Source organism: Mandrillus leucophaeus, unplaced genomic scaffold, assembly GCF_000951045.1.
Source record: "Mandrillus leucophaeus isolate KB7577 unplaced genomic scaffold, Mleu.le_1.0 Scaffold128, whole genome shotgun sequence".
NCBI classification, from domain to species: domain Eukaryota; kingdom Metazoa; phylum Chordata; class Mammalia; order Primates; family Cercopithecidae; genus Mandrillus; species Mandrillus leucophaeus.
The window spans coordinates 6433399-6487363 of NW_012101209.1; the positions used below are offsets into that span (position 1 = coordinate 6433399).

Below are 53965 nucleotides of genomic sequence, written 5' to 3' on the forward strand. Positions count from 1 at the left end.
TGTATTTCCTGAATTTGAATGTTGGCCTGCCTTACTAGGTTGGGGAAGTTCTCCTGGATGATATCCTGTGGAGTGTTTTCCAATTTGGTTCCATTCTCCCCCTCACTTTCAGGCACACCAATCAGACGTAGATTTGGTCTTTTCACATAGTCCCGCGTTTCTTGGAGGCTTTGTTCATTTCTTTTTCCTCTTTTTTCTCTAGACTTCTCTTCTCACTTCATTTCATTCATTTGATCTTCAATCATTGATACTCTTTCTTCCAGATGATCGAGTTGGTTACTGAAGCTTGTGCATTTGTCATGTAATTCTCGTGTTATGGTTTTTATCTCTATCAGTTCGTTTATGGCCTTCTCTGCATTGATTATTCTAGTTATCCATTCATCCATTCTTTTTTCAAGATTTTTAGTTTCTTTGCTCTGGGTATGTAGTTCCTCCTTTAGCTCTGAGAAGTTTGATCGACCGAAGCCTTCTTCTCTCAACTCATCAAAGTCATTCTCTATCCAGCTTTGACCCATTGCTGGCGATGAGCTGTGTTCCTTTGGAGAGGGTGATGCACTCTGATTTTTTGAATTTCCAGCTTTTCTGCACGGCTTTTTCCCCATCTTTGTGGTTTTATCTGCCTTTTGTCTTTGATGATGGTGATATACTGATGGGGTTTTGGTGTAGGTGCCCTTTCTGTTTGTTAGTTTTCCTTCTAACAGTCAGGACCCTCAGTTGCAGGTCTGTTGGAGTTTGCTTGAAGTCCACTCCAGATCCTGTTTGCCTGGGTATCAGCAGCGGAGGCTGCAGAAGATAGAATATTGCTGCACAGCGAGTGTTGCTGTCTGATTCTTGCTCTAGAAACTTTGTTTCAGAGTTGTGCCTAGCCGTGTGAGGTGTGAGGTGTTAGTCTGCACCTAGTGGGGTATGTCTCCCAGTTAGGTTACTCAAGGGTCAGGGACCCACTTGAGCATGCAGTTTGTCCATTCTCAGATCTCAACCTCCATGCTGGGAGACCCACTGCTCTCTTCAAAGCTCTCAGAGAGGGTCATTTACATCTGCCAAGGTTTCTGCTGCTTTTTGTTTAGCTATGCCCTGTCCCCAGAGGTGGAGTCTACAGAGGCAGGTAGGCCTCCTTGAGCTGCAGTGGGCTCCACCCAATTCGAGCTTCCTGGCAGCTTTGTTTACCTACTTAAGCATCAACAATGGCTGGCACCCCTCCCCCAGACTCACCGCTGCCTTGCAGTTGGATCTCAGACTGCTGTGCTAGCAATGAGGGAAGCTCTGTGGGAGTGGGACCCTTCAGGCCAGGTGTGGAATATAATCTCCTGGTGTGCCCTTTGCTAAGACCCTTGGTAAAGCACAGTATTAGGGTGGGAGTTACCCAATTTTTCAGGTGTTGTGTGTCTCAGTTTCCTTTGGCTAGGAAAAGGGATTCCCTTCTCCCTTGGGCTTCCCAGGTGAGGCGATGCCTCGCCCTGCTTCAGCTCTCAATGGTCGGGCTGCACCAGCTGACTAGCACCGATTGTCCAGTACTCCTCAGTGAGATGAACCCAGTACCTCAGTTGAAAATGCAGAAATCACTCGTCTTCTGTGTCACTCGCGCTGGGAGCTGGAGGCTGGAGCTGTTCCTATTCGGCCATCTTGCTCAGGATCACCAGCTTTCCACACTCTTAAGCCAGTCACCTAGAGAGAAAGTCCTAGGCCCAAAATCCTCCGTGGAGAACTTCATCCCCAGGTTGGCATCAGGGTCATAATGCCTATGAGGTCAGGGACCTCAACAATGAATCCTTCTTGTCTTCCTCAAATCCAGTCCAAACACAAGTTTAATTTTTCAGTGTTTAAAAGCCCACATACTTAACCAAAGCAGAAAATAGCCAAGCAAAAGGCCCACTAAGAGGTTTGGGTTTTTTGTTTTTGTTTTTTGGCAAAAAGATTTCTTTATCAGAAATTATTTAGAAGAAAATACAGAATAATTAAGTCACACTGGGTTGCAAGTCACAAAGCAAAATATATTTCATTTCCAATAGGTTTTTTAATGTCATAAGTAGTCTTCATGTATTTATGTATTTATTTATTTACTTAACTTTAAGTTCCAGGATACTTATGCAGAACGTGCAGGTTTGTTACATAGGTATACATGTGCCATGGTGGTTTGCTGCACTTATTGACCCATCCTCTAGGTTTCCTCCCCTCACCCCCTAACCCCCCAGCAGGCCCTGGTGTGTAATGTTCCCTTCCTTGTGTTCATGTGTTCTCATTGCTCAACTCCCACTTATGAGTGAGAAAATACAGTGTTTGGTTTTCTGTTCCTGTGTTAGTTTGCTGAGGATGATGGTTTCCAGCTTCATCCATGTCCCTGCAAGGTACATGATCTCATTCCTTTTTATGGCTGTGTGTGTTCCATGGCATATATGTACCACATTTTCTTTATCCAGTCTATCATTGATGGGCATTTGGGTTGGTTCCATGACTTTGCTATTGTAAATAGTGCTGCAATAAACACACGTGTCCATGTGCCTTTATAGCAGAAAGATTTATATTCCTTTGGGTATATACCCAGTAATGGGATTGCTGGGCTAAATGGTATTTCTGGTTCTAGATCCTTGAGGAATCACCACACTCTCTTCCACAATGCTTGAACTAATTTACATTCCTACCAACAGGAACTAATTTACATTCCTACCAAAGCATTCCTATTTCTCCAAAGCCTCACCAGCATCTATTGTTTCTTGACTTTTTAATAATTGCCATTCTGACTGACGTGAAGTGGTATCTCACTGTGGTTTTGATTTGCATTTCTCTAATGATCAGTGATGTTGAGCTTTTCTTCATATGTTTTTTGGCTGCATAAATGTCTTCTTCTAAGAAGTGTCTGTTCATATCCTTTGCCCACTTTTTGATTTTTTTTTTCTTGTAAATTTTTTTAACGTCCTTGTATATTCTGGATATTAGACCTTTTTCAGATGAGTAGGTTGCAAAAATTTCCTCCCTAACTCATTTTATGAAGCCAGCATCATCCTGATACCAAAACTGGGAAGAGACACACACAGAAAAAGAAAACTTTAGACCAATATCACTGAAGAACATCGATGTGAACATCCTCAAAAAATACTGGCAAACTGAATCCAGCAGCACATCAAAAAACTTATCTACCACAATCAAGTTGGCTTCATCCCTAGGATGCAAGGCTAGTTCAACATATGCAAATCAATAAACGTAATCCATTGCATAAAGAGTTTTAAAATGTGTTTCCTTGGCTTCCTATTAAATTCTTTTTCAGGTACATCTTATCACTGATATTTTGGCTTTTAAAATTAGCTATATAGGTCCAATATATGTCCCACTAATATTTGAGCTGAATTGGACTCAGTGCTGGCTAATGGAGAAGCACTGAGTCTGTGAAATCTTTCATCCTCAGTTTCTCGGACAGTTCCTCAAAACTTTAGGGCTGTTCTCCAACACTTCCCTAATGAATACAGATTTTTTTCTTTTATAAGTAGAAAAATTCAATTTTCTTTTACTAAATGCTAAAAGCCAAGGGTGCAATCCCTACGACTTTGTTCATGTTTGAAGTCTGTGTGGTGACACCTTGCAAGATTAATAATCTTCTGAAATAATTAGCAAATTAGCTATTTCCTTTTGTCTTTCTCTTGAGGTTAAAAAAAGGTTCAAACTGATGAAGTTTCTTATGCCAGTATAGGAAGGTGTGTGCTTGCCAGTAGCACCCTCTTATTGTACTGGTGGTTCTTGGGTTTTAGTGTGCTTTCTCTTCAGCTGGGGAACAGATTGAAATACACTTCTATAGATCCAGGAGGTTTAGAGAAGGGTTCAGGTATCTATTTTTTTAAAATCAAATCCCCAGAAGATTATAATGCACTCTGTTTAAGAACTAGGGCATCATCTTTTCAGATTACCCATGTCTTTTCCTCCTCGGTGAGGTAAGGAAGGGCAGGAGGACCTGGGGCTGGTACACCAGGTGGCCTCTCCAGGGCTAGGGGGTGGGTGATGATCATCCATGCCCACAGGGGCACTATACTAGAGGAGGAGGCAGAACAGCAAGTTGAGTCTGCAGCTCAGGTTCATCAAACTGAAAAGAAACTGCCCAACATATTGTCAACACCAAAGAGCACATGACTGGAAAGCCAGGAACCCAACAGAAAGCTGAGAAGCAAGTGCAGAGGAAGGGCCAGGGCCATTAGGAAGATCAGCATTGTCTTTACTTGCAGATGGAGGTTGGGGCATGGGTGGGAAAGTTGCACCTTAAGCACCGGCATTGTCTCACAATTGGAACAGATGCAATGAATCTGCAGTGTTGCCAGTGATATTCCAGGAATGTTTGACTGAGAGACAGGTCTTTGGCCAGGAGAGGGGCTATGTAAACATAATCACTAGATGTACCGTTAGGCTGGCCAGCTCCTAAAGAGACAAGTGCTGTGTGGTGGCAAGACCTAGGAGCCGGAAAACAGAAGACCGAGTTTGGAATCCTGACTCTGCCATCACCACTGTGTGACTTGGACAGACGAAAGTCATCTGGAAAAAGCAGTCTTCTTGAGATACCATTTCCTCAAGTGGAGATGGGAATAGTGCCTACCTTACAGGTTTGTTGTGAGAATGAGGAGAATGACTAACACAACGTTGGCATTTGGTCAGTGTTGTTAAGCTTGAGAATAGAGTTTTTGTGCTTTTATTTTTTTTTATCTTTGTGATCCATACAGCAGAGTGCTTTACACATGGTGAGTACTCAAAAAATATCTGCCGAATGAACAGATTCCTAAAAATAATAAAAACAATGTAGTCCAAGTGATGTGATCCACTGATGGATAAACAGAAGGCTTACCCAGTCTGAAACTTAGCCATGCTCAGCCATGGTGAGATTTTCAAAGCAAATGGAAAAGTAATGGTGATGAGGGCATAAAGACTATTTAATGAACAAATGAATGAATAAATACATGAATAATTGGAACTAAACTAGTGCATGGCTATTTGAGCACAAGATGCTAAATATCCACATGAAAAATGATGTCAAGTATTTGATATGTGCTATTAAAAAATCAAGTATTTTAGTTATGTTCAAATGCATATCTGGATATCTGGGTTAAGTAAGCCAAATAACTGATAATTGACTGTATTTTTCACTTTTAATTGAGTCTCTTAGAGGGTCATGCAGACTGAGACACTCTTGAAAGCACAATGGAGGGGAAATGCAAGGGGAAGCCATGCCCTTAGGTGGCCTTGGACTCATGAGCCCAGGTTGCCAACAGAACTTCAAAGTTACAGTAGCCACTGCAGATTCACATAGAAGGAATTATTTTTCGATTCCATCATAATAAAATACAGTTTGAAGTTTTCCAAGACCTTTATCTCATAGTTTTTAATTAATGAGAATTACATTATCTCTTAGGTTAAGTATATAATCTTCTCCGAGCTATAAAGTCCAGCTGGCAGCCAATTATGTTTGAATTTTTTCAATGAAATTTCCTAATAACATAACTGATCAATGAATATTTGTATTGTATATGCTCTGTACTAACACGTGGTGACATAAATGCCTAGTCAGAGGTGCGTGTATGTTTATGTACATTAAACTGACAGATTTGTAACCCATCGGTTTTCAATATTTTCTGAATCTTTGAAGCAAAATCCCTTGTTCAGCTTAGGTTTCTACTATTCAAATTTATATCCAGATTTTAGTCGCCAAACGTAAGTTAATTACCTACCACTAAGCATTTTACAGGCAGATTTTATGGAGTTGCACTAAACTGAGCATTGCAAATCTATGGTTTGCCAATTTCCTGCTTTTTAAAAATATAGTAACTGCAGAATTGTAAAATAAAAGAGGTAAGAATTTCTCACTCACCTCAATCCATGGATTGAATGCAGCAATTCAGTAAGTGCAAGAGTTCTACAAGCTTCTCGACTCAGTCTTAATATTTCTCTCCACGCTATGCTACTTTTGTGCAATGTTTTTCTCTAACCCCGGGAAGAGAGGATTAAATAAATAATGAATAAACATGTCTCATTGAAGCGATTTTGACATTTCACCTAAGTTTACACGTTAATTAAGATAGGATTGTTCTAGTCCCCCAAAAGGATTTTCTGTTTTCCTTTGAGCAACTAGACTGAAATATAGTATAAAAGTGTATGAACACTCTGTTAAATGCACAGATTTAACCCTGCTGTTTTGCTCCTAATCATTATTAATTGCCTCCAGTGGTGGACATTAATTTCCCTATTGCAGCAACATGCATCTTGAGCTTGGGCATATCCTAATACATCAAATGGGACAGGTGATATAATTCAGCTGGTCACAGCTGGAAAGGAGACAGCCACCCACATGCAGGCAGTCTGTCAACCTTAGTTACACTGCAGACACCACCACAGCCTCTGAAACAACATTGTACATTTATCTCTGGGGATAACTTTACAAGAAGTATGGCTGCTTGGTTCATCCTATTTAATCTGTTATTGTCTTAGTAGCTACAAGAACGAAACAGTTGAAACTCAAAATTCTGAGTTTGTTTGAAGCCATTGAAGAGGGAAAAAGCGGAGACATATGGTTGGGCTCATGGTATAGATAAACTGATAAGTACTGGGTTCAGAGTGGATTATATTTTAAGATAGATGTCACTGAAAGATTTAGAGTGAGCTGCTGATAATGTTAGCTGGGATGTGACTTCAGGGTCCTGCCTTGTTCTGTGGGTGTTTAGGTAGATCCTTGAGAAGTTGCCCAGAGTACCTCATGTTTACATATGGCTCTGGCTCTTGGGAACAAAGTAATTAGCTTTATTTTCCTTGGAAATTAGTACAATGCTGCTTAGTAGTGATACAGAAAACAGAGGTAGGATGGTGTTAGCATCGTCAATTGAATGGTTGAGAAAAGTGAGACGTTGATGGGGTTGTGTCAGGTTAGGAGTCAACCCCAAAGCTATAACTTGGCCTCTGGGCCTGCCTCTCCCTTGCAGACATACCTCCACTTCCTCTACAGGACTGATTCTAGGTTAGGAAAATTCATATCAAAACCACAGCGAGATATCACCTCACACCCACTAGGATGACTATGACCCAAAAACCAGAAAATTACTAGTGTCGGCAAAGATGTGGGGAAATTGGAGCCCTTGAGCACTGTTGGTGGGAATGTAAAATGGTGTAGCTACTGTGGAAAACAGTAGGGTGGTTGCTCAAAAATTAAAAATTAAAATTATTATAAATTTGTTTACCAAATGATTCTATAGATTCTATGATTCTATTACCATAAGATTCGGCAATTTCATTTCTGAGTATGCATCCAAAAGAATTGAAAGCAGGGTCTCAAAGAGATATTTGTACACACATGTTCATACCAGCACTCTTCACTGTAGCCAAAATGTGGAAACCCAACCCAAATCCATTGATGGATGAATGAATAAACAAAATGTGGTATCTCCATTTAATATGGTTTGGCTGTGTCCACACTCAAATCTCATCTTAAATTGTAACTCCCACAATTCTCGTGTGTCATGGAAGGGACCTGGTGGGAGGTAATTGAATCATGGGAGCAGGTCTTTCCTGTGCTGGTCTCATGATAGTAAATAAGTCTCACAAGATCTGATGGTTTTATAAAGGGGAGATCCCCTGCACACGCTCTATTGCCTGCTGCCGTGTAAGACGTGACTTTGCTTCTCGTTTGCCTTCTGCCACGATTGTGAGGCCTCTGGAACTGTGAGTCCATTTAACCTCTTTCCTTTATAAAATACCCAGTCTTGGGTATGTCTTTATTAGCAGCATGAGAATGGACTAACATGCCATTCAATGGAATATATTCAGCCTTAAAAAGGAAAGAAATTCTGAGACATGCTTCAACATGAACGAACCTTGAGGACATTATGCTAAGTGAAATAAGCTAGACACTAAAGACAAATACCATATGATTCCACTTATGTGAGGTATCTAGAGTAATCGAACTTATTAAAAACAGAAAGCAGAGCGGTGGTTGCCAGGAGCTAGGGGAATGGGAATAGGGAGTTGTTTAATGGGTACTATTCAGAGTTTTAGTTTTGCAAAATGATATATTTTGGAGATTGGTTGCACAAGAATGTTAATATACAACGCTACTGAACTGTATACTCAAAAATGGTTAAGATAGTACATTTTATGTTATGTTTATTTTATCACAATTAAAACATTCAAACAAACATTGAAAACCCTCATTCTAGGGAGTGGCTATGCTCATCTCCCCTGAGTGTGTCTGTGGCCTCCCTTGGCTACTGGTCTCCCTGACAAACAGAGTAATGTCACCACCTCCCCTACTTTGCCCAGTGAGTAAGATTACCATCCTCTCTGTCAATCTAAAAACAAAGGAAGCACTCTGTGCCTGATAATGCTGGTCTGTGCTTTTCCCAGGACTCAGAGACCCCGTATCCTCAGGTCAGGTCACTGTCCACCCAAGTGACCCCACTCCCAGCTCATGGTAACTCACCTGTGGCTTCTACAGGGCCTTCTCCCCACACCATGGGCCTACTTCAGCTCTACACACAGAGGAGCGCAGCTGAAAGGGCAGTGCAGTCCACAGACCCTCAACACAGGGGCCACCTCCTACAGAGGATCTTCCAGATGCCAGCAGAAGCCTGACTAAGAAGTACGTATCAGAATATATACCCATCAGTATAGAAAAACATTTGGAATATAAATGGTAAAAGCATTTTATAAAACCTCATAAGTAACATATAATTTTAATTTTAAAAAATATAGAATGATAAATAGCAAAGTCTAATAGATTATCTCACACAATGTTCAGTGAATGGTAGAATTATGGGTGATGTTTTCTTAATTTTTTTCTTCATGTACTTATATTTGTACTTTTTTTGCTCTAATTATATATATTAAAATTCTGTTTAGAAGTTGGCTTGTCATAGTAACAACATTTTAAAAAATAGCCTAAAGTAGCTGGGTGTGGTGGCTCATGCCTGTAATCCCAGCATTTTGGGAGGCTGAGTCAGGCGGATCACTTGAGGCCAAGAGTTCAAGACTGGCCAACGTGCTGAAATTTCGTCTCTACTAAAAATACAAAAAAATTAGCTGGACCTGGTGGTGCATGCCTTAATCCCAGCTACTAGGTAGGCTGAGGCAGGAGAATTGCTTGAATCTGGGAGGCAGGAGTTGCAGTGAGCCGAGATCATGCCACTGCACTCCAGCCTGAGTGACAGAACAAGACTCTGTCTCAAAAATAAAAAATAAAAAATAAAAAATAATAGCCTAAAGCCCATAGGTGTCTTGCCAGAGAACGCAGAAAGAGGCAGTTAGAAAAACCAGGGGTGCCAGGTCAGTTGCTCTCGCAGAGAGGCACTCAAGTGCTCCTCTCCTGCTTCACCTTCATGGACACAGACAACAAACCAGGCAGGGATTGCTGGACCTTCCACACCAAAGCATTCTTGGGATTTTCTTTACCACCTCCCCCACCACCTCCACTGTCCAAATTCTGCCCATCCACTGGAAGATAGCTCAAACAAAACCCACCCCTAGTGAGGTGCAATCCTGCACGGCATTTTCTTTCACGTCCCTTTTTGCAGTTATTACATCCTGCCTTGTACTATAGTTACGTGTGGACTTGCCTTCTCTTTCTTATTAGAGTATAAACTCACTGAGGACAGACTCCACGTGTGATGCATTTATGTGTCCCCAGCACGGTGTCTTTGCCCCAACAGCGAGCTCTTGTTGGATAGCTGCTGAATGAATGACTCAGTGAGTGAGTGAATGAATAAATGGCATGATTGCTGCACTCTCCATCAGCAAAGCCACAAAGTAAGTCAGGCAGGGCACATTTTTTTCATCATTTCTGGGTTGGTTTGTATTTTATCCAAAACATCAATCCTTATGATCAGAACTTCTTTTTCATCATCCCAGTTTTTATTCCTTGAGCTTAGTAAGAATTATAATAAGAACGAGTATAATGTTTGTAACTGTCATCTATCCCAGTTCATATTTTAAATAATATGGATCTATTTTCACCGTGGGAAAGGCAAATTTATATTGCTTACATTTACTTCAACATGGAACTCAGACATTTTATACCAAGAGTGAAGCAAACTGCCACACAGTATCAGATTTTAATAAGACAAAGCCCACACTTGCAGTGACCCTGCTTCTTTCCTTTCTTTTATCTCTCCTGCTTTTCCAGAGGAGAGTCTTGCAGGATCCAGGCCCTAGCGTTGTTCTCTTCCAAGTCCTCCACTGCAGCTGTGTATATCTCTCTCTCATTCTGCTTTTTCTCGGAAGAATCTTAGCTTCCCTGCAAAGCTGGCATCACATGCCTTTGAGCTTGAACTCAAAGGGCTGGCTTAGCTTCAGCACTAGGCCCTCCCTGCAAGGTTTGCTGTCCCTTGCCTGCCTGCCAGGTCTGTTCGACCTGTTTTCCACTACAGAGGAGGTGAGATCCACAGCCAGGCGGGCAATGAAGGGCTTCAGATGGCAGATAGACCACGTCCTGCCAGCGCTGCCTCAAACCTGGAGCTCCTTTGGGGTTGCTGTCAGGGACTCACACGTGACATTTTTGTTATCTAGGCAGAAAGTGTGTTTAGGTTAAACTGCCAGTGCCATCGTGTCACTGAGTACTCTGCCGAGCCCCAGACAGGCATTCCCTATCAGTGATAGCTGCAGCAGGCTGGGATCAGCTGCCTCGCCCCCCTGAGCAGCCTGCTTTCTGCTAGCCGCAGTGTTTACAGAGCATCTCAGGCAGCCACCAAGGCTGGAATCAACATTCTCCCTGAGCTTGTAAGGAACAAAGACTGCTACTAAAGATGCACTTGAAGGGAAAAGCATGACAAAATGTCCTGTGACTTCAGAGACGCCTTTTGCAGCATCGTACAGTCATGTTGTTAATTAAAAGAGCTAAACTTGGAAACTAGACTTTGATGCAATATGTTGTTTCCTTTCTTGGATATACATTCACAAGGAGCTAATAAATAATCCATGAATGCTAATCTTTTTAAGTCATTTCGAAGGCATGAAGTCAGCCTAGATAATTGTAAATGCAACGGCTCAACCTCAACTCCATTAAAATGTAAAGGTGCGAACTGATTAGAGACACTCAACTGTTTTTGATAGAAGTCTTAAATTCAAATGCCACATCATTTGTTTTTAGCAAATGGAGTAATTACAATAATATTTTCTTCATTTTTAAGGTCAGATCTCTTAAATCCTACATGCTTGTGCCCGATTTAACTACAGCCAGAATCATTTTCCTTGCGTTCATTAATTAAATGTGTATGTTGCTTAAAGGTAACATCCACTCTTATTTTCTCTGAAGGAGAAATAAATAAATATTCTAAGTTGTCTAGCTACAAGGTTAGAGGGGAGAGTTGTAACATTATTTCATTTCAGATACTATTATTAAAACTGAAAAGAACCTTATTTCCCGCTCTAGTAACTGTTCTTGCTGAGAAAAGGTAGTTTTGTTTAAAGCAAAGGTGTTTTCCTACTGCTGGAGCTTGTCAAACATATTGTGATCAAAATTTTTAAAACTTAAAAAATAATTCACTTGATGATAAAGTCAATGCCTTTTAGTATTCTTGTAGCATCACTGCCCAAAGTAAATTTTGTGAATATTTACCTCTTGTGGGAATTGTGTTATATTGACCAATATATATTTTTCTAGGAGTTTGGTAAATATCTAAGAAGTTTCTTATAGGAGAAAACTATACAAGGTTTTATTGTTTCAAGTACACCTGGATTCTAACTAAGACCCAAAAAAGGAACTGATCACTTCTTACTATAAATTAAAAGGTTTCCTTTGCCCCCTACCTCCTGGCTGTCAGGTAATTAAGCTCAGGATATTGGTCACCATGCAGAAGTAAGGTGAGGATGCCGGAAGCTGTCGATCCATTTGTTTAGGACAGGCAAGTCTGATTATAGCTGGACCCAGAACCCTCCAGATGCAGCACTCTTCTGCACTGTCAAAATATTTAACCTTCCTGCAAACATGCAGCTGTCAGTCTACTTGCAGGATTCTACCAAAACCAAAGGATTAAGTGTGATTCAACAAAGCAATGAACACCGGCCAGATATGAGCCATTGGCTCCACTTGCCCAATCAATCCCTGGGCAGGGTTCTAACCAGAGGTGCCAATCTAAGGAGCACCTTTCGAAATACCTATCTGTAGAGATTCTGATTCCCAGGTCTGACGTGACCCCAGTGTCTGTCGTCTGGTGATTCTGGTATGCCATCCTAGGGCAGAAGCACTCATGCTTTATTTTTCATCTGTTTTTGTATTAGAAAGAAAACATAGGGGTGAGGGTAGGCCGGAGGATCAACTTGGAAACGTTTAACACAGGCCAGCAGAAGCTGGGGGAAGCAGCACTCTTCTGACACCCAGAGCGGGACTGCAGTGTCATGTGGGTCTGTGTTTCAGTCCTGCTCATCTTGGCTGGGTCACCTTGGATCCACAATTTATCTTCCCCAAGACTCAGCTTTTCTGTCTGTAAAACAGGATAGTAAATACCACCTTCCTTCATCAAACTATTATGAGAATTAAAGGAGCCAATGTGCATAAAACAAAGGCAATTAACATAATGTTTAGCACATAGTAAGTGTGGTGACTATTTGTAGGTTTGTAGAATGCCTACAAATGATCTACAGGGCCAAAAAGGCTTTAAAGATGTTCTCATCCAACTCCCTCTAGCGTCTCAGTTACATCCCGTGGGAAACTTGAATTGGTTGGCTCAGAGAAGGGATTCTGGGAGACATGTTTAGAGCACAGGGAGAGGTTAGTTTGAAGGGAGGGTTTGAAGATAACCTTGATGAAGGATTTTGAATGTCATTGTGATCAACAAAGGCGGCAATTAAGACAAAGCTTCCTTAGTGGATGTTACATGCTCCAAGTGTCAGTTTAGGACCCAAACAGATGGCCAGGCATTGACCCTGTGGATAGGAGGGGAGATGGACAGAGGTGGGAGTAGTTCTGTGGTTTGGTAGGAGGGGTGTGAAATATGTGGTCGTGGCCTGGTGAGGACAAAGAGAATAGAAGAGCTGGGAGGGAAGAGAACAGCTGAAATCTAAAGAATGCATGGATGGGGTGGAAGATGAGACAAAGGTGGGGCTGGGGGTCACTTCTCTGTTTTGAGTCTGAGCAGAACTCTTTCTGTGTTTGTGTGGGCCCTGGTGGTGAAAATTTCTGCAAGGAGCTTAGCTTAATAATGGTTTGAATGCATCCGTCTGTGTTACCTGGGGCGGGATCTTTATCACTTGCAGGTAGACTTACATCACTGTGAATTCCGTACACGTAGGAGGGTAATAAAAAGCAACCTAGGCTTATTTAACCCTCACTGTGTGTGTGCCAGGCATTGAAGTAAGTTTAAGCTTTCATAACAACCCTAAGAGGGAGATACTATTGTTCTCCCTGTTTCACAGGTGAGGGAACTAAGGCACTGGGAGGTCAAGTGGTTTTTGAAAGCTTTCCACTGAGTCAAGGGGGAAGTAGCATTTGAACCCGGGCAGCAGTGTGGCTGCAGAGTCCTGGCTTTTGATTCCTGAGAAGGAATGAATACAGTTTACCCAGTCCGTGAGACTAAACAGGGATCTCACTGAGATTCCAACCAAGTTAGACTCCAAAGCCCAGGCTATTTCCTTCATGGCACACCTGACCCATTAGCAATTCAAAAACCACATTCAACCAATAAGGCAAAGGGGGGAAACGGGATAAAAGTTGTCTAAGGGCTCAGAGAAGCAACTTGGCAGCAGTATAGAGAAGTCACATTTACCAGATTTTCTCTTCATAGAATATAAAACTTGTATGAAAAGTGGTGCTTTCAAAAAGATTTGTAGATATTTTTTGCACACTAAGCTTACACTATATAGGAAAAGGACCATCAGTTTAAATATGAAGTTATTCTATTGTTAGAGGGTTGGTAGATGGGAATGAGAGCATTTTGAAGTATTGGTTGTATAAAGGGGATTTTTTCACATTTTCCCATACGTCCCTTCTATATTGTTTGAGTCTTTTTAAATGATATTGTATTTGAGTATTATTTTTCTAATTTAAAAATAATTTTGAAAAATAGAGAAATAGAAACTTCAGGTACTTAGGCAGAAATGGGGAAGTCCTAGTGACTCAGTGATATAAACACATATTTACAATTAGTGTTCTGAAAACAAGTAAATAATTCCAATGTAACTAAACTTTACACCTATATGTATGTGTGTGTGTGCATGCATGGGTGTGTGGATGCATGTGTGTGTGCATGCCTGTGTGTGCGCAGGCATGTGTGTGCACAGGCACACGTAGACATCTCACCGGAAGGCAGGCCAAGGTAAGATGCAGCAGGCTACTTAATTATCCCTCATCTCATTGAAGGAGAAGTCTCACAGAAGCATCACAGATTCCAGGAGGCAAATCTGCAAAACTTGGTAGTTACAGAAGTGATCCAGTATCAAGATGAGGCATTGCACCTTCAAAGAGTGAGAGAAAAAGCCAGCCAACAGTTAAGCACCTGCTGCCTGTTACTGCTTCTACTCAGTGCACCTCTCAGTTCCATACTTCAGTAATGGGGCCAGCCTCACAGGTCAAGGGATGGCGAAGATGTATTCTCACATCCTTTTGCAAGAAGGGAGCAAAGCAGAGTGACATGCATCTAGTTTGCCTGGAACAATCCCATTTGACCCCTTCTGAAGTCAGTCCTCTCCTGTCCTTTCCATCCCTCCTCTGCACTCCCTTTACTGAGGATAAGACAATGCCCCTCTGGTCCCAGAAACTTACCTCTCTCCATTGCCCTGTTCAAGGTAGATGAAGCTTTACATGTCGCTCAAGCTTCAGGTGAAGTCCAGGATGAAGCGGAGAGGAGAAACTGAGGTCACCAGGTACCCCACGACAATGTTGGAGAAGTTAAACTCCTAGAGTGGAAGGAAGCTGGGTATGTAGAGAAGACAGTTGACCCACCTTTGACACCAACACATCATGTAAATAAGCAGTCATGAGCCTGAACTCCTAGAAAAGAAAGGGAAACACACACACATGTACGTAACTCACACACACAGAGGAATACATGCTTTTAGAATGATCAGGTGCTTAAAGAAAATAAAAGGAGAATGGACATTGCCCTGTTCTTTTCTGAGAGGCAGTCACTGGAGTGGGTAAGAATTCAGCTCTGGATTCAGACGTGCCTGAGTTTGCAACCCAGCTCAGCCACTAACTACGTAAACCTGTTTTATTAACTGTACAATGGGAATAATAAAAGCACCAGGCTCAGAGCGTTGTTGTGAAGTTTTAAAGATTAATGTGATGATGCAGATAAAGTAACCACAGTAATTATTCAATAAATGTTAGCTAGCGCTGCTATTATTGTAGATACACTATGACAACATCATGATAAAGGTACATCGTGACCTTAAAAGAATATTTTACTGGAGCATTGTACATGCTGTATAAATGTTAATTGTTATTATTATTACAATTTTTAGTTCAGCCAATGTAGCAATTTATCACTACATTCTGGTTCTTGACACTCTGGTTCTTGACAGTGGGTTTGCCACCTTCTGCTGTCTTCCTGGTTTTCACTCCACGTGAGAGGGAGGGGGCTGCTGAATGCCAGGGCTATGTCAATTCCGGGAAAAAGTCTCCAGAATTCTCCTGGCCCAGCCTTGAACATCTTCCAGTAGGAATTGAGGAGAGCTCCAATGCAAAATGAGAGGAAAAGAAGGCAGTGGAGTAATTTACTGTTGAGAAGATTTCCCCGTTAGACATTTTTACAGCATCAAACTTGGTAGGGGAGGGGGTTTCTCCTGGCACGATTCTATTTCCTAGTTTGGTGACACAAACAACAGCATTTCATACTGAAACGTGAAGCCTCTAAAATTAGATGGCGGCCAGAAATTTCTGATGGGTGCTTCACATCGTTCACACTCCTGCTTCACCTCCCGGCTCCACTCAGCTGAGGGCAGCTCCACCCTGCAAGAAACTCGCAGCTCAATTTGCAGCAAGTTTTGCTTGATGAGGGGAGGCTGCTGTCAATGGCACTGAAGGCCAAGCAAGGAAGCAGACCTGATTCCTTTCTAGGCTTCATCGCCAGCTGCTTCTCCCTCGGCCTCCTCAGCCCCCAGCTGGCTGGGTTCGTATCCCAGCTCTCTGCTCACCAAGTGTGTGACCGTGGGCGATGACTGCACCTCTGTAAGCTTCCTCGTCTGCAGCTATCAGGTGAGAATAACAATGGGACTTGCATCAGACAGTCATTGGGATTAAATTAGATAAGGAATGGGAAGGCGCTGAGTGTACGTAGTAACTACCGCTAAGTGTCATCTTCTTCCTCCTTCCTCCTCCTCTTCCTTCTTCCTCCTCCTTTTTCTTCTTCTTCCTTTTTTTTTTTTTTTCTTTAGACAGAGCCTGGCTCTGTTGCCCAGGCTGGAGTGTAGTGGCATGATCTCAACTCACTGCAACCTCCACCTCCCAGGTCAAGTGATTCTCCTGCCTCAGCCTCCCAAGCAGCTGAGATTACAGGCACACGCCACCATACCCAGCTAACTTTTAGCTTTTTTTTTTTTTTTTTGTAGAGACAGAGTTTTACCATGTTGACCAGGCTGGTCTCGAACTCCTGTAATCCCAGCACTTTGGGAGGTCGGCCCACCTCGGCCTCCCAAAGCGCTGGGATTACAGGCGTGAGCTGCCACTACCGGCCTATCTTCTTATTATTAAGCAGATTGGCATTTCCTGAGGACCTGTTTTGTGCCACACCCGATGCCAGGTGCGTTACTCATGTGGTCTTGATGAATCTTCACAACCTTGAAGGGCAGGTGTTGTCATCCCCACGTCCGTGCGAGGGAGCTGAGTTCCGGAGCTAAAGCCACTTGTCCCCAGACAATCCCAGAGGGTACAACTGGGATTCCACCTTAGGCTCTCTGATTTCAAAGTGTTGCTCTCCCTACCACACCCGCCATGTGGAGGCCTCACAAATAATGCCTTTCCTGCGGGACTCAGGGTCTTCAGACTGGTCTTAGCTTGGCTGTGGGTCTTTTCCCAAGAGCACGCAGCATAGCCGAATCTGCTCCAGGCTTTCTGGTTCCCACTCAAGCCATTTATGGGGCAGGATGTGAGGTGAGGGGTGCTCATGTTGTCAGCCTGGCTTATCCGCTTTGGGGCCTTCCTGGCTCAGCCTACAGGTTCATGACTTGGCACAATTACAGTGACCACAATGAAGCCACTGGCTTTGCCCAGAAGCTACTCAGGCCAGGAGCCTGAGAGGAAACAGGATGGGAGCTGGTTTATATTTCAAGGGCTGGAGATGAAGGGACCAGCCCCACCCCAGCTTCCCACCTGATTTTATCTTGTGGAAACAGCCCTCTCATTATTCTGTTGGACCTCCCATTATTTCAAGAACCAAAAACTGAAAGAAAATGATTTTTTTCTCTCTCATACCTGGCCTGCTCTCTATTGCAAATGGCAGTTCGAGGGACAGCTGTCCACCTGCTGTCACCTGTAGGGGTCAGCTGCTGGCCAGGCTACCTGGCAGCCATTTCCCCTTCTTGGTTCCCATGTCTGGATTTTCCTCTAGAACACCCTTTCCCCTCTCTTAACTCTTGGGCTTTGGCTGGGCACCCACCCCGGGGCTCAGGGGTGCAGCACATGGCTCAGCTTAAGCCCGTCTGAGCATAGTGTTGCACTGACCACAGGGCTGGTATCAGTTCACTGAGATGGAAGTCCACTGAGATGATATCCACTCTACTGAGATGGAAAGAACTCTTTTCTAGGACTTCTCAAAACTCATTTTGAATTGCTTACCATCAAGGGAAGAAATAAAGAAAGTTTCCTCTGTATTTCCATCCTTCCTGGCATATCCCTGAGTATCCCTGGAGGTAGGTGTCCCCTAATTGAGAAGCATGGGCCTACAGGTAAATTCCAAACTCCCATCCATTCCAGGGAAAGCTCTTTACAATTTGACATAGCCAATCTATTCAGCCCCATCTCTGGACACAGAGTTTTTTGCCATTTCTGGAACAAGCCATGCTCTGCCATTCCCCTCAACTTTTGCACAAGCTGTTCCCTTTACCTGGAATATCTTTCCCTTTCTATACCTAGAAAATTCTACCCATACATCCATCTAGAACCACATCAACTGTCTCCTCCTTAGAAAGAGGAAAATAACTTTCCAGAATTTTAGCTGCTCTCTCGTTGGTTAGAACACTGATCTTGGCCTTGGCTTGTCTGATTCTGTCTTCCTCACTGGACTATAAGCATGTCCTAAGCACATCTGCATCCCCAGAAGCTAACATGGAGCCTCGCTAAAGGTTTATTGGATATGTGGATGAGTGGATGGAGGGACCACTGAGCTTCGAAAAACCAGCTCATGCAACTGCCACAACATCCTGCCCATCAGTAATAGTAAATAACATTTATCCTCGTTCCTACACAGGCATAGTTCTATTTATTAATTGCCAAATTCATAACAATTAATTTCATTGCTCATGCCTGTTAAACTCCCGAATGCTCAATAAGGACAGGCGGGCAGCTGTTCTTCCTCCCTAGTCTACCTGCTTCCTGACATCAGCCAGTGAAGGAGTCAATCCCAGTGCTGTGGCAAAATCGGGCTAGATGCTCACCCACCCCATTTCCTGTCTTTCTTGGCCACACAGCTGGACTATATTTCCCAGACTCTCTGGCTGTCAGGTGTGGCCATGTGACAGAATTCCAACCAACAGAATATGGACAAAAGTGACAAACCATTTCCAAGTCTGGGCCATGAGAACTACCCATGTGAAAACTTCCGTGCTTTCCCCAACCCCAAGCTGGAAGCAAAGGGTTCTGAGGCTCTTAAGGGAATGGAGATTCAAAATGGAGAGAGCCTGGGTCCCTGAGTCACCATGTGGAGAGCCATTGTCAAATATCCACGCTGGACTGAGTGGTAAGTGAGAAATATTTTCTATCCTTAAACTCAGTGGTGTGTGGAGCTGGTTTATATTAGCTTGTGAGAGCCAGTTGTTAAATTCTGAGGAATTTTGCAAGTCCATTGTAAACACAGTCATTTTCAAAGTTAAATTGTATAAACTTATAATTAAATGGGTTACATTTTAAAATATAATGAATATTCAAAACTCATCCCATCCTAATCATTTTATGTAGTTAACTATTACATACGGTTCTTGAGGTTATTTTCATGGAAATACCATGGAATGGGAGTGTTGCAAACATTTCTTTCCAACTCTGTATTCAATAATGTCACGTTGGTAGCTTGAAATCAGCCACAGTGGCAGTATTTACACCATGGAGATTGGCAGACATTATAAACCAGGCTTTTCCCTTCCATCCCCTGAAAAAAGGCCAAACATTTACCAGTACACCATTCTAAGGTTTACTTGATATGGAGCAAATACTCCCCTAACATACTGACTTTCTGCTTTAGGAAAAGAGAGCATAACAGATGAAATGCACCTTGGCTAAATGCAACTTGACATAAAGGAAAAGCAGTCGGAGTGCCCACAGCAGCAGCCCAGAGCCCTGGCAGATGAAGAATCACGCTGGTGCTCAACATGCCCAGGCTGAACGTGACATTGCGTGCTTAAGATCCTTGCTAATTTTCAGAGCATGAGAATATTATGACAGAGGCACAGCAGTTGTCATTGCCTGCTTTCACATGTATTGGGTGACAAGTATAAGTAAGAGAGAATGGAAATATAGATGCTGAGTTTCAATCCCAGCTCTTGCTTCAGAAAACAAAAATGTAGACATGCTAAGTTCCTGCCCTAAATTCTTTGGGAAAGGGAATCTTTCCATGTTTTCACTCTCAGGAAAAGCATGCATTTTGGAACCAGTCTCTAGAGTGGACCTATGCATAGCTGAGAAGCTGAGAAGGTGGGAAGCCCGTGGCCAAGGCAGGTCCTGGCTGCAGGTGTGAGGACAGCAGGTCTTGGGCCAGAGCCTGATCAACGGTGCATGGAATTAACCAGGCCTGCACATGGTAAAATGATCCAAATAATTATCCTTTGTGGAAGCCATAATAATTCACTTAGAGGAAGGCCATCAGATCCTTGGGCAACTCGGCCCTCCTCCGCAGGATATAAACTGCTGAAGTAGACCCCAGAGTGCAGGGCCATTTACGAAGACATCACGCAATTCACAGGACGTTTCAGTGCAGACACGGAATGAACTAATTCTGCTAATAGAGTATTTGATTTAATGGCACATTAAAGGGGAAAGGGGAGCGCTGAACACATCCTTCAGCACAGCAGCTGATGGGTTACTGTAGATATCATAAGCGAAGGAGCCAAATTCTCTCCTGCCTTCAGAACTAGCGACAGTCACCAGAGCAGAGGTGGGTCATTTTGCAAGTCAGTTTTAGTTCAGCAGCTCAGAGCAGAAATCATCGAGTTCATACAGCTCTTCTGCACAAAGTTTATAGTGACTGGTTGCTAAGACTCTGACCTACAAGTCCCTTTTCCTTTTTGTTTAAAAAAAAAAGTTGCTAGATCATGCCAAAGTGGAATAAAATAGAAATCGGGTCACTTGATGGAACAGCACATTACTTTTCTGAGTCGTTTGTTTTCCGTCTTTTGCTCTTTGGTTGCTTCTACCATTTTTGGCTGCTTCCAATGTCCCAGTCTCTGTGCTAAGCTCTTCACAAGAATGTGTATATATTTACATATGTTTCATTGTTTTACCAGGAAGAAGGTGCTGTTCCCAGTCTATCTTACAGACAAAGAATCTGAGGTATGGAGGGGAAGAAATGAGATTTAAACTCAGGTTTTTCTGCCTCCAGAAGCTGACTTCTTAATTAACTCTACAAAGTATGATCCTTTCAGCAAGAGGACGGAAGGCAGGATAGATTGTGCCAAGTCCTGGAGAATCTATAAGAAGCCTACTGTAGCCAGTGTGTACAATGCAAACCAGAGGAAAAAGTGGCCAGATGGGGTGAGAGGTGAGCTGAGCTCATCAAACACCACCATCCCCCAAAAAAGCCCAAGCCATCGGATACTGAGGCAGAAGGATTGCTTGAGCTCAGGAGTTCAAGGCTGCAATGAGCTGTGATCACACCACTGCACTCCAACCGGGGCGACAAAGCAAGATCCTGTCCTCCCAAAAAATGTGTTTTACATCCCAAACCAGAAGTGATTTGTTTAGAGAATCAAACAAATGTGTGTGTGTATCCCCAAAAACATATATTCAGAGCAAGCCTTTAAATTTTTCTATTTCAAGTTCAGTTCAAGTTTTTAAAAACTGCTTGCCTAAAACAACCCAATGGGAATTTTATAGAAATTTTTTTTCAATAAAATTTCACCATCTATCTTTTCTCCCCCAAGAACCAAACCCTAATTGTAAACAGTGGCAAATACGAATTATTTTCATTTGTTCAGTTTGTAACTGTCCATAGCCCCCTCCTATCTCTTGTATCACTCAGCTGTCAGATGTTTTCTCTGAAAATGAAATCTGATCTTGGCAATCCCTTCAAAGAGTTTTCCCATAAAACAGGAGCTCACTTTTCCAGCATGACCCACCAAACCCCCCACCGTCCAGTCCAGCTCACCTCTCTCCCCATCTGTCCACTTTTCCCTCTAGCTTGCATTGTACACGATGGCTACAAGAGGCTCCTTTTAGATTCTCCAGGACTTTGTGCAATGTGCCTTCCCCATTCTTTGACTAGATAATTCAGAAATCAGTGCAGTGTCTGCTCCTCAGATGAGTCATTGTGGATTCCTTCTCCTTGCCCTATTTGGGTTGGAGGCTGCCTCTATAAGAAGCCTGAGCTTACATCTATCACAGCTGGGTTCCATTTTGTCACTCTGGACCATGAGGACAGGGACAATGTTCTGTGCACCATGGTATCCTCAGTGCCTGGCACAGCAATTCAATGTTGACTGCGTGATAGAATCACCCAGAAAGTCTGACTTAGTCAGAGGTAGGGTAGGGTTGAGAACCTCTGGCCTACTCCAGGCCTGCTGATCAACTGATTGAATGAATGAAAGAATGAATGAATACACTGAGGCACACAGCCTTGAGACCCTGGCCATCCTCCACCACTCACTCTGCTCTGAAGTACTTAGAATCTGTTTAACAAGGCTTCTTGGTCATGCACTGGGTCAGGAGGCTGCAAATCCAGACCTAGAATGTTCATGAACTCCTTGTTGACTTTAAGACCACAAATGAACTTCCACTTGGCCCAATACACAAAACCAGAATGATGATTCCTACCACAAGGAGAAACTTGAAAAATACTTTCTGCAGTTGGATGGCAGAGGCTGTGAAGTTACCAGTTCTGACTCAAAATGATCTCCCTTTTCTCCTTGATCAGCTCAGAATCAAGTTCTCTGCCAGCCAAGAATACCAGAACCCTTGGTGGCAGGAAGGAGTGCTACCACTGCCTGAGAACCACTGGTAACACCCTCTTGCGCTAAGGGCCCATCGTCCTAACACAGGCAGTGCCTCAGGGAGAAGCTTCCTCTTCCTTCCTGTATGCCCCAACTCTGAGATCGCAGTAGGAGAAACCTCACCATCACAGCCAAGACCCAAATGCCAGTCATGGGTCCATCCAACCTCATCCTTCCATTGCTGAGAACTGCAAGCATGGAGAGAGAGAGAGCTGGCTAAGCCTGCACTCCTTTGTCCTCATTCTGAGGGGAAAAAAGGCCAGAAGTCCTAGAGAGTTGAGCTTGCAGAGCCCAATCTCACACACTATAAAATAGTTGGAGATCTCTTACATTTGAAAAATCACAGCTGCATGCTCTGCCTTCCAGCACCAGGCAGGAGAAATGAGACAAACAAGCTTTGAAAATAAATCTGACTCTCTTGCGGCTCCAGATAGCCGACAAGTGTTCGTCCATCTGCCGCAAGCGTTCACACTGTGAATGCATTGATTTGATAATACTCTCGCATAATTGATTGAGGAGAGACTGGCTTCTTGACTTGCCTCCATGTTTTCTGTCTGATGTCTTCCCAGCATTGCTCTCTGCTTTACACATGGTAAGGAAGGAGAAATCACTGATTTTTCCAGTACTTTTCAATGGGATACATGTATGCTATTGGTTTTCCCAAAATGGTGTACTTTTCAAGTTCTTGAATGGCAGCAACTGTTAGGTGTGTGCTTCTTTCCCCTGAAATATTTCTCCCAATCTTCACAATGCCGTCTGCATCCTCTCCACCCCACTGCCCTATTGTATTTATAGGAAGTGAAAAAAAAATAGAGGTCCGTTGGAGCCTAGCAGCCACCATCGCCTGACACAGAGCAATGGTAACTGCAGAATTGTCATATGAGATATTAGCCCAGGGAATAATACTGATCTTTCTCCTCTCAGCAACTGCAACAACCCATTCACCTCTCTGCAGTTGTGACATTCAGATGTCACCACCATTTCATTAAATGGAATCAAAACAGCTGTGAGGATTGCTGTTTTATTTTATAGCACAAAGTCATCATAACTTACTTCACAAAGCAGCTTGCAGCTAGCAAGCACGGCTGAAATGGAAAAGCTGATTACAAAAGGATGAGCATGAAAGGGGAACAAACAGGCGAACAACATGGGGGCTGGTGGAGCTGGGTGATAGCTGGGAGCCCCTGGCCTGCTGAAAATAACCCAGGAGCACACGGTCATGCAGTCACTTGCAATTGCCTATTAATCAAAGATGTATCATACGTATCATAGGACAAGTTGAGTTTAGCATCCCATAAACATGCACTAGATGCTAAGATTCAGTTCAGCCTGAAAGAGATCACTATCCGGCCACTTCAAGGTGCAGAAGCTCAGGCAATGTAACACTTCCAGTTCCCTTTCTCCTATCTGCAATACGGCCCCCACCCCTGACTCAGTGAAAAAAACCCTCAAAACATGATTTTTAAAACTTGGGAGGCGAGGCCCAGCGCGGTGGCTCACGCCTGTAATCCCAGCACTTTGGGAGGCTGAGGCGGGCACATCATGAGGTCAAGAGATCCAGAGCATTCTAACACGGTGAAACCCCGTCTCTACTAAAAATGCAAAAAATTAGCCAGGCTTGGCAGCATGCACCTGTAGTCCCAGCTACTCAGGAGGCTGAGGCAGGAGAATGGCGTGAACCCGGGAAGCAGAGCATGCAGTGAGCCAAGATCGTGGCACTGCACTCCAGCCTGGGTGACAGAGCGAGACTCCGCCTCAAAAACCAAAAAACCAAAAAACCAAAAAACAAACAAAACACAAAAAACTTGGGAGGCATGCCAGCTTCCTCAGCTGGACAGCATGATCAGAGCCATGCGGCTAAAGGGTTAAGCCACTGACTTTCAAGTGAGGCAGAAGCTGGGTCTGCATTCTGCCTGTGCTACCTATTGTCTGTGTCCCTGGGAGAACTACTAAACCTCTACTTCCCAGTTTACTCATCTGTAAAGTGGGCTTCATAGGGTAGCAGGCCTTACCAGTGCCCTGCCCTGCCCTTCAGCCTTACCACTTCCAGCTGCATTCTTTGCCTTAAGGCTTTTTCTGGGGGTCAGAGCCCATGGTGCCTGCTCACCTAGCAGGCTGGGTCCACTAGAGAATTAATGCTCCCAGAAGCAGCTCTCAACTAATGAGGATGGAAACGAATGTATAGATGTGCATGATCTATACATACCTCAGCCCCCTTGCCCTTTGAGTGGGATAATTCTAAGACATAGGTTTTCTGCCAACTCCTAGATTTCCCACAGCAGGCTCAAGCTCCGGTTGCCCACAGTGGTAATGTGCTTAACAACAAACCCTGCATTAGCTGCCTCCTCTCTTTGTCTCATTTCTCCATTCACCTTTTGGGAGTTCCTGAAATCATCTCACCCCACATCATATTTATGTAATGTGGCTGATCAGTGCTACATTCTGACAAAGTGAACCACTTGCTGTCCCCCAGGGTCACAACCCCACTCCTCCAAGGACAGCACAGAAAACTTATTTATCAGAAACTCAATTTTTTTTCTTGACTTCTAGTATATAACTGGGACTATTTCTAGGAAAAAAAGAATCTGTGAATAAATGTTTCTCTCTTATCCTTGTAGGGTCTTATAAGGATTCAGGCATTCAAAAAATGAGCAACTACACACTAAGGGCTTAGATTTCCTTGGTAATGATACTACTTCAGGATTAGCGGTTATTAGTGGGAAGGTTGAAGTCTGGAGCTCGTTAGCACATTTACTTGGAAGAAAGGTGTTAATGAAAGTAGTGTTTGCATTTATTTCTCATCAAGGCTAAATGAAACTGGGTAGAGGAGTCGAGATCAAGTTCATCTTCTGGTGGAAAAACAATTCAGAGCACATGCTTTCTTTAATGGAGAGACAGTCACGTAGGGATAGCAGCCAATATTGTCATGACTCCCCTTATTTTAACACTGGCTTTCGGGTCAGGTCACCTTTGCAAAGGAGTATCTGTGGCCTGGCATCTTGGAGCCATTTACAGCTACACAATGCAGTGATGGCACTTGGCAGAGGCTGCCATTTTCTAGATGGCAGTACCAGCATCAACTCCCTGTGGGAAGCCGATTCTTCTCTGAGGGTCTATAATCTTTGGGAAGTCTGGTGATTCTGAAGGGTGTCTCAGGGTGACACTTGTTTCCCTTTTCCCCTCTTTTTAATCAGTTCAGAGTCAGACCTGTTTCCATGCTGATGGGCCAGCACCATCCTTGGGGAGTACTCATGATCCCTCTTCTGTTCATTTAAGGGATTTAGGAATGCTTAGTAGACAGTCTCTAATTAGAGCCAATGAGTCCCGTGTAAAGTTTAAGGGATGCTGACGCATCTGCCCTGGGTTGTCAGAGGATTTCTTCCTTTCGTGTCCTGGACAGTCCCATAACTTGTCCATGGAAAGGGTTGCTTCAGAAAATTGCATTCTTTATGGTGGCAATTCAGTTTCACATCTGAGTCCTTGACTGTAAAAGGTATTTAAATTTAAAAGCATATTTTGATATAAAGTCTATGGAAATCCCCCTCTCTCCCAGTTTATTTGGATACTCTTACCAAACAGAGACCTTGGGGCTGGCTGCTTCATGCCTATTTCGTTTTCTTATTCAATCCATTTTCACTGAAAAGGAGACATAAGCAGTGAAGCCAATATAGTTTTATTGGATCCAATGCACTGCCACTAAAACAAATATATGTACACTCAGGCCAATACACTTTTATTAAAACAAATAGAATTTAATTCAAACCAGCATTCAATACGTTTTCTCAAAGCAATGAAATTAAGCTGTACCAGTACTTCTGCTCAATATGTTTTCCCAATCAAATCCATTTGAACAAAGTGAAATATATTTATCACAGATAGCACATTTTTATTAAAAACAAATTCACTGAAACCAAGTTTCCCTTTGAACTGATAGATAGAAATTCTAACAAATTGCACAATTAGATCATAGAAACGGATGTATTTTTACTTTAGCAAAAAGCTTTTCTGTTCAGGTCCACTTTAAAACACACTAATGAATAATAAAAGTTGCTCCAACAATGTCTTTAACGAAATATTATTTCCAAGGTATGTCCTTTGAGGTTGAAGCACAGTCCAGAAATTTTTTTTTTAATGTAGCGAAAAAGAATAGTGCTGGAATAGGATTACAATAACTTCAGATATTTAATGATTTAATATTTATCCTACCTATGCGTACTGAAAAGTGATGTTGTTGGATGTGTACAAATGAATAAAGACATGCTTGGGGGTGTTTTTTAGTTGCATTTGCCACTATACCACATTAGCCAGAAAAAACTTTCCTTGTCACTGATGAAAAATACTTTCTCTTCTTATCTGTCTGCGGTTAACTAGGGACTGCCATGCGTAGAGAGAACTTGATGGTATGGGAGGTCATTTATTCGTGTGGCTCTTTGGAGGGAATTTCAATTTTGGTGCCCAGATTACAAACCGTATTCAAGTCTTCTGAAGAACCATGGAAAAGCAGAACAACTTAGAAATGCCACACACCTTTTGGGAGGCAACAAACTCACTACAAGTAAGAGTATCCAAATACGTCCCACCTCTCTGCAGGGCCACTAATGCTCCCGACACAGGGCAGACCTCCAGGTAGAGAAGCATCTCTGGAGAAATTAGAGCCTCCCCACAAGGAATATGAGGGCTCTGATCAGTGGCCATGAGGGACCCCTCCCTGCTGCCTCCACACTGACCCCACACTCTCTTCTCTGCTCCCCTCCTACCCATCCCAAGGCTGCAGGACCTTGGGATAGAAATCCTCTTCCCTAAGCAGCCCAGAGAATGCTCCTTAACCCAAGACTGGGGGTTCTCAGTACTACTTCCTCCTTCCTGTCTGGAAAAGTGCAAAAAGTATAGATATGCCCACAATTCACTGGGCAAATAATGTATTGACCTCCGGGGGATCCTGGCCTTGAATAGACCAGACCTGCCTTCTCTGAAACACAACTGGTCATGGAGGGTACCCTGAGAACAGCACCAGATGTTCATCACAGAATTTAAAAAGATGAAATATTAGAAACCCAAATATCTAGCACCCAGGGGATTGGTTAAACATATTGTAATAATATCTTCCGGATGTATTCTACAGTATTAATATCAATACAGTATCATAAGCATTCAGTGTCATTGTATTTAATTGAATGGGAAATATTCATAGTACATTATTAAATAAAAAAGTTTAAAAGATATAGTACAGCAATTTATTATCTTTGCAAAATAGATATGCATAGCTATGCATAAACAAAAACATAGGAAGATGACACTGTCAATAGTGGTGAGTGATAAATTATAGATTTCTCTCTCTCTCTCTCCTCCCGCCGCCTCTCTTTTAAGCTGTATTTTACAAATTTCCTGCAATTAACATGTATTACTTTTGATATACGCAAAAATTATTTTAAAAGTGGTTATTTTTTAAAAGGTGGTATTAAGTTCAATTTAAAATGTAGTGAGCAAATGTTGGGTCAGCTTCTGTAATCTTAATTCTGGAACCCTTTCAGAGAGGGTCGGTACTCTATGTCGCATTCTTTGTTCTTTTGCAAAACTCTATTTGAAGGCTTTCGTCAACTGGTCGTTCAACATGCACTTAAACAGGAACCCAGGTAATAAATTCTGCCTTGAGTTTGTTCCAGGAAGCAGTGTGGCTCGACACAAAGGATGTGCATGCTTTATGTTGTCAGATGATATAAACTGTGTTGCCCCAGATTCTGCCTTTTGCCTTAGCTCAGAGCCACCTGGCTGTTTTAATCATCTCATCTCAGATGCCTGGCAACATCTAATTCCTTTGCTCCTTTTCAGTAATTTCAGTTCTGCTTTCTTCACCCTGGTGTTTTCATTGCATTTTCTTATATAAGAGATCCAGATTTATTTTGGAAATAGATTTGAATGACAAAAACATTCTATAGAAGCAAATCCTAAACAAATATAAATATTTGACCATGACTATGCAAACAAAGCTCCTGCTTCCTCCTCTGTGTCCACAGAGACCCTGAGGAGGAACTCTAGGGAGAACCGAAGCTTGGGAGTCATCCCATCCCTTGCTCAGATGTGAAATACCCTGCCCTCCGCCTGGCACTGATAGGGACAGATCATTTTCTCTGCTTGGAGGGGCAGCCTCCTGTGACCTGGACGCATTAGAGCCTGAACACAGGAACAGAAGGTATCCTCCCTCCTTCCTTAGCGGTCTCCGTGTGTCCTTCTGGGGAGGATTTGCTCTTCTGGGCTTCTTCACACACATGATTCCTAGTCATGGCTTCAGCCCCTTTAGTTCACTGGGTCCTTATTCCATGTTTTCCTGGGCCCAGCTGTGAGATTGGAAAATGGAGATGAGAAGGAAGAAGGGGACAGGGATGGTGTGGTGGTTGGTGGTAGAGAAAGAGAGATACAGACAGACAGACAGAGAAACAAAACAGACCCTCAGACATGGAACATGTTTAATTAAACCGACTTTATCCAGTTGCAGTTGAAACCAGGGTGGAAATAATTGATGCTCCTTGTACTGTTTTAGGTGAAAATGGTAGAAATAAATAGAACCGTCAAAGTTGTAAACCTTCCCATCTTCATTATAGATAAAGAATTAAGAAATGAAAAGTAGTAAACAGAGAGAGGTTCCAAGATTTCTTTTTCTTCCTCCAAGGCAATGTCCCCACAGAGCTTAGCATCGAGGCACCCTATTTTCTGACAGTTACTCCATTTTCTCTTCCCTTGAAAAGGGTTGCCCAGAGCACCCCCAACCCACTCCAAGGTCAGGCCTTTCCCAGTCTGAAATTCTTCATAGACCAGTTATCCTCCTTTGCTCACCTTCAAAGCATCCCACTCACCAGTTCTTCTTCCTAGTCCTGGGAAAATGCCTTCTCCAGAAGCTGCCTGTGCATTTGCCAATCTAGCCCCCTTAATGACCCTTTGAGGCAGACACCTTATCCCCATTTCACAGAGGTGGAAACTAAGCCTCGTAGAAATTGAGTAACTCAACCCAGGTCACACAGCTCCAGCTAAGTGACAGAGCTAAGGTTCAGGCCACTCAGCTGACTGCAGTGTAGTGTGCTGCTCTGCTCCTCACTGCTTTCCTGTGAAATCTCAGGGATTGTCTGGCTCAACGTGTACCTGGGGAAGAAAAGAAAACTGAGGCCTAGAGAGGTGAAGTGGCTTGCCCAAGACCACTCCAACTGTCCCACCTATCCTTGGCCCCTTTCCACCCCCCCATGCAGCATAGCTCATTATATTCAAATACTTCAGCTAATACGTTCAGACGCTAAAACCTGCCCCTAAAATTACTGCAACCATTTTCGAAGAGAAAGCAGCTTAGTTTCAACCTTTTTCCACATCTTGTTCAAAAATGAGAAGTCTCTAATACAGCTGTGATTTTGTTTCATCTTCTGTCATTCCCTCTCTGCCCTCAAATTGGTGTGCCAATGTGTGACAACATGGCTCTAAAATAGGCCAGCAGGAGGGGGAAAAAGGTTGGAAAAGACAGAAAGAGAACAAACTCTGTCTCTTGCTCACTCTCACTCTCTCTTTCTCTTCCTTTCTACCCCGTGGTCCTCCCAGGGTCTCTGGGAATCCAACCTCAGTCTGTTGGGCTTACAAAGTGACCAAAGTCAAATGCTGATCTGTGAGAGAAAGAGGAGGCAGACACATTGGGGGACCGAGAAGTACTTTGAAGCACCCCTCTCACCATGGTATGGGGAGGAATTTGGCCACATCCCTGCCAACCGCTCCTTCTTTTGGACTCGGAAAGGGTCAGTTGCTTGCTTCTATCAGATTCATGAACACTACCAAGAAAAGAGCCCGGTCTGAGACATTTAATATTGGTTGAAACACAGAGGTTTAACTGATGATTGACGTACATAGGGTGATAGGAAGAGTATGAACTTGAGAATCTGATGGATTTTGTTTAAAGTTAGGACTAGGCTACTGACTACCCACCCTGCTAATTGTCTTGGGGAAGTTATTTAACCTCTCCGAACCTCAGCTTCTCATCCACAAAACAGGACACTAGCACCCAGTGGGCTATCTATACCTATTTGTTGAATTGAAATGGGAGTATTCAAAATCATTTGGGTTGCTGGCTTAAAATAAGCAGAATAATTCAATTCCTGTTCATCTGAAATCTAATTGTCCAATTTGGAGTTTCAAAGGTAACAAAGATCCTAATGACCTAATATTATTGGGGTAATCCTAAAATTTATTAGGAGATCTGCAAGTTCCATGATGACTGTATACTGGAGGAAATGCACAATGCACACAGACCTTCCTAAGAGTACAGCACTACTTAATCATGAGTAATTGTTGCATGAACACACACACACAAACACACAACTACAGAACTCACACTATAAGACAGGAGGGTTAAGTAATGACATTTGACCAGAATGAGCTCTTGCAGAGCACAACTATGAGTCTAAGCTTCCTCCTTAATATCTTAACAGGCTAGAGGATACACAGGCTTTTAAGTAATGCACTTATTATCCAAACACTAGCAGTCATTTAACAGAATCCAGGAGCATTTTGTCAAGAAGGAAAAGAACTAACCAAAGAAAAAGAAAAATAGAGAGTTTCCCAGCTGTTTTACCACATCATGACTTCAACAAAACCGAGCCTGTCCTTGCCTTGTCCCTGATGGCTCGCCAGCAGAGTGAATGAATTGGAGCAGACTTAGATTTTAAAATGCCTCCTAATATCATTTGGGCAAATTAGCTTACATGGCTGGACACTGTGCTCCAGCCACAGAGAACGTTCTTTTCCTGTTGGAAGCTCTGACAGCCCACTGCCACGGTGAAATATCAGGAGCCTCTTAACATTTTTCTTGATTTCTTTAAGAGTGAACATTAGACATATTAAGAACAACAACCCAATCATTAAGCCCTGTGAGGTTTTCCTAGGAGCCAGCTCTATCGCTTTAATCAGATTATGGACAACTCATTCTCATCCCAGCCATTTATCTTCTTTGTTTACACACACACCAAGTGGCATTCTTCTCAGCATCAAAAAATAGTAATCAAAGTTGAGAACAACAAAAGACCTTTCATTATTTACAGTGTTAAGTAACATCTATTTGCCTTCATTAGTTTCTAAACAACGAAGTACACTGGTTCTGATTAAACCTGGCATGTGTTAATTATATCCGAGGTCTGGGATTGTTTTGTCTACAATAAAGGATTGCTGAAAGCTGAAATTTGAGGCGCCCAGGCCCCCGAAGTTACCTGCCCCTATGTGTTTCCTCAGTGAGAGTTTCCAGCCTGAGAATGGCAGAAGCGGATGTGAGCTTGTCACAGAAAGTTTTTTTTTTGTTGTTTTGTTCGGTTTTTAAACCCTCGGTTTTATTGCCCATTTTATGGGCTGGAGTTAAATGGCAGTACAATGCAGTTTGCTCTCTTACTGCTCAGCACTAACAGCCATGATGAGCCATAATTAGAAGTAAAACCACCACATAAATAACATGGAAGAAAAATTGCCACCGTGAGAAGCCAGTCTTTGGCGATGGGAAACTTCAGAGGGTCCTGAGTATCCATCATACTTAAGGGGCACTGCGTATTTTAGCCCGTATTTGTCTTACTAAAGCCAAAATGGGAGCCATTTAGACTTTCAAGCAAGCTTTTAAAAATAGAGAACGTAGGCTTAAACAGACTGCTGCTAAGTGTGATGCAGAAACCTGTCGCCTGGAGGCCACGACAGCTGGATGGGCTGGGAGGGAGAGCCCTGGGAGCCCAGGGGTGAGGAAGGGAAGAGAAACAGGAGAGGAAGAGGAGTCCTGGACTCCCCCGAATAGCAAGGTCTAGACATTTCACTGCAGAGCCGAAGAGTCTGCGCACCATTGAGCACAGCAGCTTAGACTTCCGCCGGGGAACCTGCGAGGCTGGGATACCTTGCAGATTTTGCTTTCATGACCTGTACTCAGTGATGAAGTGGGAGCAAGTAGACTAGCATTTTTTTTTTTAATGGAGTCTCATTTTGTTGCCCAGGCTGGAGTGCAGTGGCGTGATCTCGGTTCACTGCAACCTCTGCCGCCCGTGTTCAAGCGATTCTCCTGACTCAGCCTCCCAAGTAGCTGGGATTACAGGTGTCTGCCACCGCGTCCGGCTAATTTCCATATTTTTAGTGGAGACAGGGGTTTCACCATCTTGGCCAGGCTGGTCTTGAACTCCTGACCTTGTGATCCACCCTTTCTTGGCATTTTCTCTTCCTTTTCCTTGGCCTCCCAAAGTGCTGGGATTACAGGCGTGAGCCACCACGCCCAGCCTAGACTAGCATTTTTGGGCGCCCACTATCTCCTTGGCATTTTACTTCAATTTTAATTCTCATAACAGCCTTAGGATGCCAAGGAAAAGGAAGAGAAAATAAATTGTGTTCTGTGCCTGAAAATGGCCTTAAAGAAACAAGGACCAACAGCTGGAGCAGAGTGGGCCTGCCCATATGCAAAGAGGCAGTGAGTAGGAATTAACATAAGGCGTATCACGTGGATGCCATAGAACTATGACAGCAATTTCTTTTTTTCCCCGAGTCAGCCTCTCTTGTACAGGAGATTTAGAAAACAAACCCAAGAGAATAAACTTGAAATGGAAGGCATGTGCTTTGTAGTCAAGTGTTTTTTCAAAGCCTGCAGCATTTTAAAAACTGATTTAAGTATATTCATTTGCTTTCTAAAATAAGTCATATGTATCTTTCTACTGATCAGCCAGAATAGTTAAGGTCTGATCTTCATGTGGAATGAAAGGGGACATTCTTTGGATATTCTGGAAGTACACACGTGTTCTTTACAGAGTTTGATTTGCTTTCTCCTTTTCTTCCTTCCTTTGCAAAATCAAACAAACAAGAATAAAAACCAAAGCAAAACAAAATTAATGAAAACCCCTGTGTTGAGGACTTTCATTTTGTTTTAAATGTGTCTGGTATTAAGCAGCATCTTTAGTGAAATGACTTTAAACTTAAGTAGGAAATACAGCTCCATTTCACATGTGGATTTTGTCTGCATTTACATCTCTGCAGGCCTTACATGCCATGACACCAGACATTTTTTTAATTAAGATATGAAGTGCTCATTTTTTGTGTGTGTGGACCTGCTGTATTCTAACAAATTTACTACACGTCTCAGAAAACACACAGCTTTGCCAAAGTTGGTGAGTAGCCCAGCATGGTTTATCTCCAGCCCACAGCTCTTTCCCTGAATTCAATACTGCAGGCACAATTTAATGCAAACCCAATTTATGACTTAATGCTCTAGGGACCGTAGTGGGAGATTGTTACATTATTCTTTTCTAATCCTATTTGTGTTTTAATTTGCTAAGTCTGTAATGAGGTGCATGCCTTGAATATTCAAGATCTTTCACATTGCTTTTGACTTTGTTTAATATAATAGATTTTATAGTTTGCATTAAATACCCAGGTGCTTCGGTCAGTATTATCTCTTTATTTTCTCAACTAGAGTGAATAAAATTACACAATGAAAGTAACTGTGTGCATGTTTCCTTGTTTATTGTAATGGTTTATTTCCTATTATAATTCTTGATTTAAATTACGTCTAGTTCTCCAAAAGTCAATTCTCCATGGACTCTTACTTCCCCTTTCCAAACAATTGTTAGCTCCTGAAGAGAATGGAGTCTTGGCTGACAACTGATTAGTTGAATAATAATAAAACAAGTTTTCTAGTCTCATTTATGATACTTTAATTGCACAGAAGGGGAGAAAGTGAGGAAGATAGAAAGGAAGGGAGGAAGAAATGGAGGGAGGGAGGGGAAGGGAAGGGAAGGTGCTGTGTCACTATATGCTGCTATTTGATTTCTGGTGTTGGGCTGAAATGTACCGTCCCTAATCAGAGCTGCTACATCACCCAACTCCATAGTGTGTCATTTGGTGTCCATAACTGTGTTATAGCCAATTATAGCTAAATTCTCTGTTCTGTATGCACAATCAAAGGGCGTCTGGAATGCGTTTTGCTATTTTCTGAATCCTATTATTGCAGACATGTTTATTACATTCAGAAGATGGCTTTCTGAAATTACATTGGAATTGTACGACCCACCTGCCATTTGCAAACAAAAGGACCGAAACATTTCTTAACAAGAAGGAAGTTCATTTAGCTCTTTCCTGGTAACTTTTCTCATGTTATTTTCTTTCTTAGCTATATCTTTAAGACTCATTGCCCAAGCCCCTACGTATTTGTAAAAATATCTAAGCTCTCCAGTTAATGTTTAATAATCCTGTGGTGAATGCTGGCTATAATTTTCATTGTGAATTTTTTTCAAACTATGAAAAAAGGGATTGTAAAATGGATCCCAAATTATAACAATCTGATAGCCCTGAAATAGTTCATTTAGGTTGCCTTTCAAAAGAAAAAATTTTCAGGTTATGTCTTTAAATTTTTGGGGGGGCCATTTTAAGAGGAAAGTGAGTGGTGTTAGAAAGACACATGATACCTATTTGAAAACATAGCATCTCCTCATTAATTATTAAGGGAGAAGTGAAAGTGTTTCTAAACCAAATGCTTTCTTTTTCCCTTCTACTGAAGTTTACTCCTCTTATATTTTCCCCCCAAGCTTACTTTATTACTGGTATTTGCCTCGCAGAGCCAGGGGATATTACTACCTTTTTATTTGCTATTTTTACAGGACCCAGCAAAGTGCTTTTAAAATATATAACCACTTAATTCAAGTCAAGCTTCTTCAATACTCCTTTCATTCAAGCCCTTTCTAATTTGTTTTCCTCCAGCCAGGAGCCTGGAGAAGACACTGTGATTTATGTTTTCATTTATTTATTTTATTTGGGCTTTTCATTTAAGAAAAGAAATTCTGCACAACCCCCACCATCCTCCATTCTCCCTCATCTCACTCCACCCCACCCCCACTTCTGTATTTTAAGACTCTCAAGCCAGACTTCAGAGTTTTAAATTCATATCTTATCTGACCACAGACTGGATGAGTCTTGGTCTGGGCTTCTTACACGGCTCCGAGTGGTATCAACCCAGTGCTTTAGATTCACATCTTCTTGAGGGCAGTGCCTTTATCTTTGTCTTCCTTTATGACTTCACACCCTGCTCAGTAAAGAGCTCCCAGTACAGAGCCTCGGAGGAATTCAGCCTTTTCCCAAAGATGAAAGATGCTATGCCGTGGAGTTTAAATTCCCACAAAGAGATGATTAAAGGTGTGTGTTTGGCAACAGACAGGATCTGTTTTCTTGTACACATTAAGGTATTGTTTTTGTTTGGGAGCCGGGGGAAAGGAGGTGGAGGAAACCTCTGCATGACATGTAAGAGCTTGGGCTTGGGAGTCCTGCAGCCATGGGTAGAGTCTTAGTTCTGCTACTTCATTATTGACTTTGAGTGAGTTACTCCTGCTCCCTACATGGATTCATCCATCCACTCATTCTGTCAGCAAATAGTTATTAGGCACCTACTGTATACCAGGCACTGAGTGGGTAGCAGGTGTTGACATAGATATGATTCCTGTCCACACTGACCTGGTGGGGTAAACAGTCAGACAAGCATTAACAATAAAGCACGACAGGCATGAGAACAGGGGAAGCCAGGGAAGCCCTCCCCAAAAACAGTGATATATAAGTGACATGAGATCAGTTTCCTCAAGTACAGAATAGGGGTTAATATAATGCCTGCCGCGTACAGTCCGTATGAGAAGACAGAAGATAATGCACAAGTAGGGCTTTGCATTGCTACTCTCATAAAGTAAAAAAATCAGGAAAAAAAAATCAGTAAAGCAATTATTGTCATTATTGCTAAGTACCATCCCGGGATTCCTAAAGAAATTAATATTAGAGAATCATGACATTTTACCTGCAAGAATATGCAAGCTTTACCCTGCAGTTCTAATTCTTTTTTTATGGAGAGAACTAAACAATAATACTGTCTGCAGAACATTAAAGTAAATTTGAAGATAAACGAACTAAAGTTAATAAGCACTCTCAAGTAAAAATTGCTAGCAATGGAGTCTTGGAGTAACCACTACTCTAAGGCAGAAATGAATCACACAACTCAATTCTATCTACTTCAAAAGAGGACTCATCTTCCCACTGAGTCCTGGACATCCCCAGCAGAAGAATGCTCTCCCAAAGCACTCTTACCAGTTTATTAAAGGTAATAAAACTTACTTTCATTTAAACATAGCCAAGAAGCATTTTTAAATGAATATTTATAGATTGGAAATCATATTTGCTCATTGTAACTTCAGAAATGCATTCCCATAGAAACAAACCTTGGCTTCACCTATAATCAAAAAAGGCAGACCAAGGTTCATTCCAGGAAGCACAATGCCTTGGTGGATAAAGAGTGGATAATGGAATTCTCCAACATAACTCCTGAAAATAATGAGATAATCAAGTGTTAATGCTCATAATCTTTGAATAACTTGCACAAATATCACAAATATTGGGGGGAAAGTATCTTTGCTGAGCTGTGGCAGAATTCTTCTTAGGGGAGAGAACTGCCTTTATTTTAGCAAATACTTAGACCATTTTGATGGCGTTTAGATGTGGTCCAAGACAGAGGTAAATTGCTCTGCATGATAACGTTGGAGGAATTTTGAGGTTCTGGGATCAGCCTGAAAAGCAGATAAAGGAGAGGAGAGTTTTGACAGACAGACGAGCTGCTAGTCAGTGCTTGGGAGACATTTAGGAAGAAAACTGACAGAGAGGTTTACATAAGCATGGGCATGTTAGAGGAACTATTATAAAAAATGATGTCCAATATTCAATTCCTGTAAAGCTGGATTTGTAAATTATTACAACTTTGTAAAGCTGGATTCATAGGTACCATCTCCTACACACACATGGAATTGTCACTATAGGTCTATATACATTGCATTGAGTAGTGATTGGAGGCCCTCAAGGAAACTGGCAGTATCTTGGTGGCCACAGGGCAGAGAAATGAGAATAACCTTGGGGTCCAAGAGAAATAAGAGGTCAGCCAGAACGAGAGGTTGCAGGAAGGGACCAAGAGAACATGAGCCCCTGCAAAGTCATAGAAATCATGGGCAAGGCAATGAGAGATTCATACAGCACATGGACAAAAGAATTTGAGCCAGTCTTACCCCACCTGAGCTATATATCTATATGTAAAACATATTAAGATTAACCTTCTTTCATTGGATTTTTTTTTTTTTTTTTTTTTGAGACAAGGTCCCACTGTGTTACCCAGGCTGGAGTGCAGTGGCATGATCTCGGCTCACTGCAGCCTTGACCTCCCAGGCTCAAACCATTCTCTCACTGCAGTCTCCCAAACATCTAGAATCACAGGTATGAACCACCATGCCCAGCTAATTTTAATTTTATTTGTTTTTTATGTAGAGATGAGGTCTCCATGTCTTTTCCAGGGTGGTCTCAAACTCCTGGGCTCAAGGGATCTGCCCACCTTGGCCTCCCAAAGTGCTGGGATTACTGGTGTGAGCCACCATGCCTAGCTGGAAATTCTTACTAAATCAAAGTAATCTGAAAATTTAAGCAGCTATTCTGGCTCAGGCCTCACTTCAGATTTTGGAGTAATTGACAAGCTGAAAAGGCAAACTGGAACTACTTTTTCAGTTTCAGAGATGCCAGCAACAGCTCATTTGCGTTCTAATAGTACTGTCCCTTTAAGGAGGAGAACGCTGTCATCAATGAATGGTTGCTGATCTAATGACTAATTGATGGCAAAGAGTCTCTAATGACCTAATAGCTCATTAGGGTTGACTGAGCCAGCAGGGGTCTTTGAAAATGTTTTTTATTCCACTCTAAGGCTTTGTGAGTTTTCCTGCACACATCAGACCACTGCCCAGTTTATGAAACCTACAAATGTGAAACCACAACAAGAATGGGGTGGCCCTATACAAATATAATTTGGAAGTGTAAAGGCAAAGATGGAACCCACATGACAGAGACATGTCACACTGCCAAAATTATATTATGGAAAGCTCCAGAGAGACATGCTGGGAACCAAATGCGTTCTCAATAGGTAACAACTTATGCCAAGAATTGAGTTGTCACCATGATAGCATGGAAACAGCTTCAGAGTGGTTAAATTCACCATTCATTCATTATTTAATAAATCAATGTTTATTAAATACCTATTACCCATATGGTAGTATACATAAAAACTTATATACATTATATCAATGTATTGCTATTTATTATATCAATTTATAGCAATTAATTGCTATGGTCATTCACATATGAGAAATGTGAGGTTCTGGGAAATTAGGAAGATTGAAAGAGTTACATAACATATGCTTCATATAGAACTGAAATCCAGGTCTCTCCCCAAAATTCCTGCCTTTTTTCTTTTCACCATATTGTTCCTTATTAGAGTTCAACAATTCAAGCACTTTATTTTTCGGATAACATATATCCCTAAAGATATAAGGAAAGGCCCTTACTGCCCTTACTGTCAGCATTCATCTGAAAATAAATAGCCAATTCTGGATTTTATGGCAAAGATAATGTGAATATTCGAAATATTCAGATAAGCCCCAAGTGATGGTGATGAATTCTCACTCAGTTCTTCTTTCTAACACAGAGTCCACCCACTCCTGGGCTACTACCAGGACAGGACGTCCAGTGGATGAGTTTCCTTCCTGGCATCAACCCCTGCCCACTAATGAAGCCGGACCTGGAAATGGAGCAAGAGACAAGAAGCAGACACCCTGGAAGACTGGCCCCGCGTGCAGAAGTATCTCATTAAACTTAAGACACTGATTGTAATATTTTTCTTCAGCACAAGAAACCCCACTTTATATTTAACTGAAGTTTTCCGTTGTTTTTGCTTTTGTTTTTGTTTTTGATACGACAGGGTTTTGCTCTGTCACCCGGGCTGGATTCAGTGCACAGGATCATGGCTCACTGCAGACTTGACCTCCCGTGCTCAAGTGATTCTCCCAGCTCAGCCTCCTGAATAGCTGGGACTGCAGATGTTTGCCACCACACCTAATATTTTTCTTGTCTTTCCTTTTATGGAGAGATGGGGGTCTCCCTATGTTTCCCAGGCTGGTCTCAAACTCCCGGGCTAAAGCCATCTTCCCACCTATAATTTTCACTGAAAACAATCATCTGGGAAGCAACCAGGGTATCCAGAGCACAGCCAGGGGACTGATTTCAAGCAAGAAGTATGTCCATAAATGTGGCCAAGATATTTATTCTCCAACTTCCACCTGCCATAGTTGAGGGCTACTCACAGGGGCATTAATCCCCTGGTACTTCAGGCGTGGGTGGAGGTCCACTGGTGAAGACACTTGCTGTAGGATGCTCGAGATGAGTGCCAAGAGGCTATGAACAGGGCTTTGAAAGCATCTGCTCCATCTGCTTTTTCTCTAGAATGACTAGAACAGTCTCCAAGCCCACATCTGTCCATGAACGTATAGAAGAGGGACATATTTCCAGCCTAGTAGTGTATAGTTGATACACGCTACCCGGTACCATGAGAGTATATAATACTAGCATAAACATCCTGCAATATGTCAAGATACGGAGAGGCAGCTGTTTGTCCCTCTTTTGAAGGATTCAGGCAATCTTGGTTGACCTCTATTATAGAACTGGTATATATCAGCTGAAATAATACTTTAACAGTTTTTTAGTACCCAACTATATGTTCTGTTATAAGGAATAGCAAATGTTTAATCATAAATATTTTAATGGCTTCAGGGATTCATGGTATTCAATGACCGTGTTAAATGATAATAATCACATCTGGTTTATTACTATAGTAATTCAGCAGCTTCTCTTCAGCAGTTATTTTTTATTATATGTGCTGTGCTACTGTCATGGTCATTTATAGCAGTAATATTTTAAAGTGGCTCATTTGTTTGTTTAAGGACAGTTTCACAATATATTTCTGTATTAATATACATTTTGTACTATTATTTCCAAGCTGCCACTGGAAAATTGATCCTAGCCTGTTACCACTGGAGAGGCGGGAAGATACGCGAAATGTCCAAACAGAGATAGAGTGGGGGACCAGATGGGGCTGTCCCAGCACCCACTGGGGTTATGACAACTGCTGCTGGGCTTTATTCATAAGAGAGGAAGTGCATAAGAAAGAGTTAACAAATAATAGATGTAAAGAGAACACAGATTTGGAGAGGCATTTCAAGTGAAATCCCATCCCGCAGGCAAAGGGTGTGGGGAGGACCCAAAGACATGTGGTTAGCAGGGCTCAGGTAGTCGGCAGGCCTCGGCAGGCATCTTGGTTTCAGTAACGAAATGATAGTGAGGAAGCAGGAATGAAAAAATGGGAACTTGCAAGAGTGAAGCAAGGGCAGCCCAAGGTCACTCGCTGGGTGGCTTAGACGCTGACATCAATTTCAAGTCTGCTCCAAGCGGGCAGCAGGAGTGAATCGCCGAAGCGTGGACGGGCAGCGACCCCTCCTCGGCCTTTCATTCCAACGGTTCAAAGCAGCAGGTGCTACCCAGGCCTTGTGTGTGATGCCTGCTGCGCTTCTGCCTCTTCTGGCACATCACAAGGTGTTGCTTGGGGAGGGGTAAACATTACCCTGAAATTCTATATTGCTCCTTAGTGGGGAGGGGTCCTTGATAACCCAGGGGAGTTAATTTTTTGTGACATTCTCCTGAACCAGGTTGCGGAAACGCAGAGGAGCCCGAAGAAAACTGCCAGGCTCCTGCTCAGCTTCCTCTTGGCTGGATCCTGATTGGGTGGGTGACAGAGGGTAAATGGCTTTTACGGCTGTGAATGATGTATGGCCGTAAAATGGTCTGTAACCAGAAGTGCCAACTGACATGCCTGCTGATTTAACGGATACCCTGGGTTATGTTTGCAGAGACGCTTAAATAAACACGTGCTAGGTTTGAGGCCTTTTACCAAGCAATCATTTCTCTCGCTCTTCCTTTCCATTTTATTTTACTTCATCATAAAAATGAGGATAGTAAAGTGATGATTCCCTTTTTTATAATAATGAAGATTTACTCATTGCAGTGGCAGTTCCTCTTTCTTCCTTCCTTCCTTACTGCTGTGTCTGGCCTTTTTTGCTCTTTCCACCTGCAGGGGTAGCTGTGATGGACTTGGGGAAGCCCAGGTAGGGTTGGTCAGCAGAGCCACTTGAATGAGCTGCCCTTTAAGAGTGGAAGAGATGTTGTCCAGTTGCGTTTGTATTTGGCGAATTAGGAAAATAAAGCCCCGAGATCACGGTTAGACCAATGAATGAAACGGAAGGATTTCTGTTCGGCTACAAATCAGCAAAGGCAAGGAAGACAACCCTTCTTATGATGGTCCGCTCACTGGGAAATATTCCATGAGTTCTTCAGCTCTGTAAACACGGGCTTCTCTGATCCATCTGCTACCCCCCACAGCACTGATAATTAATGCAAAGTTCAATTTGGGTTTGGGAGCCTAATCTAGATGATTTTCATGTGGCTACTGAATGGTCATTAGAGGGATGTAAATTACTGAATGTAGAAGTTTTCTCAAATAAATTGATCAGAAATCCATAGGACATCAATAGAGTAATTCCTGGCTATCTCTGCAGAAAATATCACATAAGATCCATTTGACTTTATATTCCAAGCTGAGTCAGGAATGGCAAACTAATTCCCAGTTTTTTCCCACTGAATCTCAACTGGGCCTCATAATCTCTTTCACTACCCATTGCTGCAAGCTGGCACTCAAGGCAATTTACCACTCCTGTGCTCGAACTTTCAGCTCTTTATTTTCTAAGCAAAGAAACTTACTGAACTTTTTTCCTTTTTCTATTGCTTGAATGTTATTTTAAAAACTAAATTACTTGTTTTTGTGAACCCATCTAATTCTGGTGCCTTTTTCAATGGTAAATCTTTAATCAATGTTCTTCTATAGTAATTGGCCCACTCGAGTTTTCATTTCTTCTGGGATCAATTTTGTTAGTGTTTGCTAGGAAATCATTTATTTTAGATGCTCAAATTTATTGTCAAAGAGCTGTATGCGATGTTCTCTTAGATTTTATTTTTAATCTTTCCCGTATCCATGTCTCCCTTTCTCATTGCTAATATTGTATATTTTTATTCTCTCCTGTTTTCTTAGTCTAACTTCAAAGGGATCCTCTATTTCACTTGTCTTGACAACCATCTTTTGGATTTATTCACTCTTCCTACATTTTTTTATTTCCTATATCATTTGTTTCAGCTTTTGTCTTTATTAATTTCACTTTATAATTTCCTGTGTTTTGTGTCATTGTTGTCATCATTTTTCTAATTTCTTAAGGTTATTACTTAGGTTTTTTTAAAATCTTTTTGTCCATTATAATAATAAAAGCAAGGGTCAGCACACTATTATGCATGAGCCAAATCAGACCCACAACCTGTTTCTGTACAACTTGGGGACTAAGAATTGTTTTTACATTTTAAAGTGTTGTAAAGAAAACCAAAAGGAATCTTCAACAGAGGCAATAGGGTCCACAAAGCTCTTGCCCTTTACAGAAAAAGTTTGCTGACCCTTGATATAGGCATTTCAGGCTATACTTTTTCTTCTGAGTACAGCTTTTACTCTGTCCCAGATTCACACAAACTGTTCTACTTTCCCTTGCTTCCTAGATACTTTATAATTTACCTTTCAATTTTCTCTTTTATCAAAGGGTTGCTCAAGAGTAAATTTCATAATGTCTAAGTATATTTTTACCCACCATTTGATCATTTATGTCTAATTTTATCAGCTTATCATAAGAGATCATGGCCCAAGTCCATTCCAATTCTTCTATCTGACTGGCTGTTCCTGTCTGGTCCTGTAGGCACTTGGGTTTATTACCTTTGTGGAGTTTATTTTAATATAGTATTTTTTAGCCTTTCTAAACCAATGTTCCTCCTTCCCCTGAATACTTTTGATAAGATAAAGTCCTCTTGCCCTCCTTTAATAGTAATTGACATTTAATCTAAACTAAATATTGGGATGAAAATAAATCAAAGCAATGAGACAAAATACTGGGTTTTTTTCATAGTGCACACTCTTGAGATATTTACTCCATCCCTATGGTTAACTGTCACCACTCCACAGAAAATTGCTCTAGTCTTACATGTCACATTTTGGGCCTGGCAGGACTCCACGGTCCCCTTACTCACTGTGGTGTCTTCATTATCATCCAGATGACAGAGCTCCTTGGTGGAATGTGAGTGATATACACAGATGTATTTGAATCTGGGCATTGGTAAACCTACAAGCTCAATAAAATAGAGATGTCCAAGAATTCAGGCCAGGAAGGAAGAAATAACACTGAGATTTCTGATACTATCATCACACACAGGGGAACAGATAAAAGTAATGATTTAATTACCTGTGTTTCAAGGCAAGAAACTTTCAGACTTCATAAACTATGTAGAATTTTTTAATCCCATAATAAATATCACAGGTAGTGGCCCAGAAAGATCAACTGGACCCCCCGTATCTGAAGGAGCATTTGCCTTGGAAAATGTAGCCATCTAGACTCTGGCGTCAGCTCTACAGAAACATCACTTTGTCTACGATTGCAAGCTGGTTATACCTGGGGACACTGGTTAATGCAAGTAAGTCTCAGACAGACTTATAGTAAATCATATGCCAACTTATTTACTATGAGAAATGGAACTGATGCATGGATGGAACAGTACATTGCAATAAAGTCATTTGTCCTATGAAGTCAAAAGCACATTTAACCTCTCTTATTCCTTCTATGTATTTTAACAGTTATGTCAAAAGTACCACTAAGTTCATCAGCAAATGAATCAATGAATAAAATCTGGTATATCCATACAATGGAATATTATTTGGCAATGGAAAGAAATAAGGTACTGATACATGATACAACATAGATAAATCCTGAAAACATGCTAAGTGAATGAAGCTTGTCACAAAATATTGCCTATTGTATGATTCCATTTATATGAACTGTCCAGAACAGGCAAATCCATAGAGACAGAAAGTAGATGAATTGATTGCCTAAGACTGGAGAGAGGGTTAGGAGTTGGGGGAGTGGGAGGTAATCATTAAAGGTATGGGGTTTTTGTGGAGGTTATGAACATGTTCTAAAATTGATTATGGTGATGGCTGCACAACACTGTGACTATATAAAGAACTAGCTAATTGTACATTTTTTTTTTTTTTTTTTTTTGAGCAGCAGTCTCTCCCCCTGTTGCCCAGGCTGGAGTGCAGTGGCATGATCTCGGCTCACTGCAACCTCCGCCTCCCGGGTTCAAGGGATTCTCCTGCCTCAGCGTCCCAAGTAGCTGGGACTATAGGTGCGTGCCACCACGCCTGGCTAATTTTTTGTATTTTTAGTAGAGATGGGATTTCACCATGTTAGCCAGGATGGTCTCCATCTCCTGACCTCATGATCCATCCGCCTTGGCCTCCCAAAGTGCTGGGATTACAGGCATGAGCCACTGCGCCTGGTCAATTGTATACTTTAAATGGTTGATATCTAGGGTATTGAATTATATCTGAATAAAGCTGCTACCACAAAAAAAAAAAAAAGATCACTGAGATAATTTGGGGTTATAGCTCTTCCAGACTGATAACCTTCACATCTTTTTATTTTCATACATGAGCGTTTCATTCAAGGGCATGTCCTTCTCACAGTAGATGACAGAAGTGTAAATGGGGAGTGTAAATGAAACCCAAGCACATTTAAGTGCAAGCAAAACCCAAGCACATTTAAAACATCTACCTGTATCACAACCACTAACCTCCTATCAACCAAGCAAGTTGCATGGCTAAACCTAATGTCAATGGTGAGAGGACGTATGTGCCACCAGCTCTTCCAGGAGTCATGTGGGAAGGCTGTGGATGTACAATTGGATTACATCATGAATTGATGGAGAAGGTGGAAAATTTGGAAAAGAATCAAATCCACCACAGGTACCATTTCTTTCTGGGGGTGGGAGGGGTGTGTGTGGCCCTAACACCATGGAGTGCTGGCACTCTGTCTCCTTACGATGCACACTGGGAACTCAGGCCCATCTCATCCACTGGACATAGTTTTCCTTGTTTTATTTTTTGTCAACAAAAATCTTGAGATCTTTTAAACTGCTGTGAAAAAAAAATGAACTATGAAGTTTTTGTTTGTTTTTGTTTTTGTTTCTGAGACGGAGTTTCGCTCTGTCACTCAGGCTAGAGTGCAGTGGCACAATCTCGGCTCACTGCAAGCTCTGCCTCCTGGGTTCACACCATTCTCCCGCCTCAGCCTCCCGAGTAGCTGAGACTACAGGCACCCACCACCACGCCCGGCTAATTTTTTGTATTTTTAGTAGAGACAGGGTTTCACTGTGTTAGCCAGGATGGTCTCGATCTCCTGACCTCATGATCTACCAGCCTCGGCCTCCCAAAGTGCTGGGATTACAGGCGTGAGCCCTCGTGCCTGGCCAATGAACCATGATTTTTATGTTTCACAACTTACAGAGTTGGCTTCATCTATTTGATAATTCTCTTAAAATATATCCAGCATTTTAAATTTTGTTCCTCTAGGAAGCTGGGAGATATACTAGCCTCCCATTCCTCCTCCCTGCATTTCCTCCATCTCAGAGCCTCCCTTGCTTTCCTTCTGTCTTCCAGACACAGATATCTCCTTCCTCTTCTGGCTCCAACATAGTTCCTGTGTCTGATTTGAAGTGATACGCCTATGATGTAAGTGGATGTCTCCCTGCACTAGAACTTGGCCTCCTTCTGCACCTATAGGATGCAGGTCTAAGTTCCTAGGAAGATAAGGTTCAATATTTGTCAAATAAATGAGTTAACAAATCCAAAATTACACAGATATTTGGCAGCAGATAAGAGAAGGGAAGAGGTGTTGCAAAGAAAAAAGAGCTTATACTTTCCCCAAGTAACATACTCTATAAAGCACAACAAACAAACAAAAGTCAAACTTCAATGCCAGTAATCATTTTCCAAATAGGAAGGGTTTCTGTTGGCCATGTTTTTTTACTAATACATTACAGCACTGACTCAGAAGTGTTCACTCTCTTATTCATTTCAAAGTACGTAAATTCTGATAAGCTGTTTCTATCTGCTGCCAGAGGGTGAGTGCTGAGGGCCGAGAGAGACCACCACCAGCAGAATCTACCCCAGGCCTCATCAGACCTTGGCTCTGACCCAGAGCTTCATCCTGCCTTGACACAGGTGACAGGTGATTTTCACAAGAGCAGCACAGCCATGGGTGCCAGCTATGATGACACCGTTTTCCTTTCCATTCAGTAATATCAGTTCACACGGAGCCTCCCTCTGTACCTACACACCTTGTGGGGGGAACCTCACTTCACTATTAACAGCTGAGAGTAAATACTATTAGGACACCAGTTTTTTTCTTTTTCTTTTTAGGACCAAAATATTATCAACGAGAAACTTGTGATGTGGGAGGGTTCGTGGCAGAGCTGGTGTGGGAACTCAAGTGGTCCAATCCAGTCTGTTTGTAATTACTACCTTCCAAAGAAACATCAAAATACAAGTGGGTGAGAGAGAGACAAATTCTCTCTACGGGAAAAAACATGTTATTCACAACATGAAGTAGTAACAAAAAAATTGTATGCGACCTGCCAGCATACAGGGCCACCCTGTCGCCGTGCTGAGCTTGAGAGCCATTGCTCCAGCTCTCCTTTGATGCCATGTTTAGTCCAAGGGAGGCCTGGGAAACAGAGGGCATAGAGGAAGGCTATGGGGCCAGTCCAACCTAAGTTCAAATCCTGTCTCCTCCACTAACAGTAACCTTGAGCAAGACACTTTCTCAGTCAAGTTTCCCATCTGAGAAATGTAGGGATTATGATACTTTCCTCATGAGCTGTCACAAGAATTAAACTAAATAATACACATAAGCAGCCCAGAACATGAGTATTCTATAACTGTTTCTCTTCCCTCTCTAAGGCAACAGGAAATAAAAAATACAGAATGGCTACAAAGTATCAAAAATAAACCAGCCAGTTCCTCTAATTTAGCTACCATTGGTGTGGGTATCACGGGCCAAGGGTCTACATCCAAGAAAGGAGAAACACATTTGCTCTGCACCCCACAGTCTCTTGAGCTTTGCTGTTAACCACAAATGGTAAATTAGTTCAATTTCAGGAGAACAAAATCCTACTCACTTTCTAAATGCACTAATTGCCAAGCATAGGAGATTTATACCCTAGAAACTAACCTCAGAGACAGTTTGTTTAAAAACAAACTAACTAAAAACCCAAAGCCCTTGAGTTTCAGAAACAAACACTGAAGCCAGCAGAAATTTCTGCATTTAACCCACCTGCACCCCCGCCCTCCCCCAGTTAAGGCAAAGTCTCTGAGCTTTTAAGAAGAAGTTGAAAGGAATCTGTTGCTGGAGACAGATGGGAAGATGAACCAGACAAGAGGTCTGTGGGGGCATTTCTAATGAGAAGCCAGTTAAGTGGCTATAATTAAAGGTGGTCGAAGTGCCTGCAGTAGCCAGTCCTCGAGCCACCTGCCTGTTCTCTTACTGACCCACACAGTGCCCGCCCAAGATGCACACAGCTGCTTTCACACGTGGCATTGATTCCACCCAGGCCACAATGGCAAAAAGTGGAGAAGAGCACAGCTTTCTCCCAAGTGTGGAGGAGTAAAGACTGGCGCATCCTCCAGAACGCTGCCACTGCTCCCAGCTTTGTGGGGTGGGGAGGGTTCAGGGTCCAACCTGGAGTGAAGATTCCTCATTTGCTTACCCCTCTGTGCCTGAGGCTTGCAGAAGCCAAAGCTCCAACAGGGAAGCTTGAAGGGGAACAGCCACAAGCACTGCACCCTCCCTCAGCTCCCATTCCGGCCCCGCTTCCAGCCCCTCTGAGCCTACAAGGAGTGGGATGGCATTGCAAGAGCGTCACCCACACTGGTTCACAGGCAGCACCTGCTGCGGAAGAGGGACAGGCTGAGGGCTTCTGACAGCAGCCAGTGCCCTACAGACATTCAGGTTTATAACACGCTTCACAGAGACACTGGCACCCAGGACAGCCCAGCCCTGCGGAGCCATGTTAAATGATCCCATTGCACAGACGAGGAAGACTGGTGATGAATTGGCTAAAGGCAGGAATTTAGAGGCAGACCTGCCTTGGACCCTACCCCTCGCTAGCTGAGGGACCCCAGGTGAGTTCGCCTGAGGCCACTCTGCCTCAGTTCCATCACCTGTAGAACGGGGATGACACTACCCACACCTGGGAGCTTTAGCAAGGATTCAATGAGATAACAGACGAAAAGTACTTAGTACAGTGCCTAGCACCCAGTGAACTCTCAAAAAATAATAGCCATAACCAGTTCGGAAGGTTTCAGAAGTGAAGGAACACACCCAAGGTTGTGCAGAGAATGGGATTCACACCCATGCCTATTTCAAAACCCAGACTCAAAGTATTACGCCACGTTGGTACAGTCATAAGAACACACGTAATGCATGTAATGTAAGTTACATTATGAAAGAAAATAATGAAGTAAAATGCAATGGGGTCTTCCATAGCCTCTTCTGAGTGGCTTGCACAAAGCAGATAATCAATAGGTATGTATTAAATGAAAAGTGGATGAATATTCATGTTTAACTCTCCCTTTCTACTTTCCCTAACTAATGCCTGCATCTTATAGCAGTTCCCCTTTCTAAATGAAGCAAAAGGCAGTGGATTACCTCTTCCCCAGAATGTTGAGTTTGTGCTGGGACACCTCCATCCCCTCCTCTCTCCTATTCTATCCTGCGCCAGTCATGGTTCACAACCTGAGATCAAGTCCAGGGTACTCTCGTTTTCAGATGATGTCACCATTTGTATCTTTTCAGCTTTTTAGGATTTTTGTCTTATATCTCCTTCTCAGGCAGATTCAGCTTTCTGTCACTTCTTCATTTGCTCCACCCATTTTTACTGAGTGCCAGCTATGGTCCTGGCATTGGGGATCCAACAGGGAACCACAGATAAGCTCCAGTTGCAGGGAGATAAACAGAAGAACAAAAAGTAAAATCTGGGCTGGGCACAGTGGCTCATGCCTGTAATCCCAGCACTTTGGGAGGCCGAGGGGGATGGATCACAAGGTCAGGAGACCGAGACCATCCTGGCTAACATGGTGAAACCCCATCTCTACTAAAAATAAAAAAAAAAATAGCTGGGTGTGGTGGCACACGCCTGCAGTCCCAGCTACTCAAGAGGCTGAGGCAGGAAAATCACTTGAACCCAGGAGGTGGAGGTTACAGTGAGCCGAGATCGCGCCACTGCACTCTAGCCTGGGCGACAAAGCGAGATTCCGTCTCAAATAAAAGAAAAAAAAGTAAAATCTGTCCAGGCATGATAGCTTACACCCATAATTCCAGCATTTTGGGAGGCCAAGACGGGTGGATCACTTAAGCCCAGGAGTTCAAGACCAGCCTGGGCAACATGGCGAAACCCCGTCTCTACCAAAAAAATTTAAAAATTAGCTGGGCGTGGTGGCGCTTGCTTGTAGTTCCAGTTACAAGCTGAGGTGAGAGGATCACTTGAGCCCAGGAGGTTGAGGCTGCAGTGAGCTGAGATGGCACTAATGCACTATAACCTGGGCGACGGAGTGAGACCTATCTCAAAAAATAAAAATTTTTAAAAAGAGGTTAATCTATAATATGCCAGAGGGTGGTAAGTCCTGTGGAAAAGCTCCTACCGGAGAGAGGAATTGAAGTGCTGGGTGGCCTCCAGAGCCATCTCACATAGGGCTGACACGAAGGCCTCGTGCATGAGGCAATGTGTGAGCAAAGACCTGAAGACAGTGCCAGAGCCACCTAAAGTGGCAGTTGCACAGAGAACACAAGCAGTCCGGACACCTGGGGGAAGAGTTCTTCAACCAGAGGAACACTAAGAAGGTCAGTGTGGCTGGAGCAGAGCGAGCGATGGGAGGTCGGAGGTAACGAGAGCAGGAGTCGAGGCTTTGATATCCATAGGGGGATCTTGACTTGTTCTGCCTTAGGTGGGCAGCCCTTGGGGAGTCTTGAGCACAGCCGTGACATGATTTGGCCTACTTTAACAGGCAACCTGGTGCTGGTGTTGAGAGCAGCCTGTGGAGGGTGAAGGGCAGATGCAAGGACACCAGGCAGGGGGTTATCCCAGGAACAGAGACAGGCTGGTGGTGTGGGCTGGGGAGAAGTTGTGGGGTGCTGGGTAGCCTTTGAAGATGTTTGGAAATGAGACTCTCAATGGAGACAACTGGGCTCAGTTCCACACTGTTCCATCCAGGTCATCGTTGCACCTTATTCTCAGGGATTTACTTCAGGGCAGAAGCCAGAGTTTGGGGAAATATAAAAGTGTGTCTGGACTTTGACACATAAATTGAATTTATCCCCCTGTAGGTCATCTTCTAAAACGAAAACCCACACAGATACTGGTTTCATTTTCCACTCAAAACTTCCCCAAAGCAGTGAACATCCTTTCTCTATAGGCAAATCCTCTTCACTTCTCCCTCTTTTTCCTCCTGTCCCCACAAAGTTTCTGTAGATTTCCTGGGGACGCCCTGAAGCTGTGGGAACCACAAATCTTGAGTCCTTTGACCAGCACCCTCGGTGCCTTGAGACAACCAGAAACCCAGGGGGCTGACCTCGCAGAGACTCCCCTGCTGGGCTTGGGACTCCAGCCAGGAGCAGGTTGTGCAGCCTGCAGCGAAGCCAGGGCAGATTGCTGGAGTTTGGTCAAGAGAACAGATGTGCATTATGGGCCAATCTGACCGCAGAGAAACATTTCCTGGTACTTTTAAAGGTGCACAATTGCCTGGTTAAGCCAAGGCAATTTGACACACATTACCTTGTTCATAAACAAAGGGAGAGAGGGAGAGGGAGAGAGAGCCCTTCCTCCCGGAGGGTGTGCAAAGGTAGGAAGCGAAGCCAAGCAACACTCAGAAATGCTGCAGCACAGCTTCAGGAAACAAATGTCAGTGGGAAGGGCCCAACAGCATACTAATGGCCTCAATGTTACCACACCCAGGCCAGATGCAAGAAGCTATTGATCGTCTGTTCGCTCTTCATTTCAAGGCAGGAGTTGAGCTGTCGTCACACAGGAGGACAAACACTCCATTTAAAAGAACCCTCCCTTACAGACTCCCTCGTCACTCCCTCATCAAACACCTACCCAGCATCCGCTCTCCTTTTTCTCTTTCTTTAAAGTTTTAATTTTAGTTGACAAATAATAATTGTACGTATTTATAGGATATAAGGTGATCTTTCAATACATGTATACTTAATAGTGTCTGCTACTTTCCAGTAATTTCCCAAGGAATCCCAAGGAAATGACAAGCATCTTTATTCTTAAGACACTTAAACTAGAGTTGGGGAGACCAGATGTCTGTTAAGTGAAATTTCCAAGGCAGCAGAGCAGGAATCCTGAGAGAGAGAGAAAGGGCTTCATAAATAAGGCCAGTCCTGTATCTTCCCACTCTTCCTGAAATGTTCCCCATCTCCTCCCACCACTATCCCATCCACATTACCTAGTGACTTCCATCTTCTCCAGCAACACTGAGCTCCCAAGTCAGTTGCTGGATGAAATCTCCCTGAAATCTGACCTCCCCTGCACACACTCTTCCCTGCTCCCTGGTCACTTAACACACAAATTTTTCTCCACACGTCTGCTTTTGCCACTAAACTATCACAATGTTTGGCATGTAATGTGTGCTCATTAATATCAGTGCCCATGAAATGAAAGTCTGGGCTTTAGTTTACCTGAAGGAGCTCAAGGGGAAAGTCATTTCTATAAGGGAATAGGAGAGAATATGAGCAACGTGGAGCTGAATGAAGCAAAAGTAACTCTTTCTTATCAGGGGAGACATTAGCTAAGTACTTTTCATGATATATGGAATGGGAAAAAAAAAAACCCAAGATTACTCAAAATGTAAGGTTTCTATAAAAGTTGATTTTCAGGGGCCATGAGAGAGGTAAGATCCAGGGAAGAGGGAAGGCAGGGGCAGGCGTGCAAAGCTTGAAGCATTTAAAGGAATTCAGTTCCAAGACATGAAGGGGGAGGAGAGAAACACTGTGTACCAGGTATGAATATCTAGAACATTCTCTGGGCAAAACTCAGGGAGTTCATTATCTGGGGTGAAGTGATTTCAAGAAAGGCATTGTCACCCTGGAATCAAGGCAGCACCTAGAAGCCATTAGATAGAAGGACAGGGAGCTCTGAGAAAGAACTTCCAGGAATGAGGCTATAGAAAACAGAGGAAGTGAGGGAAGTGAGGAAGATTAAAACAGCCTGCTGCACAGGGTTGACCTGGGCCAAGCTAGAAGATATGCAATGGCCCTGGACAGCAGTAGGGATGCCTTGTCCTCTACAAAACTTATACTCAGCAGAAAGGTAGTTTGAATTCTAAATCTCAACTAGTGTCTTTGAGAAGGAAAAAGTGATAGTGAGTTCCCACAATAGCACTGAAGAGACCATTCACTCACTCATTCATTCATTCATTCATTCACGGAACAAACTTTTTTTTAGTAGCAAATATGTACAAGATATTGAGTGCTGTGAGGGCTGAAACATGACTCTGCTGGTATCCAGACCCTCAGACCTTACAGCTAAACACAGGTTATCAAGAATGCTTTAATAACTAGGCTACAAGGTAAGAAAATCAATGTCCTAGCACCTCTCTGCAAATAAACTAGAAAATCTGGAAGAAATGAATAAATTTCTGGACACATTCATCCTCCCAAGATTAAACCAGGAAGAAGTCGAATCCCTGAATAGACCAAAAAACAGGCTCTGAAATTGAGGCAATAATTAATGGCCTACCCAACCAAAAAAAGTCCAGGACCAGACGGAGTCACAGCGCAAATTCTACCAGAGGTACAAGGAGGAGTTGGTACCATTCCTTCTGAAACTATTCCAATCAATAGAAAAAGAGGGACTCCTCCCTAACTCATTTTATGAGGCCAGCATCATCCTGATACCAAAGCCTGGCAGAGACACAACAAAAAAAGAGAATTTTAGACCAATATGCCTGATGAACATCGATGCAAAAATCCTCAATAAAATACTGGCAAACCAAATCCAGCAGCACATCAAAAAGCTTATCCACCATGATCAAGTGGGCTTCATCCCTGGGATGCAAGGCTGGTTCAATATATGCAAATCAACAAACGTAATCCATCATATAAACAGAATATAAACAGAACCAAAGACAAAAACCACATGATTATCTCAATAGATGTAGAAAAGGCCTTTGAAAAAATTCAACAGCCCTTCATGATTAAAAACTCTCAATAAATTCGGTATTGATGGGACGTATCTCAAAATAATAAGAGCTATTTATGACAAACCCACAGCCAATATCATACTGAATGGGCAAAAACTGGAAGCATTCCCTTTGAAAACTGGCACAAGACAGGGATGCCCTCTCTCACCACTCCTATTCAACATAGTGTTGGAAGTTCTGGCTAGGGCAATCAGGCAAGAGAAAGAAATAAAGGGTATTCAATTAGGAAAAGAGGAAGTCAAACTATCCCTGTTTGCAGATGACATGATTGTATATTTAGAAAACCCCATCGTCTCAGTCCAAAATCTCCTTAAGCTGACAAGCAACTCCAGCATAGTCTCAGGATACACAATCAGTGTGCAAAAGTCACAAGCATTCCTATACACCAATAATAGGCAAACAGAGAGCCAAATCATGAGTGAACTCCCATTCACAAATGCTTCAAAAAGAATAAAATACCTAGGAATCCAACTTACAAGAGATGTGAAGGACCTCTTCAAGGAGAACTACAAACCACTGCTCAACGAAATAAAAGAGGACACAAACAAATGGAAG

General features: G+C 42.7%; 1 long non-coding RNA gene and 1 pseudogene across 1 annotated transcript; one reads left to right on the top strand and one right to left on the bottom strand.

Moving 5' to 3' along the window:
* Positions 1–9785: 9785 nt before the first annotated feature.
* Positions 9786–15088, bottom strand: LOC105533742. The gene is made up of 2 exons (XR_001005164.1): positions 14708–15088; positions 9786–12180 (listed from the first exon to the last, which is right to left on the bottom strand). It is a non-coding gene; the product is annotated as an uncharacterized LOC105533742 (long non-coding RNA).
* Positions 15089–28258: 13170 nt separating this feature from the next.
* Positions 28259–30784, top strand: LOC105533761 (annotated as a pseudogene).
* Positions 30785–53965: the final 23181 nt, after the last annotated feature.